Genomic DNA, 72,089 nt, shown 5'->3' on the forward strand with positions numbered 1-72,089 from the left:
TGATGTGTGCTCTCCTTGTGTAACTTGATCCAGTGGTGCATCATGCCTTTGATGTGCTTCTGGATACAATCATAAAGTCATTAATTATGTATCTGTTTATTCAGTTATAGCTTGGTTGTAATTCTTCAGTAGCTGGCTAATTACTGATAATATGCTTGGCTATAGCCATCTCAGAATCAGCTAGCAAGCTCTGATGATCATATGATCATCAGGTGCTTGTGAGAGATGTTGTTTCATGTCTGTGCCTACTGTTGCTCTCTGTGTGCTGTGTGTGCATCACACAGGCTTGGCCTGGTGTGTGATGGTGCTTGCTCAAGCATCAGTTGATGCTTGCAATGATCCATTGGATCATCTGCAAGGCTCTGGTGCTTTGATTACTTGAGTAGTTCATTTATCTGTATTAGCTTGCTTTATTAGATGGATAAATGATGTGAACTGCTTGCAGTGATGATCATTTCAATGAATTTGTTAGGGCTAGATGGATGCCAACCACTGGTTGGGTACCCTAGCCCACTACTGAACCCTACTGGGTGATGATGTGGTGGCTTAAGATTTTGGTTATGGGTTGAGGTGGCCCTGGCAGCTCTTTGATGCTGTCATGGGTAGCTCCCCCTCTCTGTGGCTTGTTGTGGCTTTGTGGATACATCACTGGGCAATCCTTGTTGGATTTCCAGTGCTCTTTGCTGTTGACAAACTAGAATAGGCACAAGTTGCCTATCTGTCTGATGGTTAGCAAACCATGTAGTGCTAGGTGAGTTGGGTAGGCTAGCTGTGAATCTTTCCCTTGCTGGATTCTTTGGTTTACCTCAGTGTTAACACAATGGGTTTGACCATTTCTTCCCTGGGATGATTTCTTCTGGCTTAATTCCCTTTTTGCCAGCATCAAATGGTTTGATCACCAAATGATGATGCACATAGGGTAATCACACCCTCTGGCTTGTGTATATGTTATGCACATGCTTATTTATGAGCAAAACAGATGTTTGCCCATGATTTCTTGTTTATACCTCACTCCAGCTCCTAGATTTGGTGTTGGTGTAGAGGATTGCTTCTGTGCTACTTGATTTGCTTGCCCTGCTCCTCCTTACAAGCTGGTGGTGCTTGATTAAATTATGTGGCTATTTGAGCAGGTTGAACATCAGTGGCTGTTCTTCCTGTTCTTGTGTTCTTGGTGAACTTACCTGGTGAATTGCTGCTGATGAACTGCTGGAGTTCTGGCGGTGGAAAAGGTTATATATGAACCTCTCATGGCTCTCTTGGTCGACAGCAGTGCCTGTCACTACTTGGTGACTCTCCCTGTGTGTGTGTTGCTGTTGTGCATGCACACTAGCTGTGTGAGCAGCTAGTGTGTGTGTGTGTCCTGGTGCTTGGGACTTGGGCTGTGAGAGAATCAGCTCGGCAGAGCTTGGTATTATCCACCATTTCACTGTTTTTTTCTAATCTGCCAAGTGGCTTTGCCACTTGGCATAACTTGTTTCTTCTCTTTGTGTGTATGCAGGGACTTGGAGATGATCAAATGGTCATGAAGATCATCAAGTCCAAGACTAAATGAAGATTAATTAAAAGTGTTTAGGATAGAATCTGACATTGTACTTTTCTTTTATTTCCTTTTTCTATTCTGCCAATTCTTGTAATGTGTTGTACTATTTCTTTATTTCAATTTGGAATATTGTAAAGACAATGTATCTTGTGTGATAATCAATAAAGCTCAAGGTTTTCTCTAATGAGCTTTACTTATTAGTTGTATTGTTTAGATTGTGTATTAGTTATAATTGTTTATTGAATTATCTCAAGTTTGAATTATGAGATATCTATTTGATGTTTGAATTTGAAATTCAAATTCAACTTTAGGTTTGAATTCAATCATGCAACTTAAAATTGAATTCAATCATGCAAGTTAAGTTTGTGATGCAATATCCCTTCTCTCTTCTCCAAAACCCTAGTTTAGTTGAATAAGAGCAAATTTGTCGCACTCTCGAAACCCTAACCCTGTAAGGTGTCGAGAGAGAAACTTGTCCCCATTCGATGCAGTTTTGTTTTCAAAGCGCGAAATTTCCCCAGAATTTACGATGCAATGCACATCCCTTTCTAAAATCTACCCCTCGATCGTCTCTAATCCTGGGATATTACAATTATGCAGCGCACAGCGCGGCGCAAACAACAAACACACACAAGTATGCATCAAGGAAGATCAAACAACCATCTAAATTCACAAATAAAATGTACCATACAAATACAATAAATTGTTCACAACAAATATAACAAGTACATGAAATTGTTCACACCAAATACAACAAGTTTACGAAGCAACATACAACAATACAACATAGTTTTGAGACAATACAACACATAGTTTTCAAACAAATACAACAAGTATGCAACTATTGTTGTCCATTCCAATTCCACCATTCTTCCATGAGATCTTTTTGGAGCTCATCATGTGTGTCGTTGGAGCGAATGGCATGGTACGAGGCAATGAACCGGGCAATCCTATGTGCGGACCTCCCCACTTGCACGGGAACCCCCATCAACTCGTAGTGGTTATGATCCACATATTTCCCACGATCATCCTTTATAATCATGTTATGCATGATGACACAAGCGGTCATGATATACCAAAAGCATTCTTGGTCCCAAAATCTAGCCGGCCCTCTCACAATGGAAAATTGAGCTTGCAAAATCCCAAATACTCTCTCTACATCTTTCCTAGTTGCCGCTTGTGCATTGTGGAATTGGGTTTGCTTCTTAGCTCGTGGTTGAACAACCGGCTTCAAAAATGTTTACCACCTTGGATATATGTCGTCGGCGAGGAAGTAGCCATAGTTGTACTTGTGGCCATTTGCTTCAAACTCCACCAATGGACCTTCCCGCATTGCAAGTCTTGTCATTAGTGGTGATCGTTGAAGAGCATTGATTTGCTCGCAAGGCGGCGGTCACCTTTTGATATGCGCTATGACCAAGTTCTCTGGCGGCATTTCTCCTTTGCTCAAAGAACCGATCATACTTGGTCACCTCTGTTGCGATGTGCTTGAACAAGTTGATGCTCATCCGAAAACGCCGCCGAAAATAGCTTTCGGGAAATATCGGATTCTCATTGAAATACGACCGCATCAACTTCTCATGCCCTTCAATCCTTTCTCTCCACAACTTCTGTCTACCAAACACCGATCCACCAATTTTTGGCTTCTTAACGACGCGGTATGCTAATAGTAGCGATATGTTCTCCTCTTCCTCTTGGTCGTACTCGTCATCCGATGAATCGTATGATAAACTCTACAAACATACATATGAAATTACTTAAAAATACAACTAACTATAGTAGCTAATCGACGAGCAAAATCATGACGGCCGGCCGGCGGAGGCGCATAGCTTGCGAGCAAATCGGCGAGCATCTTGGGTGCGCCATGTCGCTACCAAGCTCGAAGACGAAGACGACGACATAGCCCGGCTTGTGCCCGTCAGCAGCGACGGCGCCCGGTCGGTACATCGCGGCGGGAGCGGCCTGTACTGCCGGCAGGAGGCGCGGGCGAGGTGGATCTACGACGCGGCGGCGAGCAACAGCGGGGCCGGCGGCGGAAACGACCGGAGGTGGCGGGATTTCGCGGCGGCGGCGCGGTGGAAAATGGAGGGCGCGTGCGCGGGCGGCGGGTGGGGGGGGGGGGATTTCCAGCCGTTGGGTATTCGCGCGTGCGCTAAGCGTTGCCGCGCGCTGTAGCTGACACCTATGATTTGGCGCTCGGGATTGTGCAAAACAGCACGCACCCTAATTTTTTTACAGCGCCGTGCTGTTTGCCGCGCCTGCTGGAGGAGGGATTCCGCCTCTACGCGTTGCAAATCGACGGTTAATATACCGTGCGGCCTATATTGCGCGCCTGTTGAAGATGCTCTAATAGCTAAACCACAAGTTTCAAAATTCGAAAACGTGTGCCAACTGCATGTTTCGTAGACATATCCTGGACATGTCCAGATACCAACTATGCATGTTAAGAGTACCTATAATGGAAGTATCATAGGTAGTATCATGCAGTTCATGCATGCAAAATGCGATTAAGAATGAGAGAGAGGGTTCTAGTATCATAGGTAGATACCGTATCATAGCACATACTACTAGAAAAAATAATACCAAGTAAATCTTGTACATATATTTACATTGAGATTCTATAAAACAATTAATATTCGCTGTGTTTGGATGCATAGAATTGGGTTTTGGAATTGAATCTGAATGGAATACCAAATCCAAGATGGAAAGGAAATCACCTCCAACTGATGGCACCAATTCCGATTCATGTTTGGATGTACAAACCGTGAAATTGAATGTTTTGTTGAATTTGGATAACAACAACTTGCCAACAAGTATGAAAAATAATATACTATTATTTTTTACATGATAGATATGAGAACGACAACACGCCTGACGTAAATATACCGTATATTAGAATGTTTATTTAATCATTTTCACACGTAACAACATAATATTCTGAAAAGGATCGTGCGGTTATGGAAAAATATTTTAAATTGTGTGCAGCAAGCACATAGATGAAGTTTCATACAAGTCACCATCCAGCTGCTCACATATACAAAACTCTCGCAGGGAATCATCGCCTAATCCTGAAACTTCATCTGCGTGTGTGAGTGAGCATTAAGCAGCACACATGGATCAGCACATTTCATTCTTCAGTGTCCATCATCACGGGCTGCTTCATCTTGTCTTCCTCCTCGACAAACTTGAGGCTTATATCTAAATACCGCTCATGCAGTTCGCTTAGTTCTTGCATCGTTTCGTCATCTCCTTGTGCCGACAAAATCATTGGCAATAGAAAAGCATGTCAGTGTATTTTTGATTTGAGTATCACAGAAGTAACAAGGTCGATTGATGTCCTCTAAAAAAAGACCAACTGGGGCGATTTAAGTTCAGATAATATATGCTTCCTGCCCAAGTGCCCATTGTTGGAAGAGCTTCGAAGAGGAAGAGGCCAGGAGGGGAGCCAGCTTGGGAGATGCGAAGGTGGCCAACCTCGGCCTCCTAGTCGGATTCCGCCGCCGTTTACCCTCTCACCGCCGTTCTGGTCCTGCCCGCGATCTAGGGTTAGGACCGGGCGGCAAGTGGGGGCGTCTAGGGGGAAGAGCGCCAGGATGGGAGGGCGTGGAGAAGAGAGACCAGGGAGGAAAGTCGCCATGGAAGGGAGGTTGGGGAGGGCGGCCTTACCTGCGCTGCCGCCGGGGACCTCTCTGCGCACATGGTCGCCGGCCTCGGAAGGTCGAGCGAGCGAGGTCTATTCGCGTACCGCTTCGCTTCTTACGATTCCAGGCAGTTTCCGAGGGTGGGAGGTCCGTATTGCGGGAGGAAACTTTGCACAGGAGAAAACTGGGCTCGGAATTTAGCTCTGATTCTAGGCCCAAATTCTAAGTACACCCAAACGGTGGAATTTGACGCCCGAAAACCAGATTTGATGATTCTGAGCCTAATTCTATGCATCCAAACACTAGAAAACTATAAACTCGTACATGATACCATATATCGTAGATATAGTAGCATGTAGTACGTAATACTAGATGGACCCAGCGCGCTTTGCGGCGCCGTCCTCTTCTAATAGTGTTTAGGTTTTGCAGCGTACTATTTTACCGTTGAATATATATGTTGTCTTTTTTGGTTGGTTGGGTCTGGACTTGGCCATAAGTGGAACCACCAGTTCTAATTAGCTAGAGTTGGATGTATCTTGATCATGGACCTGAAAATTATATTGTGCAGTTTGTTGCATGCATCTTGCGAGCGAAATAGTCGACCGAGTAATCAACCCAGTGAGACCGGTGTACAATGTGTTGGTTCCATCAACTGTAGGATAATATCTTCCTTTAACCTGCAATGGGTCCGTGAAAATTCACCAGCTTGATGCCTAAATCACATTTACATAATAAATATCGTTGCTCTACCTAATTTATAGTAACAGAATATTTAACTTATATTATGATCCAAACATTCACAACTCAATATGGCTAAACCAGCAAGGGTCCTCTTCCAAGTCAAACTATAAGAGATATGTACTTCCAATCCTGAAATTGACTGAAAAAATATCCAGAGCATAATTCAATACAAACTCAATAACAGTTGTGTATCAAGATAACCTTTTTAACAGAAATCGAAGCAGTTAGTCCTGACTTTAGCATAGCAACAACCTTGTTGTCTGGTCTTGGCACCGGAAGACGTTTGGCTAGAACCTTTCATCAGAAAGATGTACAGAAAAAACTGTAACTGGCAGACAAAGCTAATCTAGAAGTAAAACCTCAAAAGGCTAGAGATAATTTCACTGAAAGGAGGATATGGCCAGAAGTTGAACAACTATGCTTCAGTTCCATAAGGGTATTTTTAATAAGGTAAGAAAATCCCTAGAGTGATGGCTGAAATTGTTCAACATTTATGTTGGCGGGCTTCTGTTTTTTATTTCTCAGGTAATTCATGTCAAATAAATTCACATTTTGCACGGAGAAGAAGACATTTTGTATTTGTTCTTTATCCAAGAACATGGAATGCAAAGAAGGCAGCATAGTACATTTTTTTCACATTTAAGATAGTTGCACTATCTGAAAAAGAATGCAGACTTTGAATAACAAAACGATTTGTTGCAAGAATATAGCTAATAACTCTATTGGGATTTTGAGTATTGCTTTTTGGCTTACAATTGGGCTCTCCCAGAGTAGTTCCCCTAATATCAAAATCTGAATGATTCTTTCTTTTGTGTTGTAAATTGAATAATTGCAACATTTTTTTAATCAACTATGTTATTTCATAATGGTGCTAATGTAATGATTCTCGTCACCTTAGATAACATTTGTGTACCTTTTAAAAGTACAAAAATGGTTATTATTGGTCAAGTTTAGCTAAAAAGATCAACTTAGTTGAGTATTTTGCAGTGTAAAGTTCTAAAATAATCATCCCTGACACGACTCACAACTAAAACAACTCAAATTATGTACCTTTTATACATGCGTAACACCTCAAATGGAATATGGGACTATTTTTTTTCTGGACGACTATGTAATTACAACATGCAATCATATTTATACCATTCTTGTAGCTAGTGACTTGTTTTCACTAATGTTTTCCTAACAGGCGGCTGATGCAAAATTCCTTTAATATCACAGGAAAAACATTATTTACTCTTTCTAGCCTTTAGCTCTCCTAGCACATCACAGTCCATTGTTTGCCGAATTCAGACATAAACAAATCTAAATCGTTTGTGCACACACATGTATGACTCTATGTATTCTTTTCAGATGAACATATCCTGAAGCAATTATAAAGAAATATCTCCACATCAACAATTGCAAATTTGATCTGTTCTCACCTTGGCAGCAGTTGAAATGGAAGTCAAGAAAGGGGAAGGAGCTGCCCGCATCAGTGAGGAATGGGTGCGACAAAGGAGCCAGGGACTGGGTGGCTGGCTTTCAGCTCCTCCAGCTGACATGAGAGGGGTGTCAGATCCCGGGAGGAATCTGGACAAGAACTACTCCCTAGATTGGAGACCCCGCTATGAACAAGGGATTTGCTAGCTAAGATACATCTAAGACAAGTAAACAGAGACAGGAAAACTAGGGTTTAGTTTAGATATATTTCGATAGCCCTGTCGTCCCGACATGGGAGGCTATTAATAGCCAGGTTCAGTAAATAGGGATTACAACGTGATCAACATAATTAAACAAGGTTACAAGCAGTGTTCTCAGAAAGTAAACACTGATGTCTTGCGTCTTCATCTTGACCGTTCCTTGTTATTGATGGATCTGACCCGTTGGTGTTGCCTGTGGCTTGATGAGACTTAACTGAAGGACAAGGAGTGTCGCTGGCGACAGTTGTACTGAAGATCACAGGAGCTGACAAATCTCCCTCCTCGACACAATACTTGTCCTCAAGTATTTTTATCAGGAAACCAGCCCTTCAGTGTGTTGGAGTAGAATGTAGGGAATACCTTCTTGATGAAGTTCGCATCCTCCCATGATGTGTCTGTTGGTGCAAGATTTGCCCATTCAATCAGCCACTGTGTAACTAGAACTCCAGAACGTATAAGTGAGCGAGTTTCTAAAACCTTTGCTGGTTCTGTTTTGATCTTCCCGTCTTCGGAAATCAGAGGTAATCCCAGTTGTGGTACTGCATGTGTGCCCAGATGTTTCTTTAACTGACTAACATGAAACACAGGGTGTATTTTCACTCCTTCAGGTAATTGTAGTCTGTAGGCCAAGCTGCCTACTTTTTCCAACACCTTAAAAGGGCCATAGTATTTGCTTGTTAGCTTGATTGATTGGCGAATTCCAAAGGCAGCCATTCGGTAGGGTTGCATCTTCAAATAAACCATATCACCCACTTCGAGAACCCGTTCACTTCTTTTTCTGTCCGCATACTTTTTCATTCTTGCTTGAGCCTGTGTGAGGTTCTCTTTTAGTTTCACCAGTTGTTGTTGCTTGTCCAAGAGGAAATCACGAGCTTCTGTATCTTCAGGCCCTGGAATAGCGATCTCACTGATCATTGGAGGAGCATAGCCGTACAATGCCTGGAAGGGAGACATCTTGAGAGCAGTATGGTATGTGGTATTGTACCACCATTCAGCTAGAGATAGCCAGGCTGCCCACTTTTTTGGTTCTTGAAACACCATACACCTCAAATAAGATTCAAGGCGCTGATTTACCCTCTCGGATTGCCCATCCGTTTGGGGATGATAAGCAGTGCTAAGCTTTAGTTGGACATTCATTGACTTGAATACTTTCTGCCACATGTGACTTGTAAAAATCCGATCTCTGTCAGTGAGAATGCTTATTGGTGGGCCATGAAGCTTGAAGACATTGTCAATGAAGGCTTGTGCCACTGTGTTCACTGAATAGGGATGTGACAGCGGAATAAAATGGGCTAACTTTGTGAGTCTGTCCACTACCACTAATATGACTTCTTTGCCTTGTGATTTTGGAAGGCCTTCGATAAAATCCATTGTGATATGTTGCCAAGCCATGTCAGGTGGGTCGAGAGGCTTTAACAGACCCGGGTACTGACAATGTTCAGATTTAGCTCGTTGGCAAATGGCACATTCAGATACAAATTTTTCAGTAGCTTTCTTCATCCCGGTCCAATAAAAGACTCTTTTCAATCGTTGATATGTGGCTACCATGCCCGAATGTCCGCCAAGAGAGGAAGCATGAAAGGATTGCAATATCTGCTGTTTCAGATGTTCATCCTTTCCAATGAATAATCTGCCTTTATACCTGAGGATTCCAGCATGAAGTGTGACATGAGGTTGTGCATTAGGATCCAGCGTTAGTTTCTGAAGAAGTTCTTGGCAGTAAGGGTCTGACAAGTAGCTGGTCTCCACAGACTCTACCCAACTTGGAGTTATAACTGCTGTAGGCATAAGCTGGCATTCTCTTCGGCTCAAAGCATCCGCGGCCTTGTTTTCTTTGCCTTTTTTGTAGTCAATGGAATAATTGAATTCCAATAGTTTTAGTAGCAGCTTGTGCTGAATTCCCTCGGCAACCTTTTGGTCTGTGATGAATTTCAAACTTTTCTGGTCAGTTTTTATATATAACTCACTTCCAAGAAGGTAGTGCCTCCACTTCTTCAGTGCCTCCAAAATTGCTAGAGCCTCTTTGTCATATGTGGACATGGCTGCAGATTTCGTGCCTAGAGTTCTGTTGTAGTAAGCGATTGGTTTGCCCTGCTGCATGAGGACAGCCCCTACTCCTGTGCCACTAGCATCAGTCTCCAACGTGAAAGGAAGAGAAAAATCCGGTAAAGCCATTAGTGGGGCAGTAATCAAGCTCTCCTTCAAGGTGTTGAAGGCTTTTGTCTGAACCTCTGTCCATTTGAAGGAATTCTTCTTCAGCATGTCATGTAGGGGTCGGCAGATTTGGCCATAGTTCTGAACAAAACGCCGGTAATATCCCGTCAGACCAAGGAAGCTTCTGAGCTGTGTGATAGTTTGAGGTGTTGGCCATTCTTTAACAGCAACTATCTTTTGTGGATCTGTTGAAACACCCTTATCTGAGATGATGTGCCCAAGGTATTCCACCTGAGGTGTGGCAAATACACATTTACTTTGCTTTGCAAATAACTTGTTCTCTCGGAGGACTTGCAAGACAGTTTTGAGATGTTGTATGTGCTCTTGTTTGCTTTTGCTGTAGATAAGAATGTCGTCGAAAAAGACTAACATAATCTTCCTCATGTGTTCAGCAAATATAGTGTTCATTAAAGCTTGGAAGGTTGCAGGGGCGTTGGTTAAGCCGAAAGGCATGACAAGATATTCAAAGTGCCCGAAATAGGTTCTGAAAGCTGTCTTATGAATATCTTGCTTATTCATCCTGATCTGGTGATACCCGGATCTTAAGTCCAGCTTCGTGAAATACTTTGCCCCATGCAATTCATCAAGTAAGTCCTCAATCACTGGAATGGGGAACTTATTTTTGATTGTGAGTGCGTTGAGTTTGCGGAAATCAATGCACAATCGCCATGACCCATCTTTTTTTCTGACCAAGATTGCCGGAGAGGCATATGGGCTTTTGCTTGGCCGTATGATTGAAGATTCTAGGAGCTGCCTAATTTGCTGCTCCATCTCATCTTTCTGTTTATGAGGCACTCGATACGGTCTGACACTTGGTGGTGTTGCATTGTCATGTAATGGAATAGAATGATCACAATCCCTTTCTGGAGGCAGGCTTGTTGGTTCTTCAAATATGTCAGCAAACTCTAAGAGCACTTGAGCAATTTCTCGGTCTTCGCAGGTTGCAGGTGTTGGCTTTGTATTTGCAGTCATAGGAAACAGATAGTAGCCTGTAGCGCCCTTTGCCAAGGCTTTCTGCAATTTGTGCATAGACAGAAGTTGGACACCTTTTCTCAAAGAATCATCCTTCAGGAAAATCTTTTTCTGGCCTTGCCATTTTAATTTGATCTTCCTAGCTTCATAATCAAAGGTAACCGGACTGTGTGTTAAGAGCCAGTCACCGCCTAGCACAATGTCATAGCCTTGCAATGGTAGTATCCGGAAGGAATTGGTGAATTTTTGGCCTTGAATGTGATAATCCATATCAGCTATATGAGCACCCGTTTGAAGTTCTCCTCCACCAGCCACTATTACTGTTTCTAGTGGGTTAGTAGTCGTAATACAATTGAGTTTTGTGGACAGCTTCAAGTCTATGAAAGTGTGTGTACTGCCCGTATCCACCAAGGCTGTAACTCTTTTTCCTCCAATCAGAACACTAAGTGTAAATGTGTTCTGTGAGGTTTGTCCTTTGACTGCTTGCAAAGAGATTTGCATCATCTGTGGTTGCTCTGTTGCATCAGGTGTAGGGATTTCCGTTTGTTCATCATTATTGACAGAATCATGAAACTGTTCTTCTTCACTGTCTTGTGTTTCCTCAGTTGCCATTAAATTGAGGGTTTTATACTGCTGACATCGATGGCCAAAGAACCACTTCTGGCCACAGTACTTGCACTGGCCAGGCTCATTAAACTTAGCCTCCGGCTTTGTTCTTGGTTTCTCTAATTCTTTCTTTGCTCCTGGGGGGTCAGGGGAAGGTTTTGGTTTATTTGAGTACTGAGGTGAGTAACTGCCCCTGTAGTTGGAACCTGTTGGGTGTACTCGCTTATTTTGACTTTGAGCTGTAGCTTGAGTGGCCAACTCCATATCTCTAGCAAAGTCCACTGCCTCATACAAGGTTGTTGGCTTCAGAGGTTTCATGTAGTGTTTAATCTCCGCCCTTAAGCCGTTAATATAGCACTTGATGTAGTATGCCTCCTTAGCATCCGGGTTTTGCTTCTTGTAGTTGGATCTCTTGTCTTCGAATTTGTCTGTGTATTCATTGACAGATGTCATGCCTTGCTTGATGGAGTTAAATTCTTCAACTGCCTCATAGGAGCTGCTTGTAGTGAATCTTTGTACAGCCGCATCACAGAATTGTTTCCAAGTCAAATTTTCCTCGAGCACCCCAGAGTTTCTGAGCCATGTGTCAGCCTTACCAGTGATATACATCTGAGCATAATCAAACTTTGCATTTTCAGGGACATATACCATGCCAAAGTACTTCTCTGTCATGCGCAACCATTCTTCTGGATTATTTCCATCGAAGCGTGGGAAATCCATTTTTGGTGCTTTAGCTATGGATTTGTAGAATTGGGCATCTCTGTCCTGTTCTTGATATCTGTTCCCTCGAGGATAGTGCCCTCTCTCGTTGTATCCACGATCATGCTGGCCTCTATCATTGTATCCACGATCATGGTGGCCTCCATCATTGTATCGATGATCATGTTGACCTCTGTCATAATTTTCACGAACTGGTGGTGCATCACGCCTATCATGGTGAGGCGGATTGTGATTGTTGCGGTTTTGGTTGTGGGGAAATATTTGGCTGTCTGGCTGTGGATTTGGTTGGTGAGGGTGTTGGTTATTGGGTTGTGGCATGGGTTGGTTATAAGTATGGTGATGTGGCTGTGGATATTGGTTTGGTGGATGGGTGTAGTGGTATGACCAGTCAGGAATTGTGTTTGGGTAGTAGTGTGGGTTTGGGGGATTGTAGGGGTCAGGGTTAACTGGGACATGGTAAGTGGGGTGGGCATGGTGTTGTGGGTATTGGTTCCATTGTGGATAGATCTCAGGGTATGGGTATGGGTTTGGGTTGTAGGGTGGGTACTGCTGGGTGTAGGACTGATACTGTTCGTCTTCCATGTGGTGTTGTTCATAGTACTGATCAACATCCACATACCCTGACTGCCGTTGGTTCTTGTTTTGCTGTTCAGTGTGTCCCAATTCATGCCGAGGCTGATCCATGTCAGGGCGTCTGCGCCAGTGAGGTGGCTGAGAATGTCCCCGTGTTCCTCTTGGTTCATCATGTGCTTCAGGTTGAGATGGGCCTGCACCTTGAGCAGCAGCAGCGTTCGCTGACGCCACAGCCAGCGCCTCGGTCGCAGCAGTTGCAACCGCCACCTGCGCCGCACGGCGACGTTCTTCCTCCAGGACAACATTGCGGCCAGTGCTTTGTGACAGCAACAATTCAAGCCTGCCCATCTGTTCGCTCAAGGTTGAGAATTTACCTTCGAACCCATCAAGTTTTTGTCCGAGGGTTTAGTTTAGATATATTTCGATAGCCCTGTCGTCCCGACATGGGAGGCTATTAATAGCCAGGTTCAGTAAATAGGGATTACAACGTGATCAACATAATTAAACAAGGTTACAAGCAGTGTTCTCAGAAAGTAAACACTGATGTCTTGCGTCTTCATCTTGACCGTTCCTTGTTATTGATGGATCTGACCCGTTGGTGTTGCCTGTAGCTTGATGAGACTTAACTGAAGGACAAGGAGTGTCGCTGGCGACAGTTGTACTGAAGATCACAGGAGCTGACAAGGGGGCCGACGGTGTCCTGGTGCATCAAATTTAGGAGCAATTCTACCTTTTGATGGAAATAATAAAAGGCAACATAGCAGAACTTTGTTATAAGAAAGAGAGAGTAGGGAGAATAGGAACTATCAGACTCATACGGGTGCTTGAACATCAGTTAAACCTGACTACAGAATTTTGATGGGTAAACCACATAATAATAACCACTAAACTTCCTCAAACCATCATACAGTGAGTAGTAATTCAGAGTTCAAAGGACAAAAAAGTAGCATTACTTATTGGATTGTTACAGCGTCTGAGCAGAGTTAATTGAAGATTTGTTCATATCCATAGCTTCATTGATGAGCACATCACACAAGACAACCTATATAGCCAACAACATGACCAAACCAAATTTTGGCGGACCTGTAACCAACTTATGAGGAGAAAAATAATGAGGGGGACATATGCTTTGGGCTAACAATCTCAGGAAAGGCATCAGGAAGATCCTTGCCTCAGTTCAAGTTGTTTCCTGTAATAAGAGTGCACCATATTTCAGAATAAAAAGTAAGACCGATTGAAGTATCATGTAGAAGAAGCAAAGAATTATCCATGTAGTGACTTGTATGCCCTGATACAGTTACTATTCATAACCATGGTTAGCTAGAATAAACTGAATGATGGGTACTTAATTAAACTCGATTTAGCCTAGTACAATTCAAGAAGTCAGTAAAAGTTTCTCAGGGAAAACACATATAGCTAATGAGAGTACAATATTCTTAACTGAACCGGTTGAGAGTTAGTCATGAAGCATGTGGGCTTTAAGGTTTAATTTGCAAGTTACAATAGGTATTTAGTCAATCCTATAGTCAAAGTTTCATACAAACAATGCAGGGTAAGCCCTGTTCTTCATTGAAAATATTATTACCTAATACTGGTATTATTTTATGGAGATATACACCGAAATACATGGACATGGGGGATATTCTGATCCTTCTAATCACCAGGAATGTAATGTAGGAGCAGATGTAGGTTCCGTATTAGTATATTTTAGTAGTACTGCAGTTTATTCATGAGTATAGTACTTCACCTTAGGTTCAGGCACAAAACTTGGCAAATCATGTGTTCACCTTGTAATATGAGTCGGCAAGCAGAGGAAAGCAACAAACAAATATACCATTTATATGCCCTTTTGTACCTACAACACCAGTATAGAATAGTTTTATTAAATTTAGAACTATGAACATAAGTATAATACGCTTTTTCCAATAAAATACCAACTCAACCTTTCATATTCAGGAGACAAATATATGATTTGTCCAAATATACCTTTAGCTGCTTGCTGATCTGGACTCCAATGCAAAGTTATCTTGCTTGCCGGCATAAGTAACTCTCACAGCAAGAAACAAACAGTGAGAGTGGCCTTAAATATTAGGAGAAGCCTTACAAATTATATAGCAGTAGATCCTGGAAAATAACAGCGTCCAATCTCCTTAAATATTAGCAGAAGCCTTACAAATTATACAGCAGTAGATCCTGGAAAATAACAGCGTCCAATCTCTGCATTTGCTAGGCGAAGCCTAATCGTTAAGAGAACCATTAGCAGGAAAATGACATGGTAACTTTTTATGAGCAGTGGTGATGGCATAATTTTAGGCAAAATGAACTATTTGACCATACCTGAAACATTATATATGGCAGGAAAAGTTCTAAGCAGCTGTTCTCAGCACTAACCATTCACCGCAAAATTCGAATGAAGCTTTAGAAAATAATCAAGTGCTTACATAAGCCAGAAACCTTTTATTCTACCATTCTGGAAGAGACCTCCTTTTGTTCTGTTTTTCTCACTTCTAGGAGACACAATGGAAACACTACATTTGGACAAAAATCTAAATTGTAACATCAATGAGTAGGTATCTGAGCAGCTAGAAGAACTGTTAGTATAGGCAATACCAACATTTAAATTCCAATATAAAACTTGTAGTCGTCACTAATTACAACATCATAAGAGATGAAAGGAACTCAGTGTGTCCTGCTCAAGTACTACTCTCAGAAGCAACTGGAGCACGGATAACTCTTAAGAGTTTTTTCAGGGACCATGACCTGCATGTATATCCATTAACATGGAAAAAAATTACAACACCAAAGGCATGGCACATAAAAGGATATCTCGCTTTACCGTGCTGGCGAAATCTGATCGGCCCAATATCATTTCCACAAGCCTATAATTACATTGTACTAGTTGAATGTCCGTGCGTTGCTACGGCTTTTAAAATTTTCTGTTCTCACAACACTTCAAAAAAATGGATGTGAAAAAATCTCATGCTTACAAGATAGTCACATGGTATTCCACAAACATTAATATTTCACTTTCCAGTAAATCATCCGAGACATCAAGGAAATAATAATGACAGTCTAGAAGAACCGAACTGCAGTGTACTGAAAATTTATAATGATTTTTTAGATAATGTAAGAATATGTATTTTTTAGATACACAAATGAAAGAATTATTTCTGACGATCATCAACGATTCATGTTATCCCAAGTCCACTTTATTTACATGGCAACTGTTCGAGATAGACCTACTGAATATATATGGGGATAAAAGTTCAAAATAAAACTTTAGAAACAAGCTAGTGGCAATGTCATGTTTATGTTCTATGTCAATAAGAAGATATTTGAGATTTTGTTTGTCCCAATATAGATGAGAAGCTACTGCTTAAAGAGAGTATCCCAACAAAAAGAAACATAGCAAATAATCGAATAAACCAAAAACCAAATATCAAAATAAATTGGTTTGTTTTTGCCTATTCATGAAGACTAAGCAAATAATCGAATAAACCAACAATCACTACCTTGTATCCTTTGTGCCTTTGCCTGCAGAGAAATAAACTGTAGCACGGTTTGGATCCTAAACATGTGAAACTTGAACCTACACTTCCAATGTCAAACTCTGGATTGGTTGTGATGCTCAGACTTTTTGCAGTCAACATAGACGCATACATATTACAGATATAATTAAACTGATGTTTACATATGGATTTCTTTAGAAATTAATATATCTGCACATAAAAAAGCGAGTTAGGAAAAAATGCCTATGCAAGACAAATTTTCAGCAGTTGGAACAACTATCCTCTTCCCGTCCTTGGACCTCGGAATCACAGTTTTGTCAAGCGAAAACTGCAACTCATGCTCAGAAATTCTTTGGTTGATAGAAACACAAGAAACAAGAATTTACACTGCCAATTGAGAAAAGGTAACTCGATTACTTGAGCATAATGAGCTTTTATCGGGCTTCCTTAAAGACGCTATCGTGGTAGGCCCTGCGAACCTTCTCACCGTAGCTATTCTCGCGGGAATGCACATCATGCCGCAGACTACACACATGAGGAGGAGGAAATCTGATTGCTTTCCAGGTTGAACTGACAGTCGTTCCTCTCTTGTTGAGGGTATTTTCCTCCCTTCCTATTGAATTACCAAAGGTAAAACCATCATGATTTAGTGCTAGAATCAATCACATTCAAGTGGGGAATAATGGAGAAGAACCTGTTCGAAATCGGTCACGGAGCCCATTGATGCATCTCCTAGCCTCTCCTTCTCTTCAATTCTCATTCTTACCTTTCTCCTGTTCCAACAGGAAAGGATGAAGAATTAATCCTGGCATCCCTGACTCCGTGGCCTTCCTAGGTAGTCAGGAGGGTGCATGTGGTGCTCGGCGGCCATCGGCCCGGTGGCGCATCGGTGGCGACTGGAGGCGAGATCGCGTGAGCTCCGGGCACGTCCGTGAAGACATGATGTGATCCAGCATTGGAGCGGGGAGGCAGCGATGGGCCGTGCACGCCTATGAAGATTATAAATATGGCGAGTAATTAGCACATGCTGGGAAGGTTGTCAGCAGCGATCGAAGACCACGTCAGGCTGGATGCAATCCAGAAATATGAGAGCGTCCGACCTGAGCTTCTCGAGCTGTTAGTAGCGGCGGGAGGTCGGCTCTCGAGGGGGCGACGGACACTGTGCTAGGGTTTCATTGTAGACTTTGGGTCTTATATTAATTCATGAGCTAGGATGTGCGGGGTTTTATGGAGAGAGGATGTGTATTGCCACTACAAGAGACATGACCGTCGTGCGCTAAAAAGAAAAGGAATAGGAAAGGAAACGAATCAGTCAGTATAATTAGTAGATCATCTTAACTTATTCCTTTAGGAGTAATACCCATGAGCTGTTAAGTATTGCATGCGGATCTAAAACATAGTATTGCATGCGAGTGCACCGCCATGTAAGGAAAAAAGGAACACTCCTTAGATGAAGAGCAAATAAAAAGGAGCAAGGCAATCTGATCAGGTCATGTTTGGTATAGAATCGCCATGGTATGGCGCTGCACCTTAATTAGTGTTGATTAAGGAAGGGAAAGTGGATCATGCAGAAATCAATCAACGGTCAGATATTAAGCGGAGAAAGGAGGTTACATTGTACGGTTCAGATGTTTTCAATGACGACCATCAAACGCGTTGAGTGTCAAACGACCAACTCCAATTTAATAGTAAAGATCAGCGACTCCTAGTCACAAGCAATCTAACACCTAGGATTATAAGTCTAGTTTTAAAATAGAACGACTGCAAATAAAATTCATATGAAAATCAAATATTATGTGTAGAAACATGTTATAAAGGAAAAGGGAAAATATAAATTATTCATTGGATAATGCCCAAATAAAGGATATAATATATATGCTGATGTGTATAACCATTCCATTTTTTTAACAGATTCACCATTGCAACCATGAACATTAAATAAACAATATTTGGGGGTAAAATATAATGATAGTTCACCTTTTAACACAGTTACAAATTCCAACGAAGTTGGCACGAGGCAGTGTACTACATTAGCAAAACATTTTTAAGTAGGGCTGCTACTATTCCTTCAGTTTTCAAAAAGAAGCTTACTTCAGGTTCATAACTTTAGTGCAAATTACAAACCAAGGGATCAATGTATGGTATGGGTTCCGCAACTCAAACCGAAGCAGAACATTACTAATTGGTTTCACCAGCATTTAGTAGGACAAATGCTAGGAGCAAAAAGCACTACTGCAGATCCGATACTAATGGAAGTGAAACCAAGAAATGGTATCCATTTCTAATTTGCATCTGAAGGCCACAAGTACAACTCATTGTTTATACTTTATTGTAGTCCCCATGATAACTAAGATACCATCCTATGAGTTCATCCAGATTTCCAGTTCCCACTACGATGCTATGGAAATTCCAATAAAAATAAGAGCAAAAATAACCAGAAATGCAGTAGTAAGTATCTTTGATGAAACATGTAGCGCAGCTAATTCCTCCATGAGTCAAAAGTAGGGGAATGGCAGTGCACGGATGAACATAATGAATAGAAATAGGGGTGAGAGATATAACGATCTAGTTTTCAGAGCTCGTAAGAGAGTTCAAATTGAAGCTGTCTGAGAGATACCTTGCTGGCCATAACAGGGTCGATTAAGGCAACCCATCTCCTCAACGATTCTTATTCACCCCCCCCCCCCCCCCCATCTCCTCAACGATTCCTGCGCAACAAGCTAGGTCAATAAAGAGGGAGTATATGACATCAAACATTACACACATTTCGATCATACAACAACAGAAGCCATCGAAGTAGTCCAAATATTGCTAAACAATCCATGGAGTTGAGCACATAGTCGATTTTTTCTCTGAAAATCGAAGTGGACATGAGGATAGGATCGGCTTCTTGATTCGCAGCGCCACCAAATCTGCGAGTCGCCCCGCCCATGGTTCCCGGCGCCTCTGCCGAACTCTCTCGCCTGAGAGCCGCAGCCTTCCCTGGTTCCCGCCGCCACCACCTAGGCTGGTGCCCGCCGCCGCCCTTGATTCCCAGCGTCGCCGCATCTGTGAGCAGCCGCCGCTCCCACCCGCTGCCGCCCCTGATTCTCAGCGTCGCTGCATCTGTGAGCAGCCGCCACTCCCATGGTTCTCGGCGCCTCTTCCGCACCTGCTCGCCTGAGAGCCGCCGCCACCTAGCCTGGTACCCGCCGCCGCTCTGCCGGGTGAAGAAAAGACGGTGAGGGAAAGGAGAGAAACATGCGGGTTGGGTCGACCGAACACACCTAAGGCCGGTGCCAACGCGGGCGGCAGCCGGGGCGCTACCGCCCGGGGCGGGGCGGGAGAGGGGCTGGAGGCGGGCGGGACGGGAGGCAGGGGCGCCGGCGGGGGCGCCCGGCGGTAGCGCCCGCTCCCGCCCGGCTGGCGCCCGCGTTGGCGGCGGGAGGGAGGCGGGAGAGGGGCGGGAGGCGGGGCGGCGCGATGGCGGGGTGGGGCGGGAGGCAGGCGGGCGGTAGGCGGGCTGGAGGCGGGCGGGAGGCGGGCTGGAGGCGGGCGGGAGTGGGCGGGAGCGGGGCGGGAGTGGGGCGGCAGGGCCCAACGGCTAGCTGACGTGCCGCGACGCGATTGGTCCACGTCAGCTAGCCGTTGCTGGTTCAAAAAACCCTATAAATACCCCCATATGTTTTCAGCCATTCCACACCTCCACTCTCCATTTCCACTCCACTCTACACCATGTCTTCATCCAGCAGCAGTTCGAGCGACGGAGTGGAGGGTGATTTCATCGCTGCATTCCAGCAGGAGTATGAGGAGGAGATGCAAGCCGAGGAGGTGGTGCCAAGACGTCGGCGCCGCCGACAGTTCATCAGGCGTGATCGTCTGGGTGCCCACGATCGGCTCTTCGAGGACTACTTCGCCGACGACTGCAACTATCCTCCGAGCTTCTTTCGGCGAAGGTATCGGATGAGACGATCCCTCTTCCTGACCATTGTGGCTAGATTGGGTGAATACTCTCCGTATTTCACCCAAAGAAATGATGCTCTCAACCGTGCTGGTTTCTCTCCCCTGCAAAAGTGTACTGCGGCTTTGCGTCTGTTAGCTTATGGAGCCGCTGCAGATACAATAGATGAGTGGCTTAAGTTAGCTAGACAAACTTCATCAGATTGTCTAGATAGATTCTGTGAAGGCATCATTGATTGTTACGGGGAGACGTTTTGCCGTCGCCCAACTGTGGAGGATACTCAGCGGCTGTTAGCGAAAGCCGAGGAGCGTGGCTTTCCGGGCATGTTAGGGAGCATCGATTGCATGCATTGGCAGTGGAGGAACTGCCCAGTGGCTCATGCTGGCCAATTCACAAGGGGAGACATCAAACACCCTACCATCATCTTAGAAGCCGTTGCGTCGTATGATCGTTGGATCTGGCATGCCTTTTTTGGAGTGGCCGGGTCCAACAACGACCTCAATGTACTGAACCAGTCGCCGTTGTTCACTGATGTGCTTAGGGGAGAAGCACCCGTAGTGAACTTCACGGTGAATGGACACGAGTACAACTATGGTTACTACCTTGCCGACGGCATCTACCCCTCCTGGCCGGTGTTCATGAAAGGTGTTACTCTTCCACAAAATGAAAAGCAGCGAGTGTTCACTGCTGCTCAATCAGCGCATCGCAAAGATGTCGAGTGTGCCTTTGGAGTGTTGAAGTCTAGGTTCAACATTCTAGCAGTTCCGGGACGCTCCTACTCCAGGCGTACTCTTGGATTGATCATGCGTGCATGTGTCATTCTGCACAACATGATCATTGACGATGAGCGTGGACAAAATTTGGACAACATCTATGAGACAGTTGATTCAAATGTCGGCCCTGCAATACACCACCATGCACCACCAAGCCTAGCAGCCAGGATTCAGATGGACACCGAAATGAGGGACTCACCGATGTATACACAGCTCCAGCATGATTTGATGGAGCATGTGTGGGCTAATTCCTAGATTATGTAATTTTTTCAGATTTTTATGTAATTTTTTTTATGATGTAATCGGTAACAATTTTAGTTCAATAAAATAATTTCCTTGCATTATTTATATTGTTGTAACGTAAACAAAGATATGCTCATGTTGAAGAGAGAGAAAAGCTGACGTGGAGGAGAGAGAACTAAAGCTGGCACTATAGCCTGTGCATTGGCACCGTGTGGTGAGAGTGGGGTGAGAGTGGGGTGAGAGTGGGCCAAAAGCTGACGTGGCGGGGCTGGAGGCGGGCGGTGCGTTGGCACCAGCCTAAGGGAACGTTTGTGCGAGTGGGTCCCATGATAGCGATGCGTGGAACGGCCTCAGAGCATCTCCAGTCGCGTCGCTCAAAAAGACTCCAGCACAAATGATTTGGGGCACGTTTGGGACCGCACCGGACAAAAAGAGACCAAAAATCTGTACAAAAAGAGGCTCTTCCCAGCCGCGTCCCTCAAACAGCGTCCGGATGCATGCCTTTTAATAGAGGGGACCACCCCATGTGGGAAAGTAGGTGAGAGAAAGTGTGGGGAAAGAGACTAGCATGTGGGGACTAGGGGCTGCATGCATGCATGTGGACGCTGTTTTTGTGTCCGGCGTCCCCGGTAGAGACTCTATGCATGTGGACGCTGTTTTTGTGTCCGGCGTCCCCGGTAGAGACTATCCAGTCACGTCCCCCAAAGCTAATTAGCGCCTCATTTTGTGTCCGGCGTCCCCGGTAGAGACTCTATCTACCGAGGACGCCGGACACAAAATGAGGCGTCCACATGCATGCATGCAGCCCCCTAGTTCCCACATGCTAGTCTCTTTTCCCACACTTCCTCTCACCTACTTTTTCCACATGGGGTGGTCCCTCTATTAAAAATGCATGCATCCGGACGCTGTTTGAGGGACGCTGCTGGGAAGGGCCTCTTTTTTTTACAGATTTTTGGTCTCTTTTTGTCCGACACGGTCCCAAACATGCCTCAAATCATTTGTGCCGGACGCTTTTTGAGAGACGCGACTGGAGATGCTCTTAGGGCCTTGTTCGGCGCGGGTTCAGAACCACTAGTGGATCAAAGAGTAAAATACATGACGGGTCATCAAACTTGTTGGCCTTAATCACTATGGTCACCGTACATAGGAATACGCTATTTACGGTCACCTAATACGCAATGGAGTTCAGCTTGGTCACTAGTTGTTTTGTAGGTACGTATGGTGATACGGTGTTGACCAGTCCACCCTTTGTAAATAAGTGTGTCCCCTAGGCCTTGGGGTATGACCGTATGAGGAAGAAGCTGGCAGCTTGGCAGCGCCTTGCTCCGCCCTTGCCCGCCAGCGGCTCAGCGGGAGGCCGATTAGGAGCAAGGCGGTAGAGGGAAGTTACGCGTGTGGAGGCTAAGCGGAGATGCGACGGATGGCAGCCGGGATGGAGACTTGGGGCGCCCTCCCTGGCCCTGCACAGCGGACCGGACACATCTTACAAGAGCACCGGGATTAAACCACGGTGAGTCTGATCCCTTCTAATCCACGCGGGTTTCGACCCGTTCCCGGCCGGGTTGGGATGAAACGAACGAGGCCTAGAGCATCTCTAACAGAGCACGTATTTGTCCGAACCGAAAAAACGGAGTTCAGTTTCTCAAAAAACGAATTGAGAACGCATTTGGGCACGGCGCAGAACAGAAACCGAAAACGTGAACCGAAATTGCGAAAATCAAACGACGCGGGAAATCTATCGACGGGTATTGGAGTCGATTTCATCCGATCAAGGTTAATTCGATCATAATTCACACTAATAGTGGCAAAATACAATCACATTCGACCTAAATTACGTACTACAGACCTAATTAGACTATAAATTAAGATTCCCGGCGACTATACTGTCACCGGGCGGTGGCGGAGGGTTTTTCGACGCTGCCGGTTGCTAGGCGACGACGAGGGCCACCAGCTCGATGGCCGTCGCGCCGGAGGCGTCCCCGCAGAGCAGAGGCGGTCCGTCTGCATCGTCGTCGTCGCCGCTCGGGGGCAACGGCGGCAGCGGCGGGCTGCACCCGCCGGCAGCGGGGGGCTCCTCCGCTTCCCCAGCCGCATCTGTTGCCGCCGCCGCCTCCGCAGCCGCAGCCGCCTCCGCACGCGCTTGAAGGTGGCGCGCCATTACGTCCGGCCACTTGCGGCCGGCCCGCTTCCATGCGCCGTCGAGCGCGCGCCCGCCTGCCGCGCTCCGTCTCCGCCCGTACGCCCGGCGGACGGCAGCTTGACCTTCCGGCGCCGGATCGGCCGCCGCCCCTACCCACGCGTCTAGTGCGCGTCATTTCGCACGGCGGGGTGGTGGCCGTAGCGGCGGAGCGGCGGTCGAGCGACGGCGATTGCTCGTCGGAGCGGCGGCGGGCTACGGCGGCGGGAGGGGAGTATGGTTTTCGAACCGAACTCCCCTCCGCGAACCCTTTTAATAGGGGCGTGCGGTGAGTTTCTAGGGCCCCTGAACTTCCAGTTCGGGCCGGCCCATGTTTACGGGATCTGATATGCGCGCATTTTAGCCTGAACCCGTAAATCCGCCGGAAAAGTTCGGTTCCAGCGGGATATACGGGCTCTGTTAGAGATGCTCTTAGAGCTCTTTAGAGATTATACGCATCATTCTATATCTCGCTCTCGAAGCGTACAAAAACCAAATGAACAAAAGACACCTCAGCGCCCTTTGACCCAGTCCACCATGACCCCCGCTTCCGCGATCTCTCTGTCCCCTTTCGATTCCCCTGTCGACCCAGCCGCCTCTCCCGCATCTCGCCGGCCACCCCCGCCGCTCGCTGCCTCAGCTCCGGCGCAAATACCCCGGCCGATTCCCTCGCCGCAGCTCCAGTGCCTCGACCCCGGCCGATTCGCCCACCGATCCCGCCACTGATTCGCTCCAAACCTGCCGTCGGGCGGTACCCTAGCGCCGCCACTGCCGTCGGGCGGAACCCTAGCGCCTAGCCCTCCGCGAGCAGACCGCCCTCGCCTCCGCCGCCTCCGTCTCCACCTCGACTTCGCGTACCAGCTCCAGCTCGCCGAGGCCATCCAAGCATCCCTCCAACTCGATGCCAGCTCCAGTAACCCTGAAAGGATCGTATGCCGCACCTAGAGGGGGGGTGAATAGGTGCTAACCAATTTTTAGTTCTTTTTCAATTTAGGCTTGACACAAAAGGTAAATTCTCTAGATATGCAACTAAGTGAATTTACCTATATGACAAGGCTAACAACTAAGCAAGATATATCTAAGCAATATAGAGATAGAATAGGATAGAGGTAACCGAGAGTGGAGCACGCGATGACACGGAGATGATTCCCGTAGTTTCCTTCCTTTGCAAGAAGGTACGTCTACGTTTGGAGGAGTGTGGTTGCTACGAAAGCCAAACCAACAGCCACGAAGGCTTCACTCAGATCTCCGGTGAGCAACGCCACGAAGGCCTAGCCCACTTCCACTAAGGGATTTCCTCGAGGCGGAAACCGGGCCTTTACAAGGTTCTTGGGGCACACATCCACAACCAAATTGGAGGCTCCCAAATCTGTTACAACACAACAATCAACAACAATACATCAACACAAATCAACTAGGGAACCAAATAGGAACACTAGCATGAGATCCCTCAAACAAGAGAGGGGGAAATGAAGAACGCTTCAGTGAGGATGTAGATCGGTGTCTTCTCCTTCGAATCTCCAAAGATCAAGAGCTTTGGTTGGGGGAGGAAGGAGATCTTGCAAATCTTGAGTTTCTTGAGGTGGCTCTAATGGAGGTGGCTTGGCAGATTTCTTGTGTAATGATTGAGCAAGCAACCAAGGTAGAAGAAGGGGGGGTATTTATACCCCCCCTCAAAATTGAGCCGTTGCAGCTTCCGGGGGGCCGGATATTCCGGCCTAAGTGAGGGTCGGATAATCCGCCCCCCCGGATAATCCGGCCTTCAGGACAAAACAGTGACTTTATCCGGCCAAATGTCCGGCCCTATGCCAGAGAAGCTTTTCTTCCAGTCCTTAGCCAAATTCGAGGGGGCCGGATATTTCCAAAATATCCGGCCCGGATATTCCGGCCCTGGTACAATACCGGGACAATATCCGGGCAAATGTCCGGCCCCTATACTGCGCTGCTTTTCCCTCGAAGACTTAGCCAAAAACAGGGGGCCGGATATTTCAACAATATCCGGCCCGGATTATCCGGCCTGGCCATCTTTTTGCTGTTAGCTTTTGACAGACCGACCAAATCCAACACACATAAATATGAATCTATGTAATCCCTGTACCACTTGAACAAACATTAGTGTATCACATATATTGACATCAAACACACAAAACATAATGTGAGAGATGTTCTTTCAATCTCCCCCTTTTTGGTGTTTGATGACAATATACGGATTTGCAAGAGAATCACTATAGAGACAAGCATGATGGCAAAACATAGAGGCACTCCCCCTACATGTGTGCATATAAGTAATTTGCATTTGAATACAAATACACAACACATAGGAGTATGGTGCCTCAACACAAGAGATATCCAACATGAGCTCTAACAATAGACATTGACACATATGAAGTTGAGATAGGATGCAAGAAATCATACCCATGTGTAGATATATAATGCGGAGATATAGCATCACACATAATGTAATATCCTTGATCTCAACAAATAGAAATCCGAAAACCATAACAATGTCTCACACCACATAGCACATAGTTTTGAACGGCACACAAACAAACCAAATAGTTCAAATAAGAGGGAACACAAGCAATATAAGAATGATAAACGCATATGCTTGTGCCCAAACCATGCAAATCCCCGAGAATCCTAATAGAACACTTCTCCCCCTTTGGCATCGAGACGCCAAAAAAGGGACAAGCGCGATGCTACACGTCCCATGGGAATCACTCGGAGGCTTCTTCATCATCGGACTGGTATGCCGCTTCCTCTTCTTCCTCATCAGTATCAGGTGCATCCGGAGAGCGGCGAGAGGTGTTGGACCTTTGAAGGCAATCATCAAGATCACTCCATGGAACCTGTGCAGAGTGCCATCCACTGTAACCCTGGTGAGCTGGAGGCTGAGGCGGGGGTCCTTGATCACCACTGAGCTTGTGTAGAATAACCGCCTGAGTATGCTTAATCTCAGAACGCTCTCGGCTAGCTGCATAGTTCTCCTTATGGATCTCAATGTTCATGCAAAGGATGTGACGCTGAAATCAACTAAGCCGGCTCACTTGCTTCCTCATAGCCGGGACATCAGGATGACGAGCAGGAGCAAAACCACTAGAACGAGCATCACCCATGAAAGTGTCAGGTGCAGGTACAGCTGAAGAGACTGGCTTAAGCATGTAGGCCTTCTTGACATTGTGCTTCACCAAAGGATACCCACTCAAATCTTCACCACTCACAGCCACAGAGTTGTTGATGAGAAGCTGGATGTAGGGTGCATATGGTATGGTGGTCCGGGAGACCATGGCATCATGGATCTCGTGGAAGATAAAGTCCATGACATCAAGAGTGTAGTCCCGTTCCTCATTAAGATCACGAGCACACTTATAGCTGAGGTGCATAAGGTCCACAAGGGCTCCCCGGAGAGCATCATTGTTACCACCACTTGGGCAAATGGTTGCCCGAAAGAACCGAAGCAACTGACTGTATATGGGAAGCAGCCCCTTAGCAAGACCAATTTTTCCCGCTGAGGTATAGAGATCCGCAAGGGCATTCTTATCTGTCTGTTGTGGTCCATGAAGGCGACGACCCTCATCAACAGGAACTCCAAGAATACCAGCAAAACGGCGCAGAGTGGCACTGCAGTGAGTGGAGCCAGTTATCCATTCCATAGTGCGTTCCTCATCTTTCTTGATTGCCAAAGTGGCAAAGAATTGCTTCACCAAATCTGGGCTATAGTCACATTGAATCTTCATGATATCAAGCAAGCCCATCCTTCCAGCTACCCAGATTGCATCCTCAAAGTGATTGTTGACAGCCAGAATGTCCACATTGATAGCTTGCATGGGTCTCAGATTCTTCATGGGCTCATAGACATCCTTGTAGATGAACTCCTGCTCCATGCACCAGTATCTCCTGCCCTCTATCTCTTCATCCCTTGGAACATCTTCATACCAGTTCTTCATGCGGATAGCGGAATAAGAGACTGGGTCCATGGCCTTGTAGTTCTCCCTCACTTCCTTGTTCTTCCGCCTTGAAGCGACGGACTTGCGAGGTGCATTGGGTGCAAACTCGTCACTAGATCGATCATGCCTTGAGCGTCTCCGACCACCCCGAGAAGCACCACCTGTGAGAAGCAAAGGCGGGTAGCAAAGAGAAGGTAATGCTCATAAGTCATGTAAGATACAGTAATATACTCGAGAAACATGCTATAAGTCGGTACAAATCTAGACATGATAGATTGAAGCAAAAACTGCAGTGGCGATGAAGCTCCAGGCCGGATAATCCGGGGTCCCCAGGGGGTGGATAATCCGGCCGGGCCGGATAATCCGGCCAGCGCGGGGGCCGGATAATCCGGCCCTGCGAAAGTTGCAGTTTTCCAATCAAAAGCTTGTCTAAGACTAGATCGGCCTCATAGCATGCAAGAGGAGTACACTACACGTGATTTGGAACAACTAGACACCAATTCCACCAAGAAAATAGCACATATAAAACACAACATCTAGGGTTAGAGATTGTGAATCATACCCACATCCATTGTGGAAACCGCTTGGAGGAGAAGGTAGCTAGGGAGGAGATGCACCCGATCCACCCAAGAACTCCGAGAGGGGGCGGACGGAGCGTCCCCGGCGAGGAGGAGGAGGTCCGGCGATCTTGAGAGGAGAAAGAGGAGAGAGAGGCGCGTGGGGGTGGTGTGAACCGTTTGCCCCCCCCCCCCCCCGCGGCCTCGACCTCAACCCTTTCAAGATCTGCCCAGGCCGGATAATCCGGCCCTAGCTTAGGGCGGATAATCCGACCGGGCCGGATTTTCCGGTGTCTCCTGGGGCCGGATTATCCGGGGTTCTGGAAAATTCCAGAATCACCGGGAATCCGGCCCATCTTTCGTTGGTTATTTGCATGACCCATATGTGATACAATAATGTATCACGTCACATATAAGGTGCAAATTTACCAATAAGATGGAGCAACCTAGATCATCCGACCGAAACACCTCAAACTCCAAGTTTTACCAAACATGACAAATGAGCAAGATGGAAATGGCTTATAGGAGAGAGTAGGCTTAGGTTTTAGAAGATACAAACTGTTAATGGTACATGGTCACTCAAGTTTGCAAGATATGAGCAAATAAGGCCAAACTAGAGTGATTTCCCATAAGAACATGGAGTTGTCAAATAAAAGGCGATAAGATCCAAATAACTCCAACTCTTCACAAAGAAGAGTGTGGTGGCCTAGGCCACCATATATGAGTGTTGTGGCATGGCACCGCGAAGATATATCTTGGGTCCAAGCCACTACTCATCATTGAAGCTCACATATCAACATATGATATAAAGAGAATAATTTCTTAATGTTGGCATTATGGGGGGAGGGATAGCTCAATACTTTAAACCGCACTCCCCCTATTTCCATGCCCACATCTAAACCAAATAAAGTTTTGAGACGAAGGTGTGTTTGCAAGATGGTCAAGCTATACTCCTTGAATCGATGATATTTAGCTCATTCCTCAAATAAGTGAACCTTGCTTCATCAAGAGGCTTCGTGAATATATCGGCAAGTTGATCTTTGGTAGGAACATAGATGAGCTCAATATCACCACTGGCAACATGATCCCTAATGAAATGATTCCGGATCTCAATATGCTTCGTTCTTGAATGTTGCACCGGATTATAGGCAATCTTGATAGCACTTTCATTGTCACATAATAGAGGCACTTTGTCACAAATGACACCGTATTCCTTTAAAGTTTGCCTCATCCATAACAATTGAGTGCATCCACTTGCGGCGGCAACATATTCGGCTTCGGCGGTGGAGAGAGATATACAATTTTGCTTCTTGGATGACCAACACACCAAGGACCTACCAAGAAATTGGCAAGCCCCGGAGGTTGATTTCCTATCATCCTTGTCTCCCACCCAATCCGCATCGGTGTACCCATTGAGAATAAAACTTGAGCCTTTGGGGTACCAAATACCATATCTTGGGGTATCAACCAAATATCGAAAGATTCTCTTGAGAGCTATCATGTGGCTCTCCTTAGGAGAAGCTTGATACCTTGCACACACACCAACACTCAACACTATGTCCGGTCTAGATGCACAAAGGTAAAGCAAGGATCCAATCATGGAGCGATATACCTTTTGATCCACCTCTTTACCATTGGGATCAAGTGCAAGATGACATTTGGTAACCATAGGAGTGGCAACACCTTTCATCTCGGTCATCTTGAACCTCTTGAGCATGTCTTGGAGATATTTTGCTTGGTTGATGAAGGTTCATCCTCTCAATTGCTTGATCTCAAAACCAAGGAAGAACTTCATCTCTCCCATCATAGACATCTCAAACCTATCGGTCATAAGCTTTGAGAATTCATCATTGAAAGCTTTGTTAGTAGAGCCAAAGATAATATCATCAACATATAATTGGCAAACGAAAAGCTCCCCATTGACCCTCTTAGTAAAAAGAGTGGGATCGATTAGCCCAACATCAAACCCACGGTCTACCAATAATTCCTTAAGGTGCTCATACCAAGCTCTAGGAGCTTGTTTGAGACCATAAAGAGCTTTATCGAGCTTGTAGACATGGTTAGGGAAGTTGAGATCCTCGAACCCCGGGGGTTGCTTAACATAAACCTCTTCATGTATAGGACCATTAAGAAATGCACTTTTCACATCCATTTGTTGTAACTTGAAGTTATGATGCGATGCATAAGCAAGAAGGATACGGATGGACTCAAGACGAGCCATGGGAGCATAGGTTTCTCCAAAGTCAATTCCCTCAACTTGAGAGAACCCTTGAGCCACCAATCTTGCCTTGTTCCTCACAACATTTCCAAACTCATCTTGCTTGTTCTTGAATATCCATTTAGTGCCAATAACATTGCGGCACCCCTTTGGCTTCTCTACTAAAGTCCACACTTTGTTGCGCTTGAAGTTGTTGAGTTCTTCGTGCATAGCTTCCAACCAATCCGAATCTTCAAGGGCTTCAAATACTTTCTTGGGTTCCACTAAGGAGATATAAGCATGATGATTGCTAAAATTAGCCAATTGCCTTCTTGTGGAAACCTTTGCCCTTATATCACCAAGAACCTTATCATGAGTGTGATCACGAAGCTCAAGGTTCCTATCTCTTCTTGCTAGACGACGGGCCTCGATCTCCTCCTTGGTTCTTCTTGGCCTTGTAGGTATCACTTGATCAACTTGATCTTTTGGGTCCCCGTCTTGACCTTCAACTTGAGCAACTACAATTTCTTGTGAGTGCTCAACATCATGTGCTTGATCTTGGACATCATTTGGTGCGGAGCAAATATCAAATGGATACTCGCTGAACCATCATGAATTCTTGGTTGATCTTGACCTTGATCTTGTCCTTGATCTTGCACACTAGAGGGAGGGTTTTGTTCTTGTTCTTGGGTTGGTGCATCATTTGCTTCACTTGATGGGGTTTGTTGATGTTGAGAAGATGAGGGCTCCACCGTGGTAGAGCATAGTCCTTCCCGAGACGCCACACCGTGTCCCTCAATGGGGCGGAAAAATCCCACACCCATTCTTACTATGGCATCTTGAGGTATTTCATCACTGCACAAACATCAACTTGCCCCACTTGGGAGCCATCATTTTCTTCGAACTTCACACTACAAGATTCAATGATAATCCCGGAGGCTTTATCAAAGATTCTATAAGTGTGAGACTCGGCACCGTAACCAACAAATATACCCTCCAAAGTTTTAGGAGCGAATTTAGATAAACGAACTCCTTTGATTTTGTAGAAACACTTACACCCGAACACCTTGAAGTATGAGATATTAGGCTTGTTCCCGGTGAGTATTTCATATGGAGTCTTGTTCAAGCCCTTGCGGAGATAGAGCCGGTTGGAGGAGTGACAAGCGGTGGAGATGGCTTCGGCCCAAAAGTTATAGCGGGATTTATACTCCGCCATCATAGACCTTGCCATATCCATAAGCGTCCGGTTCTTCCTCTCCGCAACACCATTTTGTTGAGGGGTGTAAGCAGCGGAATATTGATGACGAATCCCCTCATCACTAAGAAAATCATTGAGTGTGTAGTTCTTGAACTCGGAGCCGTTGTCACTTCTTATTGCCATAATGAGGAGGTTGTGTTGGCGTTGCACCTCGGTAGCAAAGTCAATGAATATTTGTTGAGTCTCATCTTTCGTCTTGAGAAAGTAGACCCAAGTGTATCTTGAGTAGTCATCGACAATCACCAAGCAATGTTTCTTCGCACCAAGACTTGCATGAGTAACGGGACCAAAGAGATCCACATGAAGGAGCTCCAAGATCCTCTTGGAAGAGATAATGGTCTTGCTTGGATGCGGAGAGTCATACATTTTGCCTTCAACACAAGCCCTACAAACACGATCTTTGGCAAAAGACACATTTTCCATTAGTCCCACAATATGGTTCCCCTTGTGAAGACTTTGCAAAGTTCTCATGTTGACATGGGCTAGGCGGCGATGCCACAACCAACCCACGTCCGCTAGCCTTTCCGAATAGGCACATCGCACTTGTCGTGGTGGTCCCCGAAAAGTCCACCACATACAAGTTGTGTTCGCGATACCCAACGAATGCGACTTTTAGAGTCTTGCTCCACAAGAGGACCACAATATCTTTATCAATAAAGACGGCGAAACCCATCTTGCCAAGGGCGAAAACGGAAAGCAAATTGTAACCAAGAGTTTTGACAAGCATGACATCCACAAGAGTAATGTTGTGTGCAACCACAACCTTGCCAAAACCCAATACCTCGGATGTAGAATTATCGCCAAAGGAGACGGTGATATTATTTATGTTGGGCCTCAACTCCTTGACGAGGTTCTTGCCGCCGGTCATATGACTTGTACATCCACTATCAAGTACCCATTTTGAACCTCCGGCGGCATAGTCCTACATGAGATCAATTCTTGGATTTAGGTACCCATTTTTCAATGGGTCCTCTTTTGTTAGCAACAAGGGTCTTTGGAACCCAAATAGACCAAGCAACATAACCATCATATGGACCATCATATTTAGCATAAACATCACCATAATAATCTTTAAAGAGAACATAGTGAGGGTTATCTATTCCCGCACCATCATCATTAATGGTGTTGCCCTTTCGGGGTTCACTATTAGCTTTCTCATGTGCGGGCTTGGTCTTTTTCTTGTTTGCCTTTTTAGCCTTGGTATTAAAACCAAGTCCCTCATTCCCATTGTTTGACCTTTGCTTACTCAAAAGATCATCCAAGGAAAGTTTACTTTGGGGAGAGGAGGTCCTAGCAAGTTCATCTTTCAACCTAGCATTTTCCTCAATTATATTTGCATGATCACATGAAGGAGTAGAGGTACTAGGTATGTCATATGAAGCAAGCCTAATTTGAAGTTGCTCATAAGACTCGGAGAGGAGAGAGTATTCACTCTTCAAGGCTTTGTGAGCCTTATCTAGTTCATCTAGATCCTTCACAAGTTTCTCATGATCAACACCAAATTTGGCCTTTTCCTTTATAAGCACTTTAGTCTTAGCTCTAGCAAGATCTCTAGCTTTAGTGAGCTTGTTAAGTTTCTCTTGAGGTTCTTCAAGACTTTCTAGCTTCTCTTCAAGAGATGCTATGGTTTCTTGACATTCCTCAAGAGCATTTTTAAGAGCATGTATTTCTAGAGAGTCTTCTCTCTCTATTTGGCACTTTTTCTCAAGAGTAGCATTTAGTTGAGCCATACGAACCATGAGACTTGAAACATGCTTCTTAGTGTTACCTTGTAGGCTACTAATGAACTCATCAAACTCTAGCATCTCTTGTTTCACTTTTAGACTAGCGGGGTCAACCCCTAGATCATTAGCAATGTTAGGCATAGAGGGGTTAGGAGATGATACCTCGGAAGATTTAGCCATGAGGCAACTTTCTTCCTCCACATGAATGACCTCATTGGGAGATTCGCTTGTTGATGAAGAGTTAGTAGCGAGGGAGGCAAGGGCAACCAATCCATTTGAGGTTGCATCTTCTTCATCATCAACATCTTCATCTCCGGAGGTGTACTCTTCTTGAGTTGATAGCACAATTGATGTGTCCAAGGTGGACCTTGCCATAAAGCAATGTGCATTCTTGCGTTGAGGGTTCTCATTGGGTGAATCAAAGAGAGAGGAAGAGGGAATGTTGGTGGTGACAATGGCGGCCACTTCTCTTGAGCTTTCCTCTTCATCATCATCACTAGTACTTGCAATCTCATCGGAAGAGTATTCTTCATTAGCCACTAGCACAATCCTTGAGGGCCTCTTGCCCTTCTTGTTCTTGTTGTAGAATTTCTTGTTGAGGGGCTTTGAATATTTGCCCTTTGAGTCTTTGCTCTTGTCCTTGGGGATGAGCCTTCCATTATGAAGCTCTCTATTCTCATAGGGGCATTCGGCAATGAAGTGGCGCTTGTCATCACAATTGTAGCATGATCTTGTCTTTGGACCAAAGCTAGTGAACCCACTTTTGTTGTTCCTCTTGATGTTGTCTTCCTTGGCCTTGGACGGATCAACCCAAAAGGATTTTGCATGGAAGGCCATGTGATCATGGTAGTGGCATTGCAAATCTTCCGGATAGGACATACTACAAGATGCCCTATAAGATTCTTGAGGAATCACTTCTTCAACGGAGTTGACCACCAAGGCAAGGTTGGAACCTTTTGCCATCCCAAGAGCACGATTGCGAGAATCATGAGAGGTTTCCTCAAGCACCTTGAGAGCTTGCATCTCGTGCACGACTTGTTGAGAGGTGAGAGAGGAATAGCATTCCCTCCCCACAAGAGTCTTGACATCAATGGGTACAAATGGCATCATGCATTCAATGTACTTCTCCTTGATCCAAGAGTCATTGATGTGGGTGGCACCAATAAGCCGGAAGGCATCGGCAACGGTGAGAAGTCTTCCATACATGTCTTCATGATCTTCATCCGGTAGCCTCATGAACCCTTCGGCTTTATTCTTAAGAGCATTATACTTGTTCCTCCTTGTGCTCTCACTTCCAATGCAACTAGCGGTCAAACCATCCCAAGCTTCCTTGGCGGTGGTGTAGTTCCGGACACGATGCAATTTCTTTGTCCCCACACTAGTTTGAATCATGTGCAAGGCGGTGTTGTTGAGTTGACTATCAACCGCTTCTCTTCTAGTCAACTTGTCGGGGTTGTATGGCTTGAAGCCCTCCAAGATGATTCTCCATAATTCATTGGAGGCACTACAAACATGAGAGCGGAACTCAAATTGCCAAGTATCGAAATTATCAATAGAAAACTTAGGTGGGTCGCCCCGAATGTTCAAATGGGGATGGGGAACCGGTATATCGGGAGATAGGAAAGGTGGAGCTACTCGATTGTAGCTTTCACCTCCACTAGTTCCCCTAGGAGATGCAATGGGAGATTTGATAGTGTTTAAGTTATCACCTTCCACGGGTTTGGTAGATGAGGGTAAGTCCGAAGCCTCTCCCTCATCTAACGCACCCGTGTCTTTTACCTCTACACTAGGAGCCTTGGGAAGGGCCGGAGCCAAAAGCTCGGCAATCATCTTTTTCATGCTTTCCATTTGGGCTTCCATGGAGGACTTCAACGAATTGAAGTCTTCCATGGAGACCGTCTTGGCGGCCCCTTCCGAGGACTCCTCGTCCAGAGCATACTCTTAGGCGGTTAAGCCGAAATAAGAGCCGAGGCTCAGATACCAATTGAAAGGATCGTATGCCGCACCTAGAGGGGGGTGAATAGGTGCTAACCAATTTTTAGTTCTTTTTCAATTTAGGCTTGACACAAAAGGTAAATTCTCTAGATATGCAACTAAGTGAATTTACCTATATGACAAGGCTAACAACTAAGCAAGATATATCTAAGCAATATAGAGATAGAATAGGATAGAGGTAACCGAGAGTGGAGCACGCGATGACACGGAGATGATTCCCGTAGTTCCCTTCCTTTGCAAGAAGGTACGTCTACGTTTGGAGGAGTGTGGTTGCTACGAAAGCCAAACCAACAGCCACGAAGGCTTCACTCAGATCTCCGGTGAGCAACGCCACGAAGGCCTAGCCCACTTCCACTAAGGGATTTCCTCGAGGCGGAAACCGGGCCTTTACAAGGTTCTTGGGGCACACATCCACAACCAAGTTGGAGGCTCCCAAATCTGTTACAACACAACAATCAACAACAATACATCAACACAAATCAACTAGGGAACCAAATAGGAACACTAGCATGAGATCCCTCAAACAAGAGAGGGGGAAATGAAGAACGCTTCGGTGAGGATGTAGATCGGTGTCTTCTCCTTCGAATCTCCAAAGATCAAGAGCTTTGGTTGGGGGAGGAAGGAGATCTTGCAAATCTTGAGTTTCTTGAGGTGGCTCTAATGGAGGTGGCTTGGCAGATTTCTTGTGTAATGATTGAGCAAGCAACCAAGGTAGAAGAAGGGGGGTATTTATACCCCCCCTCAAAATTGAGCCGTTGCAGCTTCTGGGGGGCCGGATATTCCGGCCTAAGTGAGGGCCGGATAATCCCCCCCCCCCCGGATAATCCGGCCTTCAGGACAAAACAGTGACTTTATCCGGCCAAATGTCCGGCCCTATGCCAGAGAAGCTTTTCTTCCAGTCCTTAGCCAAATTCGAGGGGGCCGGATATTTCCAAAATATCCGGCCCGCATATTCCGGCCAAGGTACAATACCGGGACAATATCCGGGCAAATGTCCGGCCCTATCTCATGCTGCTTTTCCCTCGAAGACTTAGCCAAAAACAGGGGGCCGAATATTTCAACAATATCCGGCCCGGATTATCCGGCCTGGCCATCTTTTTGCTGTTAGCTTTTGACAGACCGACCAAATCCAACACACATAAATATGAATCTATGTAATCCCTGTACCACTTGAACAAACATTAGTGTATCACATATATTGACATCAAACACACAAAATATAATGTGAGAGATGTTCTTTCAAACCCCTCCTCCTCCAAAGGCAAAGCCCCCATGGCCTCCTCCTCCTCCTCCTCTCAGCCAGCCCCCGCCCCCTGCGCCGCCGCAGCCCTCGGACGCCTCGATCGCCCTGGCGGTCCACGCCGCCGACCTCGCGCGGGCCGAGGAGGACCACCGCTTCACCAACGCCTACCGCGTCTACCACGCCTGGGCCACGGCCTCCGCCTGCGTCACCGCGCACGATGCCCTCTTCGCGCGGCAGCTCGCCCAGGTCCCGGAGGACCGGTGGGCCCACGACGGTGACAACATCGAGCGCCCCCTCGACCTCGACGCGACCAAGCCCCTCTTCCGCGGAAGAAGTCTAGATAACCCCCCTATGTTTCATGGTTGGGACGTTTAACCCCCTCAGGTTTAAAGTGGAGCACATGACCCCCTCAAGTATGACATACCGGTTAAATTACCCCCTCAGGCCTCGTTCGTTTCATCCCAACCCGGCCGGGATCGGGTCGAAACCCGCGTGGATTAGCAGGGATCAGACTCACCGTGGTTTAATCCCGGTGCTCTTGTAAGATGTGTTCGGTTAACCCCGTCCGGAATTCGACCCTGCCTTATTTCCCTCCAATTCCCTTCGTTTCGCCGGGAAATACACACACGACCCTTAGCCCGTGGAACACATCCCCGAATCGGTACGACTGTCTCGTCTTCCTCTCGCCCCGATCTATTTCTCTCTGGCGATCTGGAAGTGTCGGTGGCGCGGCAGCGCGGCGGCGGGGGCTGACGAACGCCAGCGTGTAGCCAGTTTAGCAGATCAAGGACGCGTGCTTCTCACTCCCTCCTCCCTCTCCAACCGGCGGCAGAACGACCAACCAAGCGGCGCGAGGTAAATCCGACGATCCCAACTCCGTACTGTTGACTTGTGCTGCTTGCTGCTTGCTGCCTGCGGGGATTAACCGAATGACTCCGAACAGCACGGGTTAGTTGGGAATATGGGGAGAGGAGTTACGGGGGATTCGGGTGATCTGTTGGGGTTCACCCAATCTCTCCCGTGGTTTGATCCACTAGTGGTTCTGAACCCGCGCAACCGAACGAGGCCTCAGGCTTTAGATGGCTGTTTTAAGCTGACTTGGACAGTGGTTTTGGCCACGTATATTACGGTTTAAGAGATGGGCAGAAAAGTCCACATTCCTCCTCTTCCACGTCTTTCGTCCATACTCTACTTTGTTCGATTGCCCGTTCGAGGAGGATGAGGACAGCGAGCAAGCTGGCGGTGGCGTCGTGGCTGGTGTGGGCCAATGTGAGGAGATACCCGTGGTTGTTGGCGCAGGTGTTCGACCCGGCGGATGCTTCGGCGCTCGGGGAACGCCGGCGGCGCGGATCCGCCCTGGTCGTCTACTCGTGCTCGGGAAACATCGGCGCCGCAGATCCGCCATGGTCGCCTGCTCGCGCTCGGCAGGGACGCGCTCAAAGGCGAGGCCTTTGTCAGGTACTTCTCCGTGCCGTAAGACTCACCAGCTCAGGCGGCCATCACCAAAGATTGTAAGTGGACTGCTGATTATAATTAGCTCCCACGATCCTAGGCATGCAGCTCACCTGCACGGACTGAAGTTGGCATGTCTATGTGTATCCCAATCAGATGTTGGTTCTGTGTTCAACTCCTCATTTCGAGTGTTGTCTCCCTGATAGTCTGATCTATAAGTGTTGCCTCTTTGATTCCTCTTTGGTTACATGCAGAGGGTAGGGGGTGAGATTCGGCAGCTGCCCTGGACACCCGACGAGGTGCACCCCATTGACGACTCCTCCATCTTCCTCCGCCCCGAACAAACCCTCGGAGTCGTGCGCGACGTGCTCTCTGCCATGCCTCGGCTGTGCGATTAGGACGGCGCACCACACGGTGGCTCAACGGTGAGTGTCGGCCCTGCTACTGCTAGCGCGCCTGCGACGACAATGCAAAGAAAGAACGAAACTTGGGGATTAAGTATTCCACTGTCCATGTAATCGCCTATGTGGCTCAAAACCACTGTCCATGTCAGCTAAAACAGCCATCACAAACCTCAGGGGGGTTAATTGGCCGGTAATTGGAAGCTCGGGGGGTTATTTGTTCCAGTTGAAACCTGGGGGGGGGGGGGGTTAAACGTCCCAAACCTGAAACCTAGGGGGTTATGTGGACTTCTTTCCTCTTCCGCGTCCTCTTCAAGGGCATGGCGAGCAAGGAGGTGGTAAAGTCGCGGGACCGGGACCCCGGCCTCGCGGTGCTCGCCGTGGCTCTGTGCGACTCGCGGGGGAAGGTGGTGCTCAGGATACAGAAGACTGTGGAAGGGTTCGCCGGCGGACGCATGATGCTCGAGCTGATGGCGCTCACGGAAGGCCTCCAGGCGGAGGTCGGGTTTGGGATCCAAAGCCTCACTATCGTTACCGACTACAGGGCGCTGCACAACCATGTATGCCATGATGCAAACCCCCTCTGAATCTTTGCATTTATCATCTTTTTTACTACAGCTACTAACCCACCTCTAAATCTATGTATCGTCTTTTTTACTGTTCCTTAGCAGTTACTTGAAGGGCTCAGATTTGTGTATGCTGGTTAATGCAGGATGTTCTTGTCACATTGAAAAATTGATCTCATTGCAGTATATATTTTGCCGATGCTGTTTAGGATAATGGACAGTTTCAGTGGCTGTTAAACTATATTGTTTTACTAATGGATTGACATTTTGGAGGTTACATACAATGTTCAGAAGAAAAATCTGGAGGAACCATAATCCATAATCTAATGATTTTATCATCTCATAATTGGATAATCCCATATTTAGCTAATTTTTAAGAACTGGGGTCGTAATCCATTTCCATTATATCATGGCAGAACTGATATGTAGTGTTCTTATTGCATGGCTATACAGTTAGACTCTACACCAAAAAAAGATCCCCTTCTTTAGCTAAATGTAAACCTAAATTTGTAGCGCTGTTTGGATTGGATGTTCCATATTATTTGTTTTTACAGATTTGGGTTTCATTATATGCTGCATTTGCTTATTATAATGAGCTGAGCAGAGTCCGCCTTGTTCTCTATTCTACATAGTGGAGTAGAAATGAACTAAAAAGTTTATTCATGCACAAACTAGTAACTGTTCTAGTAGTTCATCGAGAGACAATGGCTTAGCGTTGCAATGTTTGGTTCTGAACTTTCAGCTTTCAATTCTTTTTGTTGATCTTCAATACATCCAGTACAACTCTGCTAGGAGTATACTTCTATTGCATATACTCCTTGCTCAATATTGGTTGTTTTCTCGTACAGCTGCGAGAGAAAGCTCGGTTCATAATTCAGTGAAATCGAGATCGCAATGCATCAACTTCCTGGTTACCTCGCTCAAGAAGAACCGGCAGAACGTGAGTCCTCTTGAACTTTTGCTCCTGACTTTCTCATTTATTTCTTCATTGGCATCTAGTGAGATACGTAGACTAGCAAGCAATTCTCCCTTTCGAACTTTTGAAATCTGCCAAGGAGTATACGAGTATGCAAGTTAGGAGCATGCAGTGCTTGTATTGTGCTCTGCTTGTAGGAGTACTTCCTTTCAATATTTGCAATTACTCCTTGTTAAATTAACTGAATTAACAATTGAATTCAGATTACTCCTGTACTTGTGCAAGGACAGGAGAAAGTTGGATGCACTCCTGTACTTGTGAGTGTGCACTTGTGAACTGCATTTTCTGGAACTTTTGCATAATTTAACGTAGCATATTCAGTAGCTCACTTGTTTCTTTAGTGCCGCTGTATATTGTTTTACTTGCTGTTTATTTTTGTTAGCAAAAGAGACTTGTTCTTCTTACTCATCCTTTAGTTGCTGTTCATTTTTGTCAGGACAAGGTTTCATTGGCAGGCCACTATCATGTCCTCTCCTTTCCTCTCTCTGTAGCATAAAATGTTGGAGTACCTGTGATTGTTCTAAATTTATTTGTGCTGGAATGCTTGTGCTTAAATGCCTGATACGATCATGTGACCCCTCATACATTGTCCCTGTGAACGATTATGCTTGATTATGAGCCTGCTGCAAATCACTATACATTAGCTTGATTTGGTTACTGTCAAACTAGAGTATCTGCTCTTATCTGCCTGTGCTTATGCAAATCTGATGATGATGCTTGTGCTTGTAAGAACTATGCTTGCAAATCTGCTAATGTTTGTGCTTATGCTTGCTTGCAATATTTGAGTTACTCAATTCTTAGTCTTAGTTTCTTGTGCTGAAATTGTTATACTCCATAAAGTAAATTTGCTCTGTTGCTGTGAAGGCTTATCGGTACTTGGTTAATACAAGATGAGTGGATGTTTAAGATGGCGTCGTCATCTTCTATCGCGCCATCACACACAAGCTCAACCTCATGGTATGTTTCCTAACCTGATACTCTGTTTATTCATTCTTGTTTTGGTCAACTGAAATTTGCTTGTGTACTCCATATTTTTCCTTGTGATGGAGTACTGAACTGCTGTAGATAAATTGTGTTAAGCTGAATTTTGTGAAACTTAACTGAAAATTAATTGAAAACAAAGATGCTTGTTCTATAAACAAAGTATTTTCTCAGTTACCCCTAGTCTTGTTGCCTTGCATCTGTGTAAACCATAAAAATATTAGGACAATTTTCAAGCACTTGTTTCGTGTTTATGCCCTTAGATGATGCAAGCTTGCCAATCACATTGATCATGCCGTTGTTCAGCATGAGCTAAAATTTTGGCTGATTGACAAGTATAAATGGAGTATTGTTCTTTCTATGTGAAAATACAAAGGTCTAAAACTACTGCAGTATCACTGAATGCTCTTCTTTTAACTCAGCTCTTATTTACTCCTTGCAGGGCAGGGCTAGGGAGCTTATTGAACTCAGATGGAGGGTGGCGCGTGCGCATGGAGGACCAGAACAACGGCAGCGGGAAGAAGACATGCCGGAGGAGCGGGAAGATGACGTACGTCGTCATCGCCGGAGCAGCGGGAGTATTGGTAAGCTTGTGCGTGTTGATTAACAGTAGACGATGTCAGTGTATTATCAGCATGTGATCACTCCTTGCTTTTTGGCATATACTTCTGCCCAGCAAAAAAAATTTTACTTCCAAAACAATCTTGGAAGCTTTTTTTGTTGCCAAAAACACCCTCAACTATGCTGCTTTATTGTCTAGCAATCCATTAGTATTTTACAAGATATACTTAATATTTATTCAAAATATGCTATTTTTCCACTGTATTTTTATACATTTTCAATCAGATTGGAAGAGGCAATTATGGTCCTAATTTCTGTCATATCCAATCAGCAATGAATCTGGGCTGAATAGACAAATTTGTGAGACTCAATCGACAAAGCATCCGACTTCATTAGATATGCACCAATATTTTCTAGCACACACAGATATAGCAGTCGCCTGCTTCCTTGGTTTTATTAATTGTGCAATGAATCAGCCAATACTAACTCAGATCGCAACTAAAACGTATGTCATCAAGATTCTACAGGAAAAACCATCTTGCTTCCCCCAAATGTCACACGAGCAGAAGGGAAGAGTAATGAGGATGGCCAGTCGGCCATGGTGCCTGATCCTTGCTGGTGGCCGCAACCACAAGTTGTTGACTTGGTGATGTTGCTTCCCCGCTCCCATCCCATCTGTTCTACCCGCGGATGCTCTGATGAGAGATAGCAAGCTGAACTCGTAGCTCCTCGTAAGCTCGAGGTGCTCGTGAAGGCGCGCTTCTATTGAGGAATTCCAAAGATGGGGAGGTCACAGCGGGAGGTCTGCCACAGCGTCCATGGCAGCCACAGAATTGGCCTCGCCTCCCCTCGCTCTGATGCTGTGTGCTATTGGCCAAACCCACGACCCCACTTCTTCCATCACAATAACCTGGGGCGAAGTTCTGCTCAAATAAATAGGGATTTTTTCTTCGTTAGAGGTTCATTCCCACCTTGAGTTGACGATGGCCGCCACAGCGACAGTCGCCACCGATGCGGCCTCGGCGAGAGGCCTGCCACACTGCCACCGCTTTCATGGCAAACCACAAAAGCGGTCTCCCGGTGCGCAGGAGCGGGCACCAGGTTTGCGGAGGATGAAATCAAGGGTGCCGGAGATTAGGCGCCGCTGGGTTCGGGGTGCCGGGACAGGGAGGAATCGTGCGTTTGTCGCCAATATTTCTCACGTCACGTGTATATATGGTACGGTACGGGGTGAACGACAGGGGACTTTCTCGATGGTGTACGACCTAGGAAGGAACTGTGCACGTCCACGAGTCCTACTCGATTCCAGGTTATTTGGGCCGAGTCGTACAGACATCTAGCAAAAGAAATCCCAGATCCTGATGAACGCTCAACGCCACGGGCCATGACTCGCGTAGGGTCCTCCTCCCTCGCGCCTCCTACTTCCCGAGCGCTCACGTTATTTCTTAAATGGGCCGGCCCAACATTGACTGGTTCCCGGACCCTCCAACTTGTTCCCGCTCGGGTGAGTTGTTCTTAGCGGGCCGATTTCAGCTCGTTCGGGCTGCTGGTGCTACTACCTTTTGCCGGTGGGTTTATAAACCGCTATATTTTTCTGTCAACTTCCGATGTGGGACTATTCTCCCGGGAGGCCGAACGAGAAAACGTTTCGGGTACACGCTGTCAATTTCGTCAGTTCCAGTTCGTTTTTGTCTCTCGTGCTGTGCTTGTTGCTGTACAACCCACCCGGGCGCCGTTTCGCTTTGTGCCTGACACGCCGCAATCTGTCCGATACTAGTGGAGCTACTGTTGAACAGGGGCACTGCTTTTGCATGCGCATGGTGCCCGACGCTGCTTGCATGTTTGCTGGTGGTGCTCGCTGCTTGTGTCAGACGATGCATTTTCTATGATTGAGAAGTGCAATCCTGCATGGTACCAGCTAGTGGTGGTGCAGAGAGCATACGCCACATGGTCTGCTTTTTATTTTTATAGCTAGCTCACGGCTAGGCACACTTGTATTGGAAAGCCGGAAAAATATCTGCATAAACATGCATGTACGTGCATATAGGCATAAGAATGAAACCTAAATATCTCTATCTTTTAGGCAAAGCATCTACCCTTTGCAAAAAAAAAATTAAAGAATCAAAAACATGATTTAGTCGAACTTTGAATTAAATAATTATACAGTCGAACAATCGCGTAGACGGTAGGGAACAACAACCTAGACAGAGGGGAACAATCGCGTAGACGGTGGGGAACAACAACCCAGACAGAGAGGAACAACCGCGTAGACGGTGGGGAACAATAGCCCAGACTGAGGGGAACAACCGCGTAGACGATGGGGAACAACAGCCCAGACTGAGGGGAACAGCCGCGTAGACGGTGGGGAACAACAGCCTAGACAGAGGGGAACAACCGCGTACGGTGTGGAACAACAGCCTAGACAGAGAGGAACAACCGCGTAGACGGTAGGGAACAACAGCCTAGACTAGACGATGGGGAACACCAGCTTAGACAGAGGGGAAACAACAACCTAAACAGAGAGGAACAACCGCGTAAACGGTCGGGAACAAGAGCCACATAACGGAGGGGGACAACCTATACAGTGGGGAGCAACAGCCTCCATGAAAGGGAACAAGAATCTGGACGAAGGGGAACAACATTCTACACTATGGGGAACAAGGTAAAGAAACGAAAAAAAATACACATAAAAGGAAGAAGAATATAAATAGAAGAATAAAAGAAGAAGGAGAAGAAGAAAAAAATCGGAAAAGCAAGGGAAAAAAGAGCGTACTAATCTGTACTGAAATGGGGAAATATAAAAAATCTGAAAAGAAAAATGAAAAACACAAGACGAAACAGCAGCGTATGTATATAAAATGTTACTTCTACAAATACAATAACTAGTATTGGTCTACCGGTTCCGTTCTAGTTTAACCATTCCCCGCGCGTGAGTTCGATTCCTGAATTCGGCGTCTATTTTTTGTTTTTCTCGCGACAACAACGAAAGAAAGGATTAACGAGCTACATGGGCCGAGCCCACTAAAAAATCCCTATAGCAAATCGGTACTCCAAAGCGCGGGCGCGCTAGCGAGCAGTTTCCCTCACGTACGTAATAAGTGTATAGAACGAACCGTTACCTTTTTACTTGGCGGTGGCACATTGTGTAATTTCAGCGAAAAATAGGGGTAATTTCTGACGAACGAACTAGAACCCTTATTTTCTTTATTATTAGGTATAGATATAGATATAGATAGGGGTTGAAGACATGAGACATGTCGGTTCAAGAAGACGTGATGTTTATGGTATGAAAAGACCACTAATTGTGGACTACAAAGAGTGACAATGATATCACACCAGATAATCTCTACTAATAAGTTACGAATAGGTGGTGTTAGTGTTAGGAATAAATTAGCTTTAGATTTAGGCTAATCAAGCAGTTAACAGATTCCTTAGAATATTCCCTATAGCAGTTAGCATATTAGAGATTTGTCCAATCGCTGTGCAAAGCGAACAGTTGTGTCCTTTCCAAAGAGACACAAGTATTGTAACCGACATGTACTCGCGACTGTTGAGGTAATATAAATACCCGCAGTCCACATCAATGGAAAGCAATCATTCACTTCCAATCTCTGTATCTCTTCATCAGCACTATTCTGCCCCGAGCGAATAGGCCAAAGAAATAAGTACAGAGAAAGGTAAGAAAAGGATGGATTCCCTGCCATCGCTGGCTTTTGCTTTTGCTCGCTTTGTGGCACTTCCATGCTCGTCGCCGGACCATCAGTCAAAACTTCGGCCGCCGCCAAAACAGGAACAGCGGCCTCCGCCACCGCATGGCACCGCTTGGTGCCCCTCACCGGCACTACGGCCATGGTGGTGGCCCATAGTAGCCGGATACGGGGTCGACGCCGTGTTCCGCGATCCAGGATCGATCGATCCGGATCGAGGATCGGGAACGCGAGCGGATCGACGTGGGTCATCGACGGGTCACGATCGCGTTCAATATCTGTCAACACTTGATTTCCCGTAATAAAAGCTATTACCTGCTGTTTCCTTTTCTTCAGCCAACCGCCTGACTCCAAAATTGCATGCACCGGTCAAGATTTCCCGTAATAAAAGCCATGATCTGCCGTTTCCAAACTTTCTTCATGCGAGGAGAGCGCGGAAGAGGAAAAACAGCCAGACTTGCCTCTTCATCTCTTCTTTCCTTGAGCAGCTAAGGAGGCCATCGATCCAAAATTAAGAGGATCCCGGCCCAGGTTCCAAATTAACGTACCAGAGGTATATACCCCTCGTCGACCCTTGTTCGCTGGGATGTCGACCCGCGATCCTCGATCCCGTTCCTCGACCCGCGCGACCCAGATTTCTGGCAACTATGTGGTGGCCTCCGGCGTCGCCACAACTATGGTCGGCGCCACCACCGCGGCCACCATTGGGCGCAGCGCCGCCACTACCCTGGACCAGGACCGAGTACTAGGGCAGTCTTGCCCTGGGAAGAAATCCAGGCCATCCCAGCGGTTGTCTTGTCAGCGGAGGTTGCAACGCGCAAGAAATCGTCATTGTCTTGGGAGGTCGCTGAAGAACAAATCGTCGATGCCGTGTACGAGGATGAGGCCTCTGCCACTAGCATCACCGCGGACGCCGACGACCTGCTCCCTCCTCCGCCGACCTTCGCCATCCCACCCATGGAATGGCTGTTGGGCGGGACGAGCACCAGTTCGCTCATTGGCGAAGAATTTGAGGCGCTGCCTCCACTGGTGTACTACCAGCGCCACGGGTTCGGCCCCTGCCTCCCATCTCCAACGCCCTCCGGCGAGGACCCGCCGCCCTTCGCCCCGCTGGGTTACGACCCCTTGCCGGAGATGGAGGAGGAGGAGAACGACGTTGTAGCCGCTGCTCACGTCGTCCCGTCGTTCCCCGACCTCAATCTCCTTGCGCCGGATGAGGAGAAGGCCGAGGACACGGCGCCTTCGGCCGCCCTTCCGACGCCCTCGCCGGAGGCACGCGTGCTGCTCCGTCGCTTCGCGTCGACCATGGCGGCTCGCCCCGCCGGCATCCGCAGAGCGACTTGGTCCCCCGAGGCCCTCGGCCTCGCCGGCCGCATCGTGGAGATCCGCCTCAACGAGGCTGCTCCTCACTTCCCTCCTCGTCCGCGGAAGAATCAAGCCGGCACTGAATCGCCAGCCAGCACCGGCGTGAAGCAGGGCAGGCGAATCGAGGAGATCGAGGGAGGAGGCTGACGGGATTATTCTTGAAGTCGCCCACCTCGACCACTTTTCTTTTGACCCCTCGTCCAGGCAGCGCTCACTAGGCACAGTTCTTTTCAGCTTAAGCTTGTGCAGAAACGGCTTAAGTTTAGCTGTTTCAGATAAACTGTGGTGAAAATAAGCCCCAGAGAAACTGTAGTCCAGTTCTTTTTGGCTTCTGTCTGAGCTTACTTTTTCGGTTATTCGTTGAAAAGTCTATAATAGACCTGAACTTATTTGGACAGTTTTAGATGAAAAAAAGTTCACGGAACATATTACATATTTAAAAAATCTCACTGTTTTTCAAGCATAAATTTACCATATTCAACTTTTTTTGAACATATACATGGCACATATCACCGTCTTACAATCAAGGTGCCCTAAATCAAGAGTCCAAAATAGATTACTCACGCATGTAAATTCTACTTTGCAAGAAGAATAGGGAGTATAGGAAAGGTCATCTTACTTCGTGCCGAGATCAGTCCACTAATTACGAGCATGTATACAAGTTAGCAACATGGGTGATCGGAGAAAAGAAAAGGAGGGGAAATAGCATCATGCGCGATGGGGAAGCTCCTGGCAACACGGGCTAGCTACTGCCGGGAGGCGCTAGCTCCTGGGCGAGGCGGGGGACCTGCTGCACAACCTGGAGACCCCGTGGCTGCTGGGCGCGAGGCTGGCGACCTGCGGCGAGGCAGCCGAGCTCCATGTCGAGGCGGTGAGATTGGCAAGCATCTGGGCATGGCGCAGAAATGGAGGTCGGGGATTGTCCATCCGTTGGAGAGCCGATCTGGAGGCGCGTCCGGCGAACGGCACGGCCGGGGAGTGGCGGCTGTGACTGCGCCTGTATGAACCCTAGCTGCTCCTCCGTTGGGTGAATGAAAGGTCGAATCGTTCCAGCAAAGGGAGATATGAGATGGTGGGAGGGCAATTTGTCTGTAATACCGTTCTGTCTGAGGGGTATTTCGGGAAAGACGGATTTTGCATAAAAGGAGAAGCTCGGCAAGCTGCGGGAAGCTGCCCTTTGCTAGCTTCTCTCAACTACACAGGAGGGGGCGGTCGCTGAAAAATTAAGCTCGACTGAAATTTCGAGTTCTTTTCGGTTTCAGCTTAAATTCCCAGCTAAGCCGTTGAATAAGCTGAAAAGAACTGGCCGTGTCCTGAAAAGCCTGCAGCCTCACGTTGCTACTGCCTCGTGACAAACAAAGATAGACTAATCTAGTACTTACATATTTTGCAGTCTAGTTCTGATGTTTCTAGCAACTTGTAGATCTAGCAACTTGTAGATCTAACAAGTAGCGTATCAACTGTTTTTATTCAGTTTAACAGTGTATTGTGATATATAAATACATATTTCTAGACCCTATGTCTATTAGAGATTACAAGTATGTATTGTGCCATGTTATTAATATATTTGCCTCTAGCATATAATAACATGTTATTTGGTACAACAATTTTATCCCGCGCTCTAAATTCATCCGCGTTCAAAGTGTTCCTCTAGAACAAATTTGTTGCTTACCAAAATAAATTTTACTATCAAGTAAAATTAATTAAATGCATGGTATACATGCAGGAAAAATGGGTGACATCAGTAAAAAAGAATTCCAAGAACTACAACTTAATGGAAGTAACTATCTATCATGGGCCATGGATATGAAAATAAATTTAAATGGTCGTGGCCTTGGTCCCGTGATTACCACACCCCCCAAAAATGCTCCAGAAATACCTCAAATGGTAAAGTATGCGGCACTACATTTCATAAGGCACCACCTCCATCATGATTTGAAGACTGAATACTTGATGGAGGAGGACCCACTAGCTTTATGGAACTCCCTTAAGGAGAGATATGACCAACAAAGAGCGGTTATGTTGCCGGAAGCCGAGAGAGAATGGTCTCTTATAAGGTTTCAGGACTTTAAGTCCGTTGCGGCATATAATTCTGCCGTGCATAAAGTTAACTCCAAACTGAGATTTTGTAATAAGCAAGTTTCAGATGAAAATTTAATAGAGAAGACCTTATGCACTTTCCATCCCTCGATGAGGATATTGCAACAGCAATATCGTCAACACAAATACATGAAGTATTCTGAGCTTATATACACATTACTTCAGGCCAAGAAGCATGATGAACTTCTCATGAAAAATCACAATGCTCGCCCAACGGGTGCCATGCCGATCCCTAAAGCACATGCTAATGCTCATTTTACTAATAAACTAGACCATTATAGCGCGCTTTGCTGCGCCCGTCCATTAGCACGATATAATTATAGCTTATACAGGATATATTCCCACCAATATAGATGTATGAAACATGAAAAGTTAAATTTACATAAGCCCATTGGGTAGGCCAGATTTTTCAACCCATTTGTAGGCGCCTGACCATTTTCAAGGAAAATTGGTGGAAAATTCTAAGGAACTTATGTTAGTAGCATGTTTCATCATTAACTGATACGAATATGCAAGTGGTCATAACAAGAAAAAAAGACGCACTCTATCCACATACCTAAGAATTATTTTCCTAGTAGACATAATGAAACAACTTACCTGACCAAAAAATAGGTGGACAATTTAATTGAGTACATACTGCTCTTTACAACAACAAAATTATGTTGACAAAAATTTACAGTATCTCCTTATACTACTACGATAGTATACGCTGAGACGACATAAGACAAATGTTAAATTTCTCGCTGAGCGCACACAAGCTGTCAATTGCTGCTTATATTGCAACTCGAGGCCTATGGTGTCCATCCTTTCCTCTTCATCCAGGACAAGGTAACTGTATCGCATATGTTGGTTATTGACAGGAGCTCTCGGACCGGGATGCCTGGTGATTTCGTGCTCTTCCTCCGCGAAGAAGCTGTTGCCCTGAAGTTTGCAGTGGAGAAGAATGATTATGGTGGGTCTTAGATTTCATACTCTTGGGCATGCATCAACAGAAAACGGGTCAGAGATGGAGACCAATGAAGAGGCAGTAGAGTAAAAACAATGGCAAAGATGTTCCTAACTTTACAACAGTTCGAACAAATATATGCTTTAGGCCTGGTTTTAAGAAAACGCAACAGTTAAAAAAATTAGAAAATCAGGCAAGCAAGATATGGATGGCCATGCCAATGACTCCCCTGAGACACATAGCTTTGCAAATGCATCTTTGCCTCTTTGCATGTGGAACATTTAAAAAATTAATTTGGTATGCCTTACTGAAATATGAGCTACTTTAGTCTGATAAATAAAAGCTTAAATTTATATTGTTGGTTACCAATTTTCAGAAAACACGGAAGGCTAAGAACCAGTGATGGATATGGCTTAAAGATGATTTGCTTCAATGTTCACCAAAGATGATCCTTCCAAGATCAGCATCTTGTACTTTGGGGAACACGTTTCACTGAACAAAATGCAATATCCCTTTTGAGCATATCTTGAAAACGTCTCTGGTAGTACAGAATTATGCTCAAAGTAGAATCTGTGAGTAAAATAATAATAGATTCTTATAGTTAAATTAAGAAGGATAAGTAAATCCACGATAGCTTATCTGGCACCATTCAATGGATCATTCTCCTTATTAGCTGGGACTCAATCACCCAGATTAGACCCGGTGAAATTGCCTCATTGGCATGTGGGGTTAAAACAGATATCAATTCATTAGAATACTTGCAGACTGACATAACAAAATTCACATTTTATATAGACCAGCCAAAATGTATGACATCTCCGCAATGGATGTAACGTTGGTGACCATTAGTAACCTCGTTGAAAGAATAAGAAAACTTTATGGCTGATAATCGATCAACACAGTACTGAGAATTACTGTCAGTTACAAGCAGAAAATAATTTAAAATGCGATAACAATAATATAGCATATATAGATTTGACTCTTTGCCAAAATAATATATATGGAATTAATTACACATGTATTCATTCAAGCTATCTTATACCCAGATTGTAGGCATTTGTTGCTTATACCTGTAAAAATGTATTTGGCAACATTACTAAATATAGGAAATGCAACATATATATAAGATGACCATATACTTCAAAGCACGAAAAGTATATCTTTCTTGAGATTAGAAAGTTCACATCCAAGGATAAATTGAATCCTGCTATTTATGATTATGCACAACACATCAGATGGATAATAATCAAACCTAGATCATGGCCACGGAGGAGCTCCATGTTGTCGATGGAGTGTGCGTGTCCTACACATTCTCAACACCCACACGTTCTGTCTCTTGCTAATTCAAAGACAAGAGGCTAGCTTCTCAATACAAAAAAACAACATATCACATCAAGTTGCAAGAGAAAAAAGATATGATAATTTTTTTGCGGGGTAGAACATGTATGGCTCTTCTTATTCAGGCCGGCAACATGACAACAAGTTACATAATTCAAGAAACTCTCAACTGTAAGCTTTTTTGAGAAACCAAAGCACTGCAAGAGCGCAGGGTTACATAAGTCACTCAGTAGGGGTACGAAGAATGGATGTACCATTGATTAAGAAAGTACAAAGGTTGCAACCAGGCAAACAAAAGTGGAGCTAAGTAATCCTTCAGCAAATCAAGCAAAAACTGTGTGCTCCCTTCCTGGCTCAAATCGACAAGAGAACAAATCTGGAGAGTAACATGTGACCAGAATAAATAACAACATGGTTAACCAACCAAAATTTCTGAATATCTCACAAGCTCCAAAGTGAGTATTTCATTTGGATTAAAAATTGAACATCTCGCAGATAGTAAAGAAGAAATTGAAAGTAAACAATAGAGGTAATAAATATTAAAATGGATAAATAAATAGCAAACTGTATGAATGAGTGTACCTGTCCAGAAGACATGGTTGCAGATGAAGGTCATGCAGTTGCTGTGAGCGGCCCCTGAATAAAAATCTCAGATGAACATGAACATGCACATCAATACCTGAAACAAAGAACAATAAGTCAATTGGATACCCAGTGTTGACGCTGATGAAAATACAGAGAATGAGGATGGCAACCAAATAGAAAAGCAGTCTTAGGCAAGGGACATATAGAGGCCGGCGGCGGGAATGAAGGGGCAAAAGTAAAGCTCGCTGCACATATATATGAATGAGAAAAGAGAACTCATTTTTTTTCGATAAAGGGAATATATTAATATCGAAAGATACCAATTACACCCAGCCTCTGCAACAACGCACCACCCTAATGGCACTACGGATGCACACATCCAAAAAAAGGAAAAAGAAAACTAAGAAACAAAAGTCCCGCTACAGTATCACCGACCTAACAACAGCAATACAACCACCACCATGACAACACCTGAATTGCAGACTCTCCAAAAAACGACGCCTCCAAGAAGGGAACAGTGCTCCAACACCGTCGTCGCCCGATCAAAGATCTTAGGTTTTCACCCTGAAGATAGTCCCCACTCTCAAAACAATGCCTCCACTAAGGTCACTGCCAGGCACAACCAGTTAAGGCCAAACCTTGGGTTTTCACCCTGAAAGGTAGGACTCTGCGCTTCACATGTATTGTCGCCCCCACTTTCATACTGCTGATGTGAAGCCCGGACACCAAGCAAGCCCCTCAACAGCGCGGAGACTTGAACCTCCCTTAGCTAGTCCTCCCCTCCGGCCTTCATGAAATTCTCTTCTTCCGACTTTCATCATGGATCCATAGTCACTTGATGTCAACACAGAAAAAGAGCTTCGCGCCGCTCCCTCTAGAACCAAATGGTCGGAATAAACGCATGGGTGCGCACGACCGAATACCTCCGATCCAGCAAACTCCAGGCAAAGCACTGTTACATTCGCCGGCGGAGCCTTCCGGAACTCAACCCTCCGGCCAGATCACGAGTCCAGGCCTCCGGTAGGTCCTCCTCTTCACGCAAGAGAGGCCCTAGGACCGCCGCCTTTATTCAGGCTGGACCCCCACGTCGGCGACCATCCCGGGCTGGCCAACCCAACCCTCCACCGGCGACACCATCGCCGGCTTCCATGCACATCCGTCTCACCGCCGGATGGCGATGATAGATCAAAAATCCACCACCACCAACCGCAGGCCGACCCTCTCCGGCGAAGAAGAGGCCACCTCCTCCGTCAAACCCAAGGCTGCTGCCCCGGGCGCCCTCGTGTCGCGGAAGATGCCCGAGATCGCCTCCACGCACCAACGAGAGGCGGGGGTGGATGGCATGGCGCAGACCGAGGGTCTGGCCGCCGCCCACCACCAACCCCTGCCGGAGTACTGCGGGAAGCCGACGAGAAGAGGGAGACCACAGCGCCGCCCATCCCACCCGCGTTGACTGGTCCGCCAGGGGACAGCCGACGGGAGGAGGGCCGCCGCCGCCGTCGCCCGTCCCACGCGCGTCTTCTCCGCCAAGCATCGAGGAGGTGGGGATCCGGCCGCCGATCTCCACGCGGCGACGAGGAAGGGCCCCCGCCGCCGCCACGCCCCGAGGGACTTTGCCCCCGGCAGCGCTACCGGCGGCGGCGGCGGCGGAGGGTAGGGTGCGGGAGGGTTAGGGTTGGGGGCGGCTGGGTTGGGGGCGGCCAGAAAAGAGAACTCATAATAACGACAAGATTAATCACCATAATAACAGGACGGAGAGGGTTAAAATATTGACCGCCATGATTACGACGCCGGCGGTTTCAATTTGCAGATAATGACTACGGCAACGCCCAAACGAACGGAAGGGGAGGTGTTCATCAGAAGTTGGGCCGGGTCCAAAGGCGAATCGAAGAATCCTAGGCTCTCATGGAGGGAGCCCGCTCTACGGCCTGCCCACCATCTGACCCGCGCTGGCGCCGTGCAACCCACGGGAACACTGGATTTCTATCATCACCTCTATGGTCCTTGGCTGGCGTGATTTTCTTGCGCACTAAAGAGGCGACGCGGTTAAAACACGGTGGAAGAGGAACGCTGGCCTGCAACTGTGTGCGACCAGGGGAGAGGGGAAAGAACGAGGAACAATGAGGGCCTCGGCTGGGCTTATATAGAAGAAAGAAGTAAAAGGCTGAAACGTATTGGCCCATATGACCGTTTCGCGGCCCGACTAATCATGAGTGGGCTAGCTCAATTTGAGGAGTAGCAGCCAAGCAACGACGATGGGCTGCTTCACGCGATCGAACAGCTAAACGTTTCGGTATTACTGACCAGATCCTGACTCTTAGATGACCAGATCCAACGGCTCAGAGGTCTAAATCGCTGTGGTGGCTTCTAAGTGATTCCATTATACTATTAACTAATTTGGAAACCGTAAGATGAACTTCCGAAAATTTAAGGGAAAGTGGAAGAATAATGGTCAAAGGACCAATGGTCAATTTAAGGGGAAAGGTCATTTCAAGAAAAATGATCAAAATGACAACTCTCAAGTTTGTCAAAGGTGTGGATGTGCGAATCACCGTACAACCAAATGTCGTATTCCCAAGCACCTAGTGAATCTATACATGAAGTATGGAGGAAAAGGGAAGCAAGTTCATGAAAATAAGGCTGAAGCTCACTTCAATGCCATTGAACACAACCCTCAAGCTAGTCCTTCTCAAAGCGCTATTGAAGAATTCAAGCCAAAGGACAACATCATCCTCGATGAAGACATGCTTGTGGACTACACCCAAGATGTTTTTGGAGACCTCAATTAATCTCCTAAACAATTGATGTCACTTAGCTACTCAAATACTACGATGTGTTATATATTGTGTAACAATAAGTAGAATAAAATATTTGAGACTGCATGTATTGTATTATGTGAATCAGACATAATATTGTAATGTATTTATATTTCAAATTTGTAATATAAATACTATGTATGTAATTTGATGAATATATGAATAAAATAAATTTATTCTAAAATATTCTCTTTCTATTTTTAGAAATTTACGGGAAAAATCCGATGGAAGAAGAATTATGTGTAGTGGATAGTGCTACTACTAACACAATTTTAAGGGAAACAAAATACTTCCAAACTCTTACTAAGAGAAAGGAAGATGTTATGACTATAACTGGGAGTAACAAAGCAATAATTGGTTCAGGAAGAGCCACATTCACACTCCCTATGGGTACTACTATTGTAATTCGGAATGCACTCTTGTATCCTGAATCAACGCGTACCCTTATAAGTTTCAAAGATATCCGATCAAATGATTTCCATCTTAAAACTGTTAAGATGGATAATAAAGAATATTTGCTTTTAACAAAAAGCGACGGATATGAGGAACAAACTCTTGAAAAATTCCCTTCATTTTCATCCGGATTATACTTTACATACATCAAACCCGTACCTTTCGTTGCGTACAAAATAATTTTTCAAAATCTTGATAAATTCAAGACTTGGCATGATCGCCTTGGTCATCCTGGAGTAGGTATGATGAGAAAAATTATAAGCAATTCTATTGGTCATAATTTACCAATTAAAAGATTTCCCAAGTCATCAGATTTTGTATGCACCGCATGTGCTACCGGGAAATTAATTATTTGGCCATCCTAACTCAAAGTTAAAAATGAGTCACTTAATTTTCTTGACAGAATTCAAGGAGATATATGTGGTCCAATACAACCTTTATCTGGACCATTTAGGTACTTTATGGTGCGAATTGATGCATCTACTAGATGGTTGTAGGGATTCGTTGCATAGAAAACAAAAATTTTCCTACCGCGAGAAAGCAATCCAAGCCAAGATGCAATCTAGAGGATGGGAGCAACGAGGGGATGAACGAGACTAACCCTTGAAGATTTCCAAAGCCTATAAGAGTAGGCTCTTATTGCTGCGGTAGATGATCACTTGCCGCTTGCAAAAGCGCGTAGAAGATCTTGATCACGATGCCACGATCGGGCAGCACCTTGATACGTCTCCGACGTATCGATAATTTCTTATGTTCCATGCCACATTATTGATGATATCTACATGTTTTATGCACACTTTATGTCATATTCGTGCATTTTCTGGAACTAACCTATTAACAAGATGCCGAAGTGCCAGTTGCTGATTTCTGCTGTTTTTGGTTTCAGAAATCCTAGTAAGGAAATATTCTCGGAATTGGACGAAATCAACGCCCAGGGTCCTATTTTGCCACGAAGCTTCCAGAAGACCGAAGAGTCAACGAAGTGGGGCCACGAGGTGGCCAGGAGGGCAGGCGGCGCGGCCCCACCCTTGGCCGCGCCGACCTGTCTCTGGGCCCTCGCGACGCCCTCGACCTACCCTTCCGCCTACAAATAGCCTTCGTCGCGAAACCCCCGGTCGAGAGAGCCACGATACGGAAAACCTTCCAGAGACGCCGCCGCCGCCAATCCCATCTCGGGGGATTCAGGAGATCGCCTCCGGCACCCTGCCGGAGAGGGGATTCATCTCCCGGAGGACTCTACGCCGCCATGGTCGCCTCCGGAGTGATGTGTGAGTAGTCTACCCCTGGACTATGGGTCCATAGCAGTAGCTAGATGGTTGTCTTCTCCTCATTGTGCTTAATTGTCGGGTCTTGTGAGCTGCCGAACATGATCAAGATCATCTATCTGTAATTCTATATGTTGTCTTTGTTGGGATCCGATGAATAGAGAATACTTGTTATGTTGATTATCAATTTATATCTATGTGTTGTTTATGATCTTGCATGCTCTCCGTTATTAGTAGATGCTCTGGCCAAGTTGATGCTAGTAACTCCAAGAGGGGGTATTTATGCTCGATAGTGGGTTCATGTCTCCGTGAATCTGGGGGAGTGAGAGAAACCTCTAAGATTATGGATGTGCTGTTGCCACTAGGGATAAAACATTGATGCTATGTCCGAGGATGTAGTTATTGATTACATTACGCGCAATACTTAATGCAATTGTCTGTTGTTAGCAACTTAATACTGGAAGGGGTTCGGATGATAACCTGAAGGTGGACTTTTTAGGCATAGATGCATGCTGGATAGCGGTCTATGTACTTTGTCGTAATGCCCAATTAAATCTCACTATACTCATCATAATATGTATGTGCATGGTCATGCCCTCTTTATTTGTCAATTGCCCAACTGTAATTTGTTCACCCAACATGCTGTTTATCTTATGGGAGAGACACCTCTAGTGAACTGTGGACCCCGGTCCAATTCTCTTTACTGAAATACAATCTACTGCAATACTTGTTCTACTTGTTTTACGCAAACAATCATCATCCACACTATACATCTAATCCTTTGTTACAGCAAGCCGGTGAGATTGACAACCTCACTGTTTCGTTGGGGCAAAGTACTTGGTTTGTGTTGTGCAGGTTCCACGTTGGCGCCGGAATCCCTGGTGTTGCGCCGCACTACATCTCACCGCCATCAACCTTCAACGTGCTTCTTGACTCCTACTGGTTCGATAAACCTTGATTTCTAACTGAGGGAAACTTACTGCTGTACGCATCACACCTTCCACTTGGGGTTCCCAACGGTCGCGTGTTGTACGCGTGTCAAGCTAAATTTCTGGCGCCGTTGCCGGGGAGATCAAGACACGCTGCAAGGGGAGTCTCCACATCGCAATCTCTTTACTTTGTTTTTGTCTTGCTTAGTTTTATTTACTACTTTGTTTGCTGCACTAAATCAAAAATACAAAAAAATTAGTTGCTAGTTTTACTTTACTTGCTATCTTGTTTGCTATATTAAAAACACAAAAAAATTAGTTACTTGCATTTACTTTACTTATTTCATTATGTTTCCTTTTAATTTTACCGTAAAAGACATGCCGGTAGGACGTGGGTCTATAATTGGGAGAAATAATATAGAAGAATTTTTCAATCATGTTAGTACCGTTGAAGATTTTGAAGATAGACACTTGGTAGACCTTGCTCCTACTTATGAAATTGCTGCTGCTGCTTTAGTTCGCATGTTGGAAACTAAATTTGTTATTCTCAATCCTATAATCCAACACATGTTTCTTACACTCGGTGATATGGAAGAAGGGGAAAAGAAAGATTTTGTTTTAGAAACCCTTCTTAGAGAATTTGGTGGTAGGCTAGAAAGGTCTTTATTAAATATAAGATGCTTGGTTCTTATACCAATTTTGTTAGTCTCCTTGAAAAGATGGACATGGAGAGAATAAGGTACACTAACAATATTAATGAAGGTGGGGAGATCAAAGCACCAATACCATGTAAGCTCCTAGCGATGAATGATGCACTAGAAAATAACTATGCTTGGCTTGTTCCTGAAAATTTGTTTGATGAAAGTAGCAAGCCCAAGACTAATGAAAAGGGAGACGCTAAAACTTATGTATCCAATATACTATGCATGGTTGAGAAAACTTCACACCCCACTGTAGACACATCATTTCTTGATAATACTTGATACACACTTTCTGCGCCTAGCTGAAAGGCGTTAAAGAAAAGCGCTTATGGGAGACAACCAATGTTTTTTTACTACAGTACTTTGTTTTTATTTTGTGTCTTAGAAGTTGTTTACTACTGTAGCAACCTCTCCTTATCTTAGTTTTGTGTTTTGTTGTGCCAAGTAAAGTCGTTGATAGTAAGGTTCATACTAGATTTGGATTACTGCGCAGAAACAGATTTCTTTGCTGTCACGAATCTGGGCAAAATTCTCTGTAGGTAACTCAGAAAATTATGCCAATTTACGTGAGTGATCCTCAGATATGTACGCAACTTTCATTCAATTTGAGCATTTTCATTTGAGCAAGTCTGGTGCCTCAATAAAATTCGTCATTACGAACTGTTCTGTTTTTGACAGATTCTGCCTTTTATTTCGCATTGCCTGTTTTGTTATGTTCGATGGATATTTTGATTCCATTGACTTTCAGTAGCTTTGTGCAATGTCCAGAAGTGTTAAGAATGATTATGTCACCTCTGAACATGTATATTTTGATTGTGCACTAACCCTCTAATGAGTTGTTTTGAGTTTGGTGTGGAGGAAGTTTTCAAGGATCAAGAGAGGGAGATGATACAACATGATCAAGGAGAGTGAAAGCTCTAAGCTTGGGGATGCCCCGGTGGTTCACCCCTGCATATATCAAGAAGACTCAAGCGTCTAAGCTTGGGGATGCCCAAGGCATCCCCTTCTTCATCGACAACATTATCAGGTTCCTCCCCTGAAACTATATTTTTATTCCGTCACATCTTATGTGCTTTGCTTGGAGCGTCGGTTTGTTTTTGTTTTTGTTTTTATTTTTGTTTGAATAAAATGGATCCTAGCATTCATTGTGTGGGAGAGAGACACGCTCCGCTGTTGCATATGGACAAATATGTCCTTAGGCTTTACTCATAATATTCATGGCGAAGTTTCTTCTTCGTTAAATTATTATATGGTTGGAATTGGAAAATGATACATGTAGTAAATTGCTAAAATGTCTTGGATAATGTGATACTTGGCAATTGTTGTGCTCATGTTTAAGCTCTTGCATCATATACTTTGCACCCATTAATGAAGAAATACATAGAGCATGCTAAAATTTGGTTTGCATATTTGGTCTCTCTAAGGTCTAGATAATTTCTAGTATTGAGTTTGAACAACAAGGAAGACGGTGTAGAGTCTTATAATGTTTACAATATGTCTTTTATGTGAGTTTTGCTGCACCGCTTCATCCTTGTGTTTGTTTCAAATAGCCTTGCTAGCCTAAACCTTGTATCGAGAGGGAATACTTCTCATGCATCCAAATACTTGAGCCAACCACTATGCCATTTGTGTCCACCATACCTACCTACTACATGGTATTTCTCCGCCATTCCAAAGTAAATTACTTGAGTGCTACCTTTAAAATTTCTATCCTCTACCTTTGCAATATATAGCTCATGGGACAAATAGCCTAAAAACTATTGTGGTATTGAATATGTACTTATGCACTTTATCTCTTATTAAGTTGCTTGTTGTGCGATAACCATGTTCCTGGGGACGCCATCAACTACTCTTTGTTGAATATCATGTGAGTTGCTATGCATGTTCGTCTTGTCTGAAGTAAGGGAGATTTACCACCAAAATGGTTAGAGCATTGCATAATGTTAGAGAAGAACATTGGGCCGCTAACTAAAGCCATGATCCATGGTGGAAGTTTCAGTTTTGGACATATATCCTCAATCTCATATGAGAAAATTAATTGTTGCTACATGCTTATGCATATAAGAGGAGTCCATTATCTGTTGTCTATGTTGTCCCGGTATGGATGTCTAAGTTGAGAATAATCAATAGCGAGAAATCCGATGCGAGCTTTCTCCTTAGACCTTTGTACAGGCGGCATAGAGGTACCCCTTTGTGACACTTGGTTAAAACATGTGCATTGCGATGATAATCCAGGTAATCCGAGCTAATTAGGACAAGGTGCGGGCACAATTAGTATACTATGCATGAGGCTTGCAACTTGTAAGATATAATTTACATGACACATATGCTTTATTACTACCGTTGACAAAATTGTTTCTTGTCTTCAAAATCAAAGCTCTAGCACAAATATAGCAATCGATGCTTTCCTCTTTGAAGGACCTTTCTTTTACTTTTATTGTTGAGTCAGTTCACCTATCTCTCTCCACCTCAAGAAGCAAACACTTGTGTGAACTGTGCATTGATTCCTACATACTTGCATATTGCACTTGTTATATTACTTTACATTGACAATATCCATGAGATATACATGTTACAAGTTGAAAGCAACCGCTGAAACTTAATCTTCCTTTGTGTTGCTTCAATGCCTCTACTATGAATTATTGCTTTATGAGTTAACTCTTATGCAAGACTTATTGATGCTTGTCTTGAAGTACTATTCATGAAAAGTCTTTGCTTTATGATTCAGTTGTTTACTCATGTCATATACATTGTTTTGATCGCTGCATTCATTACATATGCTTACAATAGTATGATCAAGGTTATGATGGCATGTCACTCCAGAAATTATCTTTGTTTATCGTTTACCTGCTCGGGACGAGCAGAAACTAAGCTTGGGGATGCTGATACGTCTCCGACGTATCGATAATTTCTTATGTTCCATGCCACATTATTGATGATATCTACATGTTTTATGCACACTTTATGTCATATTCGTGCATTTTCTGGAACTAACCTATTAACAAGATGCCGAAGTGCCCGATTCTTGTTTTCTGCTATTTTTGGTTTCAGAAATCCTAGTAAGGAAATATTCTCGGAATTGGACGAAATCAACGCCCAGGGTCCTATTTTGCCACGAAGCTTCCAGAAGACCGAAGAGTCAACGAAGTGGGGCCACGAGGTGGCCAGGAGGGCAGGCGGCGCGGCCCCACCCTTGGCCGCGCCGACCTGTCTCCTGGGCCCCTCGCGACGCCCCCTGACCTACCCTTCCGCCTACAAATAGCCTTCGTCGCGAAACCCCCGATGCGAGAGCCACGATACGGAAAACCTTCCAGAGACGCCGCCGCCGCCAATCCCATCTCGGGGGATTCAGGAGATCGCCTCCGGCACCCTGCCGAAGAGGGGATTCATCTCCCGGAGGACTCTACGCCGCCATGGTCGCCTCCGGAGTGATGTGTGAGTAGTCTACCCCTGGACTATGGGTCCATAGCAGTAGCTAGATGGTTGTCTTCTCCTCATTGTGCTTAATTGTCGGGTCTTGTGAGCTGCCGAACATGATCAAGATCATCTATCTGTAATTCTATATGTTGTGTTTGTTGGGATCCGATGAATAGAGAATACTTGTTATGTTGATTATCAATTTATATCTATGTGTTGTTTATGATCTTGCATGCTCTCCGTTATTAGTAGATGCTCTGGCCAAATTGATGCTAGTAACTCCAAGAGGGGGTATTTATGCTCGATAGTGGGTTCATGTCTCCGTGAATCTGGGGGAGTGAGAGAAACCTCTAAGATTATGGATGTGTTGTTGCCACTAGGGATAAAACATTGATGCTATGTCCGAGGATGTAGTTATTGATTACATTACGCGCAATACTTAATGCAATTGTCTGTTGTTAGCAACTTAATACTGGAAGGGGTTCGGATGATAACCTGAAGGTGGACTTTTTAGGCATAGATGCATGCTGGATAGCGGTCTATGTACTTTGTCGTAATGCCCAATTAAATCTCACTATACTCATCATAATATGTATGTGCATGGTCATGCCCTCTTTATTTGTCAATTGCCCAACTGTAATTTGTTCACCCAACATGCTGTTTATCTTATGGGAGAGACACCTCTAGTGAACTGTGGACCCCGGTCCAATTCTCTTTACTGAAATACAATCTACTGCAATACTTGTTCTACTGTTTTCTACAAACAATCATCATCCACACTATACATCTAATCCTTTGTTACAGCAAGCCGGTGAGATTGACAACCTCGCTGTTTCGTTGGGGCAAAGTACTTGGTTTGTGTTGTGCAGGTTCCACGTTGGCGCCGGAATCCCTGGTGTTGCGCCGCACTACATCTCGCCGCCATCAACCTTCAACGTGCTTCTTGACTCCTACTGGTTCGATAAACCTTGGTTTCTAACTGAGGGAAACTTACTGCTGTACGCATCACACCTTCCACTTGGGGTTCCCAATGGTCGCGTGCTGTACGCGTGTCACACCTCCGTACTCGGTCACACGTTCGGTGTTGATGAAGACGACGTCCTTCTCCCCGTTCCAGCGGGCAGCGGAAGTAGTAGATCCTCCTCGGAATCCCGGCAGCACGATGGCGTGGTGGCGGTGGTGGTGGAGATCTCCGACAGAGCTTCGCCTAAGCTATGTGGGAGAGAGAGGTAGGAGGGAACCGCTAGGGTTTGGGAGAGGGGGCGCCGGCTAGGGCAGCTTTGAGGGGTGCGGCCATGGTGGTGTTGTGGTGGCCGGCCAGCCCCTCTCCTCCCCTCTTTATATAGGTGGAAGCCCCAAGGTTTAGGTCAAAGTGTCCGAATAAGACCCCAACAAAAAACCTTCCATGTGACCAAACCTAGGGGGAGTGGGACTCCCCCCTTTCCTTGGTGGGGTGGCCGGCCACCATGGTGGGGAGTCCACTTGGGACTCCTCCTCCCTTAGGCTGGCCGGCCAAGGTGGGTGGAGTCCCTCTGGGACTCCACCTTCCATCCTTATTTCTTCCGGCCTCTTCTAGAACCTTCTAGAACCTTCCAGAGAAAACACCGGATCATTTTAAATCTTATAAAATGACTTCCTATATATGAATCTTATTCTCCTTACCATTCCGGAACTCCTCGTGATGTCCTGGATCCCATCCGAGACTCCGAACAAAACTTCGAACTCCATTCCATATTCCATATCTACTTAAACGACATCAAACCTTAAGTGTGTCACCCTACGGTTCGTGAACTATGTAGACATGTTTGAGACTTCTCTCCGACCAATAACCAATAGCGGGATCTGGAGATCCATAATGGCTCCCACATATTCAACGATGACTTTAGTGATCGAATGAACCATTCACATACGATACCAATTCCCTTTGTCACGCGATATTTTACTTGTCCGAGGTTTGATCATCGGTATCACTCTATACCTTGTTCAACCTCGTCTCCTGACAAGTACTCTTTACTCGTACCGTGGTATGTGGTCTCTTATGAACTTATTCATATGCTTGCAAGATATTAGACGACATTCCACCGAGAGGGTCCAGAGTATATCTATCCGTCATCGGGATGGACAAATCCCACTGTTGATCCATATGCCTCAACTCATACTTTCCGGATACTTAATCCCACCTTTATAACCACCCATTTACGCAGTGGCGTTTGATGTAATCAAAGTACCTTTCCGGTATAAGTGATTTACATGATCGCATGGTCATAAGGACTAGGTAACTATGTATCGAAAGCTTATATCAAATAACTTAATGACGTGATCTTATGCTACGCTTAATTGGGTGTGTCCATTACATCATTCATATAATGACATAACCTTGTTATTAATAACATCCAATGTTCATGATCACGAAACCATGATCATCTATTAATCAACAAGCTAGTTATACAAGAGGCTTACTAGGGACTCCTTGTTGTTCACATAACACACATGTATCAATGTTTCGGTTAATACAGTTTTAGCATGGTATGTAAACATTATCATAAACACAAAGATATATTATAATAACCATTTTATTATTGCCTCTTGGGCATATCTCCAACAGTCTCCCACTTGCACTAGAGTCAATAATCTAGTTTACACTTGTAAAGATATAACACCTTGGCCTTCCGGTGCTTTATCATGTTTTGCTCACGGGAGAGGTTTTAGTCAACGGATCTGACATGCTCAGAAATGTATGTATTTTGTAATTCATTTGCGTCTCAACGCATCACTCATTTCCAAATGAGTCGGCATTAAATATGTTTGGTCTTCTGGTGGAACCTTAATTCCGTGGTCTGAAATATGTCACTAATATTGTCACACACAATATAGCTTCAAAGTTCTGACACTATCGGAACTACACCAAGTTCTCAAAGAACTTCTTGACTTAACATCCTCAGTAATTGTCAAAACAATGACATACTCTGCCTTCTTTTGTAGAATCCGTCACAATATTTAGAACTCTTCTAAATCTAGCATAGACAACTTCTAGCTCATTGTGCTACCTTTTAAACAATACTTAGTCTAATTTGAGATTGAAATTTTATTTTCATATGTGACAAAACAAATATCGGTGCAACACCTTACAGCGATTTGTTTGTCATTTCTCCATACAAAACTTATATATATATATCCTTGGTTCTTCTTAAGTACTCAAGAATATTCTTACTGTTTTTCAATGATCATCACATGAATCATTCTGGTACATGCTCATAAGACTTTTTAGAGCACAGGACATCTGATTGTGTACATATTATCCGTGATCTATAATCACTCATGTGTTTTTACTCATTGAGTGTCAGATACACTCAAGTCTTGTTAAAACTTCACATGACAAGAAAATTTTCTTAATATTTCTATATTGAACTATTTCAATATCCACTCTATGTACTTTGACTTAAACTTATTTTGTGTTTCAATCTATCTTCATAGATCTTGACACTAGATATGTTTCAGTCCATATCCTTTCATTGAAGTTAATTTCTCAATGAAACCTTTTAATCAAGTATATAATTACATCATTTATAACCAACTATATGTCACCTACATAAAGTATTATAAATATGTCTCAGCGCTCCCACTTAATTTCTTGCAAATGCAAAAGCCTCTTCATCGTCTCTGATGAAATCAAAAACTCTTTGACTATTTCATCTGGTGAAGATTCCAACTCCGTGATACTTACTTCATCCAATTGAAGTTTGTATACCTATCTAGTATTCCACGGACCAGCAAAACTCTTGGTTGTATCTTGTATACACCTTTACTACACACTTCTGTTAAGTAATGTATTTTGCCATCCTACTAGCATATCTCATAAAAGAAATATGTAGTGATTACTAGAATAATCCACATAGACTATAAGCAATGCTACGGAAGATCTAATCTTATCGTAGTCAACTCTTTGAACTTTGTCGTAAACAACTTTTCAACAAGTCAAGCTTCATCAATTTTTATAGATCCATTTACTTTCAAAAAGTATTCATCTATCTTGGATTTCATGGCGTATAGCCATTTTAACGGAGTCAGGGCCCATCATAAGTTATTTGTTTGTAGTTGGTTTATCATTGTTCAAAAACAATCCTTTGTCCACAAATCATTTATTTGATCACAAAGTAAACCATACATACAAGGTTTCAATATGTACTTCGATCTCCATGGCTAAAACACTTTGTAGTCATGGGAGTCATGATCGTTGTGGCCACTTCCGGAACCAATTCCAATGCTGTGCTACTCTGATCATTATGCTCAAGTTCATAAACCTTATCAAGTTCTATTGTCCTCCCACTCAAATACTTCGCTAGAAACAATTTCTTGGCAATAAGAAACATTGACAAACACTTTTGTCTTTGTCTCCATAGTGGGAAGAATTCCCAATCAATTCTCTGGGATAACCAACAAAGACATTCATCCGATTTTGGTTGTAAACTTATTTACTTATGCTATGCATACCAAAATTTATGAAAAGACTATTAGGATTCATACCCATGCCATAACTCGTATGGTGTCATTTCAACGGATCATGATGATGCTCTATTAAGTGTAAAAGCGGTAGTCACTAAAGCATAATCCACAAAAAATATAATGGCATCAATATTTTATCTCATCATTGATCCAACAAGGTTTGGATACATCTCTTGGATACTATATCATCATTATGATATTCCAAGAAATGTGAGTTGTAGAACAATTTCATGACTCTCTTAGATGTTCGCTTAAACTCGTAATTCAAATATTTTCCCAATGATCCAATCATAGATATTTGATTTTTCTATTACGATGATTTCCACTTCATGCTGAAATTTATTTGAATCCATTCAAATGTTTCAAACTTCTTCCTTATCGAATATATCGACATATATATACTCAATTTATTGTTGGAAGTTTTCATGAAGTAGAAGAATCTCCCGCACACAACTATGCCCAGTGAACCACATATATCATCATGTATGTTTTCACTAAGTTAGTTGCCCGTTCAACTCTTGGCCTATGAACGGTATTTTAATCATTCTCTTTAGAAAAGATTTGCAAGCGCCAAATGATTCAAAAATCAAATGACTCCAAAAATCCATTTGCATGGAGTTCCTTCATGCGTTCCTTTCTAACATGACCTAAATGGCGGTTCCACAAATAAGTGGAATTCAAATTATTTGCCTTATGGCATTTTAGCGTCAGTGTTATGTATGTGTGTTTCACCATTAAGATTTATAATAACTTATCCATCGTATATGGAGTAATGTCATAATTTGAACAACTCATTGTTTTCATTTGACCAGAGCAAAATAACAATTATTAAGTTCTTTATTATAAATTCTAAGGGCTAGATAGAATGCTAACGACGAACATAATAACACTTTATTTTGTTTCAGTCGTGCATTCCTATCATATTCCTTGTCAGTCACTTAGGCCATTGTATTCTTGTATTGCGTTGTTTTGTATGACACTTCATACCAACCAATATGGTACAAATACCCAAGAATTTCATTGTGTGACCTAACTAGGAATATAACCATAACATGTATATCATTTATATACACCTGAGCTAGACATTCTAGTCTTTTCTTTCTTTTTGCCAATAATCTTTTGTAGTTTCTCTTTTATCTTTCCACATTATTCAGAAAAACACATCAACTTCAATAACTTCTCGGTTTGTTGGTCAAATACCAATAACCTTGAGGTTCTTACTTTGAAGTTGATCATCATATGACAAGTGTTCCGGATTTCACTATTAGTAACCTTGTAATATGATGAACAATTTCACTCATAATTTTATCCATTGTATCATGATGACTTTCTGAGACCATGTCTGTACATGCTAGGTTCATAAAGTTTTAACCTTGGTATTCGCATGTGCAAATCTGGCTTGCACCCGTTGTATGCACACGTAGAATCTATAACACCCGATCATCACGTGATGCTTCGATACGACGAGTCTTAGCAACGGTGCATACTAAGGATGATAACTTCATGGATATGCGAATATTGTTAGTGCCCCAATAGTTGGAGGATTGGGACGCCTTGCGTTACATTCCCATAAAACTTATGAGTTTATGTAGTCTCACCTAATTATATTCTATCATCTTGCAATAAGGTCTTAGATATCACATATATCTCATACCTTGATTATTTCTGAAAACTAAATTTTCAGCTCCTTACTTTTCAAACAGATTTGAACTTCGAGTTTCACGGAGACAAGATAACTTTATGTACTAATTGAAACCATAGCTCTTTGAATCAACAATGTGAGGTTTACTAAAAGTTTGCTATAGGACTTAATCACTTCTTGATTCTTTGACAATACGGTACCAGTCCGTAAAGTTTCTTGTCAGATTTTAACAGTATTTCTATCTCAATAACAAGACTAGCGCATGGTAGAAAAACGGATGCCAATACTACAAAATTAATTCAAAATACTACTCAGACTATGTTTATGATAATTAGTTCATGTTTTAATCTAATTACTAATGAACTCCTACTTAATACAACATCCCTCATAGTTGTTAAGTGGTACACGATCCAAATCCACTACACCAAAACCGATCATCACGTGAGATGATGTAGCTTCAATGGTGAACATCAACATGTTGATCATATCATCCATATGACTCGTGTTCAACCTTTCAGTTTCTGTTGTCCCGAGGCCATGTCTGTGAAGGAGATATGCCCAAGAGGCAATAATAAAAGTGGTTATTATATATCTTTATGTTTATGATAAATGTTTATATATCATGCTATAATTGTATTAACCGAAACATTAATACATGTGTGATATGTAAACAACAAAGAGTCTCTAGTATGCCTCTTAACTAGCTTGTTGATTAATGGATGATTAGTTTCATAACCATGAACATTGGATGTTATTAATAACAAGGTTATATCATTATATGAATGATGTAATGGACACACCCAATTAAGCGTAGCATAAGATCACGTCATTAACTTATTTGCTATAAGCTTTCGATACATAGTTACCTAGTCCTTATGACCATGAGATCATATAAATCACTTATACCGGAAAGGTACTTTGATTACATCAAACGCCACTGCGTAAATGGGTGGTTATAAAGGTGGGATTAAGTATCCGGAAAGTATGAGTTGAGGCATATGGATCAACAGTGGGATTTGTCCATCCCGATGACGGATAGATATACTCTGGGCCCTCTCGGTGGAATGTCGTCTAATGTCTTGCAAGCATATGAATAAGTTCATAAGAGACCACATACCATGGTACGAGTAAAGAGTACTTGTCAGGAGACGAGGTTGAACAAGGTATAGAGTGATACCGATGATCAAACCTCGGACAAGTAAAATATCGCGTGACAAAGGGAATTGGTATCGTATGTGAATGGTTCATTCGATCACTGAAGTCATCGTTGAATATGTGGGAGCCATTATGGATCTCCAGATCCCGCTATTGGTTATTGGTCGGAGAGAAGTCTCAACCATGTCTACATAGTTCGCGAACCGTAGGGTGACACACTTAAGGTTTGATGTTGAAATGGTAGAATTTGAATATGGAATGGAGTTCGAAGTTTTGTTCGAAGTCCCGGATGGGATCCCGGACATCACGAGGAGTTCCGGAATGGTCCGGAGAATAAGATTCATATATAGGAAGTCATTTTATAAGATTTAAAATGATCCGGTGATTTTGTGGAAGGTTCTAGAAGGTTCTAGAAAAGTCCGGAAGGAATCACTAAGGAAGGAGGAGTCCCGGAGGGACTCCACCTCCCCATGGCCGGCCAACCCTAGAGGGTGGAGTCCAAGGTGGACTCCACCAAAGGGGGCCGGCCACCCCTCCACATGGAAGGGGGGAATCCCACCTCAAGTGGGATTCCCACCTTGGGTAGGTTTCCCTACTACATGGAAGGTTCTAGTGTTGGGGTCTTATTCGAAGACTTGTAGTCTAACACTTGGGGATCCACCTATATAATGAGGGGCATAGGGGAGGGGGCCGGCCACCACAACCACCCCACCTTGGCCGCACCCAAGGAGGCCGGCCACCCCCTCTCCCAAACCCTAGCCGCCCCCTCTCTCCTCCTCTTCTCCCGCATGCTTAGCGAAGCTCCGCCGGAGATCTCTGATGCGTGTGGTTGGCACGTCCGTTGGGAACCCCAAGAGGAAGGTGTGATGCGCACAGCGGCAAGTTTCCCTCAGTAAGAAACCTAGGTTTAATCGGACCAGTAGGAGTCAAGAAGCACGTTGAAGGTTGATGGCGGCGAGATGTAGTGCGGCGCAACACCAGGGATTCCGGCGCCAACGTGGAACCTGCACAACACAACCAAAGTACTTTGCCCCAATGAAACAGTGAGGTTGTCAATCTCACCGGCTTGCTGTAACAAAGAGTTAACCGTATTGTGTGGAAGATGATTGTTTGCAGAAAACAGTAGAACAAGTATTGCAGTAGATTGTATTTCAGTAAAGAGAATTGGACCGGGGTCCACAGTTCACTAGAGGTGTCTCTCCCATAAGACGAACAGCATGTTGGGTGAACAAATTACAGTTGGGCAATTGACAAATAAAGAGGGCATGACCATGCACATACATATCATGATGAGTATAGTGAGATTTAATTGGGCATTACGACAAAGTACATAGACCGCCATCCAACTGCATCTATGCCTAAAAAGTCCACCTTCAGGTTATCATCCGAACCCCCTCCAGTATTAAGTTGCAAAGCAACAGACAATTGCATTAAGTATGGTGCGTAATGTAATCAACAACTACATCCTTAGACATAGCATCAATGTTTTATCCCTAGTGGCAACAGCACAACACAACCTTAGAACTTTACATCACTTGTCCCGGTGTCAATGCAGGCATGAACCCACTATCGAGCATAAGTACTCCCTCTTGGAGTTACAAGCATCTACTTGGCCAGAGCATCTACTAGTAGCGGAAAGCATGCAAGATCATAAACAACACGTAGATATAACTTTGATAATCAACATAACAAGTATTCTCTATTCATCGGATCCCAACAAACGCAACATATAGAATTACAGATAGATGATCTTGATCATGTTAGGCAGCTCACAAGATCCGACAATGATAGCACAATGGGGAGAAGACAACCATCTAGCTACTGCTATGGACCCATAGTCCAGGGGTAGACTACTCACACATCACACCGGAGGCGACCATGGCGGCGTAGAGTCCTCAGGAGATGATTCCCCTCTCGGCAGGGTGCCGGAGGCGATCTCTGGATCCCCCGAGATGGGATCGGCGTTGGCGGCGTCTCTCGGGAAGGTTTTCCGTATCGTGGCTCTCGCATCGGGGGTTTCGTCACGGAGGCTTTAAGTAGGCGGAAGGAGCAAGTCGGAGGGGGCACAGGGGGCCCCAGACCACGGGCCGGCGCGGCCGGGGGTGGGCCGCGCCGCCCTAGGGTTTGGGCACCTGTGGCCCCACTTCGTTTCGTCTTCGGACTTACGGAAGCTTCGTGGAAAAATAGGCCCTGGGCGTTGATTTCGTCCAATTCCGAGAATATTTCCTTACTAGGATTTCTGAAACCAAAAACAGCAGAACAAAGAATCGGCACTTCGGCATCTTGTTAATAGGTTAGTTCCAGAAAATGCACGAATATGACATAAAGTGTGCATAAAACATGTAGATAACATCAATAATGTGGCATGGAACATAAGAAATTATCGATACGTCGGAGACGTATCAGCATCCCCAAGCTTAGTTATGCTCGTCCCGAGCAGGTAAAACGATAACACAGATAATTTCTGGAGTGACATGCCATCATAACCTTGATCATACTATTTGTAAAGCATATGTAGTGAATGCAGCGATCAAAGCAATGTATATGACATGAGTAAACAAGTGAATCATAAAGCAAAGACTTTTCATGAATAGCACTTCAAGACAAGCATCAATAAGTCTTGCATAAGAGTTAACTCATAAAGCAATAATTCAAAGTAAAGGTATTGAAGCAACACAAAGAAGATTAAGTTTCAGCGGTTGCTTTCAACTTGTAACATGTATATCTCATGGATATTGTCAACATAGAGTAATATAATAAGTGCAATAAGCAAATATGTAGGAATCAATGCACAGTTCACACAAGTGTTTGCTTCTTGAGGTGGAGAGAAATAGGTGAACTGACTCAACATTGAAAGTAAAAGAATGGTCCTCCATAGAGGAAAAGCATCGATTGCTATATTTGTGCTATAGCTTTGATTTTGAAAACATGAAACAATTTTGTCAACGGTAGTAATAAAGCATATGCATCATGTAAATTATATCTTATAAGTTGCAAGCCTCATGCATAGTGTACTAATAGTGCCCGCACCTTGTCCTAATTAGCTTGGACTACCGGATCATCACAATGCACATGTTTTTACCAAGTGTCACAAAGGGGTACCTCTATGCCGCTGTACAAAGGTCTAAGGAGAAAGCTCGCATTGGATTTCTCGCTATTGATTATTCTTCAACTTAGACATCCATACCGGGACAACATAGACAACAGATAATGGACTCCTCTTTTATGCATAAGCATGTAACAACAATTAATAATTTTCTCATTTGAGATTGAGGATATATGTCCAAAACTGAAACTTCCACCATGGATCATGGTTTTAGTTAGCGGCCCAATGTTCTTCTCTAACATTATGCATGCTTAACCATAGGGTGGTAGATCTCTCTTACTTCAGACAAGACGGACATGCATAGCAACTCACATGAAATTCAACAATGAATAGTTGATGGCGTCCCCAGTGAACATGGTTATCGCACAACAAGCAACTTAATAAGAGATAAAGTGCATAATTACATATTCAATACCACAATAGTTTTTAAGCTATTTGTCCCATGAGCTATATATTGCAAAGGTGAATGATGGAATTTTAAAGGTAGCACTCAAGCAATTTACTTTGGAATGGCGGAAAATACCATGTAGTAGGTAGGTATGGTGGACACAAATGGCATAGTGGTTGGCTCAAGTATTTTGGATGCATGAGAAGTATTCCCTCTCGATACAAGGTTTAGGCTAGCAAGGCTTATTTGAAACAAACACAAGGATGAACCGGTGCAGCAAAACTCACATAAAAGACATATTGAAAACATTATAAGACTCTACACCGTCTTCCTTGTTGTTCAAACTCAATACTAGAAATTATCTAGACCTTAGAGAAACCAAATATGCAAACCAAATTTTAGCATGCTCTATGTATTTCTTCATTAATGGGTGCAAAGCATATGATGCAAGAGCTTAATCATGAGCACAACAATTGCCAAGTATCACA

The 72,089-nt window shown here is 44.6% G+C and overlaps 2 protein-coding genes and 1 long non-coding RNA gene across 4 annotated transcripts; 2 read left to right on the forward strand and 1 right to left on the reverse strand.

Annotated features, from left to right (window-relative positions):
• Window positions 1-13,095: 13,095 nt before the first annotated feature.
• On the reverse strand, window positions 13,096-19,461 carry LOC127318475 (uncharacterized). Its single transcript, XR_007861890.2, has 5 exons — window positions 18,813-19,461; window positions 16,890-17,184; window positions 14,673-16,808; window positions 14,434-14,541; window positions 13,096-13,875 (listed from the first exon to the last, which is right to left on the reverse strand). It is a non-coding gene; the product is annotated as an uncharacterized lncRNA (long non-coding RNA).
• A 274-nt stretch (window positions 19,462-19,735) lies between these two features.
• On the forward strand, window positions 19,736-21,254 carry LOC127318527 (protein ALP1-like). Its single transcript, XM_051349007.2, has one exon. It carries the CDS (start codon window positions 19,910-19,912, stop codon window positions 21,161-21,163), a length of 1,254 nt encoding a protein of 417 aa, XP_051204967.2. The 5' UTR covers window positions 19,736-19,909; the 3' UTR covers window positions 21,164-21,254.
• Window positions 21,255-38,368: 17,114 nt separating this feature from the next.
• On the forward strand, window positions 38,369-41,439 carry LOC127318432 (uncharacterized). Of its 2 annotated transcripts, XM_071823482.1 has the most exons (5): window positions 38,369-38,661; window positions 39,516-39,607; window positions 39,847-39,900; window positions 40,508-40,600; window positions 41,067-41,439. In XM_071823482.1, exons 1-2 carry the CDS (start codon window positions 38,383-38,385, stop codon window positions 39,546-39,548), a joined length of 312 nt encoding a protein of 103 aa, XP_071679583.1. In that variant the 5' UTR covers window positions 38,369-38,382; the 3' UTR covers window positions 39,549-39,607; window positions 39,847-39,900; window positions 40,508-40,600; window positions 41,067-41,439. The 2 variants fall into 2 exon arrangements, with proteins under 2 accessions (XP_071679583.1, XP_071679582.1); XM_071823481.1 differs by lacking the exon at window positions 39,847-39,900.
• Window positions 41,440-72,089: the final 30,650 nt, after the last annotated feature.

This window comes from Lolium perenne, chromosome 7 (assembly GCF_019359855.2).
Source record: "Lolium perenne isolate Kyuss_39 chromosome 7, Kyuss_2.0, whole genome shotgun sequence".
In the NCBI taxonomy this organism is placed as follows: Eukaryota; Viridiplantae; Streptophyta; class Magnoliopsida; order Poales; family Poaceae; genus Lolium; species Lolium perenne.

Excerpts from the sequence above, each read along its gene's own strand:
- LOC127318527 (XM_051349007.2), top strand. The coding sequence starts at position 19,910 with ATGTCTTCATCCAGCAGCAGTTCGAGCGACGGAGTGGAGGGTGATTTC.
- LOC127318432 (XM_071823482.1), top strand. The coding sequence starts at position 38,383 with ATGTGGACTTCTTTCCTCTTCCGCGTCCTCTTCAAGGGCATGGCGAGC. Across the intron at positions 38,662-39,515 it reads ACAGGGCGCTGCACAACCAT|CTGCGAGAGAAAGCTCGGTT; the intron begins GTATGCCATGAT and ends TTTCTCGTACAG.